The sequence below is a fragment of the Danaus plexippus genome (genome assembly GCF_018135715.1).
Source record: "Danaus plexippus chromosome 3 unlocalized genomic scaffold, MEX_DaPlex mxdp_25, whole genome shotgun sequence".
Classification (NCBI taxonomy): Eukaryota; Metazoa; Arthropoda; class Insecta; order Lepidoptera; family Nymphalidae; genus Danaus; species Danaus plexippus.
Genome location: NW_026869844.1, coordinates 1,903,124 through 1,975,212, shown reverse-complemented (window position 1 = coordinate 1,975,212; position 72,089 = coordinate 1,903,124). Strand labels below are relative to the sequence as shown.

General features: G+C 29.5%; 1 protein-coding gene across 3 annotated transcripts; it reads right to left on the bottom strand.

Annotated features, from left to right (window-relative positions):
* Positions 1-23,153: 23,153 nt before the first annotated feature.
* LOC116770007 (5-hydroxytryptamine receptor 2C) lies at positions 23,154-70,534 on the bottom strand. 3 transcript variants are annotated; one of them, XM_061526807.1, is made up of 8 exons: positions 70,323-70,534; positions 39,834-40,295; positions 36,017-36,119; positions 33,736-33,865; positions 29,106-29,304; positions 27,084-27,207; positions 25,902-26,009; positions 23,154-25,536 (listed from the first exon to the last, which is right to left on the bottom strand). In XM_061526807.1, exons 2-8 carry the CDS (start codon positions 40,159-40,161, stop codon positions 24,636-24,638), a joined length of 1,893 nt encoding a protein of 630 aa, XP_061382791.1. In that variant the 5' UTR covers positions 40,162-40,295; positions 70,323-70,534; the 3' UTR covers positions 23,154-24,635. The 3 variants fall into 3 exon arrangements, with proteins under 3 accessions (XP_061382791.1, XP_061382792.1, XP_061382794.1); XM_061526808.1 differs by having other exon boundaries at positions 70,339-70,534; XM_061526810.1 differs by lacking the exon at positions 25,902-26,009.
* Between the last annotated feature and the right edge of the window lie 1,555 nt (positions 70,535-72,089).

Sequence of the window (72,089 nt, the reverse complement as noted above, 5' to 3'; positions counted from 1 at the left end):
TTATAAGACAGGTCTTATTACTTCTACTTTGGATTTTCGCATTTGAGTAAATAAACATCGAATAAGTTGTCAATTTTAAAGGACATAGGCCATGTTATACAATACAAAAAAAATATACTTTCAAGTATTTTGAATCAAGTTTAATGCTAGTATTATTATAAGTTTTAAAGACGGTGAGACAAATTACATAATTACAACTACAACAACTACATAATTTACTCATCCAATCCATTCAAATTGAATATTACAGAATATTCCTACCTTTCGGATTTAGTCGTTTATTGGGTATACATTTATATCATCATCATCGTCAGCCTATCGGAGCCCACTGCTGAGCAAAGGCCTCTTCTCACATGGAGAAGGTTAGAGCATTAATCACCACACTTGCTCAACACGGGTTGGCGAGTTCAAACTTATAATTTGAAATTAAAAGTCTAGGTTTCCTCATGATGTCCTCACGTGTTAGAGGCGTGCCTTTAATCTCCAGGACACCACGACTATAGTCACATGATATTTCAGTCACCAATAAGAAGACAGTAAAAGGTTTTATTACGTAACATTTGACCAGAAATAATAAGCATTGAATACCAATAATTATATAAAATAATATTCTTTAAATGGAAGTCCTCCTGTTCAAATTGAGCAATCTGGTACTCATGTATTAATATCATTAACGGACCTTCTGCGACCCGCCACTTAAATCATCGCTGTCACTAATTTGTACGTGTTCCGGTATAATATCTTTCATTCCGGTGTGGTCTTATTTTATTTATGTGCGTCATACATTGGGGTGAAAACGTTCTGCTGGTATTTTTTCTTCTAATGTAATTTGTTACATTCTCATCTTAAATTGCAGTAAAAATCGATAGTCTTTTACTATTTCCCATTCGTCTTTTATACGATAAGATTACTTTATAATAAATATTTATTAAAATTTTTTTTTAACCTTAGACATTGACTTTTTTACTAGTTTTTATGTCTTACGACAGCATAGTTATCGATCGGCATAGTTTTGAATGTCGCCGTCTATAGTGTCTTGATGTCTTAAATAGAAATAGAATTAAAATTAAGCTCTCGCCTTGGACTTAATAATACAGCACTTTAGAAACTTCAACCTCGATGTTTCTTTTTATTTGAAATATTTGAGACGGCGCGGTGCGGCCCTTGGATACAGAATAATAGATGTTTGATAAAATAAAAAATTAATTATTTTAATCAATATAAAATTATCTTTACTATTGTAGCAAGTGCATAGATTAAAATTCTCAGTTGTTGAAATATTTCGGTGTAGAGATTTCCAATTTCATTTGACATTTGCCTGATTTCTATTAATTATTCCACGTTAACACATCGAATTGAAGCTTTATTTTAATTTCATAATTTTCAAAGGAATACATATATGATAAAATATTAGAAATAACAGAATTATAATAGGTATTTTTTTTAACTAAACGTTACAAGTAACTAGTATTTATCAGTTTGTATCTTGAGATATTTTGGAGCATATTTAGGTTAACTTGAACTTATGAGGTCGTTTTATATTACTGAATAGCCATGATATTAATATGTATGAGATATAATTTCGGGATTACAAATTCTTAAGTTTGCCAGAAATATCCAAAGTTTTAGGAACCATAAATATGCAAATATCTTTACATTGACAACTCTCCTCCTCCTACCTCAAATTTAGTTGATAACAGTGAGGGGTTAAATAAGACTTTCCAGATGATTTATAAAATAAATTTATTGGTATTCTACAATGTCATAGTTATACGTTTGTGCTTTTGTAGTCAGCGATTTCTCTTTCACAATAACTGAGATTTTTTTAAATGTTCTTCGTTTTATCATTATCTAATGTCACAAAAGTCATAAAAACTGTCCAATAGTTGGTATACTTCCGTCAATAGCGATTATATTATGATTTTCCTTTAAATAGTCGTTCAAATATAACATACGTAACAATTCAGAAGTTGTCTTCAATGAACTGTTCAAATTGTTTACGAATTACGATTTCACTGATTGCTCTGCATCTTTCAGTTAAATGCCTTTGTTACATTGCATAACATATTTCATACAATATTGCTGTTGTCTTGTTTTATTTTGACAGACTCACTACTTACCCGCGGGTAAACTGGAACAAAGAAAAGACATACTGTGAGGATTACGTTTGAAGCACGAATGTTCGTATTTATCTTTCAAATGGTTTCACCGTGTTAGACACGTTTTTTCTTAGACAATTAATTATAATAAATAACGGATGTTCAATTGCGATTTTAAGAATCAAATTAATTCTAAGCTTAGTACAAATGTATGAATGAATAAAGAAATAAATTTAAACAATCTATTCTTATAAATATCAACACTATGTAAACTTATGATTATACCAATGCGACACATAAAAATCATTGCAGAGGAATTAAGTGATATTCATAGACTTACACAACCCGTGAGCATGAAAACCAACCGTTTAAGATATAATTGAATAACCAGTTGGTAAACAATCGAATTGAATCAAATTGGATTAATTAATATGAATTTTGGGTGCCATTATATAATTTTCCTTCAATGATTTGTATATATATATATATATATACACTTTTGTTACTTGGGTATTTCATATTTTTTACTAAAATTTAATTATTGCTGTGTGGTGAAATTTGTATTTGTTTAATTGACTTTGACTATTTATGAAGTTTTCATGTTATTAATGCTCCGGTAACAAATAACGAAGTAAATATTTTTTCATTTGCAATGCAAACAAACGAACGTTTATAACGCATTTTGAGAATTAAAATATAGTGTTTTATTTTTATATTAAAAGTAAAATGAGATTGTTAAGACAATGGAGAAGTTATCATAAAATGAATGATATTTTCAATTTCCAATATATAATATATATATATTTATATGTTAGCTCCATAACTTTTTGTATCCATTAACGCCATTATTATATGATGAAGATTTACCTGTATACTCAAACAAATAAATTAAATAACTTGATGAGGTTGCTTTTAACACAAAAAATGTAATTAAATAAATAAGCATACCTAAATCTAAAACAAAATGAGCGTTTAAGTTAAACAGGAAAACCTTTTCAGCATTACCAGTTGTAATAACTTTAGACGCTCATGTTTTTTTATTATTTAGCTGTTATGAAATATTCCTTGACAAGAATAAAAATGAATGTACTCCTTCAACATTTATTTCTATTCTATTATTAAGGTACTCTCCCTAGCTCATGTGCTGTTCTTGCGAATTAAACACTTTTTCATTGTTTTCCTGCTAACTTCTCCAGACAGCAATCTTCCTAATTACCATTTTGCTGCCAACTTTAAGTGTTATTATCTTCCGTCTGGTTTGTTTTTCTGTTCATAACTTTGTTTATTTACCATAATTCACTTCAATAATTAATTAAATCATAATTGTGATGTCTGGTAGGCTATTTTGTTATATGATATTACTGCAGTGTCCAGTACTTATGCATTTAAATCAAAGTTAAGAATTCTGTTCCTGTGTTTTGATTTTCTTGCGTTCAACGAGGAGGTTCTTAAATATCCCAGTATTTTTAGCGACGGAGTCTGTACAGTATAGCCATCTCACGAAGCCCCTAGTAAAGACCTCAATACGTAAGTACATGTTTTGGTTATATCCTTTTTTAACATGGTTTTATGTTTCTTCGCAATGTGTTTCATATTAATTCGTTCGTTAGTTCGCGTTAGTTGCTTAAGCTAAATACCCTGATATAAGAGTACTAACATCGAATTTGGAATTATATTGAGAAAAGCTAAATGTTATCAATTTTCATTTTTTTTACTGGAATATATTCAGATATCGAATGTGAAATAAAAAAAAACTAGTATGACACTTCAACGTGCATTGGTAAAAACCGCTCAAAGCAAAAATTTTAACCTATACTCAAACTGAACATGTAAATATTTAAAATCAAATGTTGAAGCTATCTGTTTCAAAGTTGCAAAATTTGACCCGAACAAACCTAAATAAATACACCAGCAGGTGACTTATATTAGCAAGCTCCTTATAGTATTACTTTACTTCAGGTTTTATCGCTCTTCAATATAATTGTTCTTCTTTTTACTACATGATAATCTATAAGGCTCTAGTTAGTGGTTGCTTTTAATGAAAATTATGTCAATTTAATTTTAACGTCTTTTAATAATATATTTAAATTTTAATTAACGTCTTCACAAAACACTTCAGGGAAATTTTATCTGATTGAGTAAATCCATTGTGTATAAATTAGAGAATTCCTCCGAGTCTACCTAATTAAGAATATTTATACATTTTAATTCACAAGTAAAAAATATCGCCCGGTAAAATCAACTTCTTAATCATTATTTTTTTAAATAGATTACGTATATTATATTGATTAAATTCTTAAACTGTTATTCTTTATTATATAGCATAATAGCACTGTTTACTTACTTTGACGATTACTCATAGGAAAGTCTAGGTTTCTAAGTGAGCTGATATCATAAGGGCATCTAAAAGTTCTTTCAGTCATTTGACAAATTAAACATCTGGCATTATGTAAGAAACGTGTCAAACAACATTGTCTACGTATATGTATTTGTCTATGTCTATTGTATTTGAGACACTATTTGTACTCCCATCCATCCGCCATTTGCATTGTGGATGAATGTTATCGAGACGAAAAGTAGCTTATGTCCATCTTCATGAAATCACTCCATGATAAATTATCAACTAGCAATTTCAACATGAAAAGATAACAGGTAGATAAAGGAAATAAGTCACTTATTATTATTATATTCCTTATCTCTAGTTAATATTAGTGTATATGAAGTTTTTTCGTGCTTAAATATTGTTCACAAGGGAGAATCTAGAAGCAAAGTTTTAGGGAGTGCAAAAATTCAAAAAATGGCAAACGTTAATGAACCCTTACAAATGACCATAAACAGATCTCTTAATCCCAGCGGCTCTCGTAACTCGGTACGCAATTCTTTTGCCATCAGCACTGTCGTTTTATCGAAAATTTCCATCATTCTTAGTGTCTCAATGTTCCTGGTCAAGGATGCAATGTTTCCTTTATGAGAAATTGTTATTTCCTTTAATGGGTGGTTTGTTTCAATACCTCAGCAACAAACACACATAGGTTTTCTAAAATATCGAAATAAAGTGATTTAATGAGGAATGTACATGGAATAAAAACTAATTGTTTCGGATTCACTGCGTGATTTTAATTTTTTATTTACATACCCCTTACATTCCGGTTACATCGCATCGTCCGTGATCACAATCACGTCTTGTCTGCCCGTTATGCCAACGAAAACAACAATGAAAATGATAGTTTATGCTATACAAAGTGTTCATAAAAAACTGCGAGACTTACTTTCACATATATTTTAATAAAAATTACATAACTTAAACTTATAGCCTGTAACTTAAGGCTATATGATTGCCCTGATATTATTATAGCAATGCCACCATATTTCTTGTGACGTATCAGGAATCTTATAGTCACAAATCAAGATATTTGATCCGCGGAGTAAACAGCCAAGCGTTATATGATATTAATCATTACAACGGTGTTGCCACGGCGATGTTTTTTCAATTTTCAATATATGTTTCGTGTACGTTAAACGCTTGAATTATACTTTTGATTAATGATCATAGTGTCTCCAAGTAGATCAGAAGCATATGTAAACGATTTGATAAACAAAATATATAATATAGAAAAATAATTCAACAATCATTCATTTGACTTTACTCCTTTTAAAAACATTGTCTCAACTCTGTGCAAAATATATCAACTGAATTGAACATTGAACTCATTGAGAGGCTCATTAAGTCTTGATAGGGATAAAAAAATATTCTACTTCAAAGCTGATCTTAATAAATAGAGGTTGAAAAGGAAAACCAAAAATATATTTCAGGATTTTCTTCTACTTTCTATTTAAATGATAAATTAGATTTAAATGATTTTGTCGAAAATTATTTAATTTCATTTTTGTTATTTCACTTAGATATAAGTTTGCTGAAAGTTTTGTGTTTCAGAACGTTCTTTTAATGTTAACGTTCGATTATTTTTTTGGTATCATAAACTGATTGTTCGTGCAAACCGTATTGCTTTGTTTATTCGGATGATAAATATCACAGCATAATGTGTTCCACTTGTTGCGATAATTGTCTTGTATTTCAATGCGATCAGTTTATTTCATGAAGGCGCGTCATACATAACAATACAACTTTAAACTTGGTTAATTCTATCTTATTATGTAAGACATTCTTTTTTGAAAAGAACATTTAGAAATGAAAATATTGAATAACTAATATAGTCCTATGATATTATACTTCAACTTCATTGGTTTGTATATTAAATTACACCGTATTTTAGTTTTGTTAAGACAAATAATGTAATTCTTTCTATTTTTCCATACAGGTTTTCCAAATTAAACGATAATAATTAAAACGAATTATTGTAACGATGGTTATTTATATTAATGTAACAGTGATGCAAATTAAATCTTGAACCGCTCAGCACGTTTGCTTTTAGTAGTTAATCCAATTCAATCAACCGTTCCTTGTTAAGTGAGAACTATTCACATATTGATAAATGTTGAAGTAACTTGAGACGGATAAGTGGTTTATGCTCTCGACTCCGTAGCTATAGCGTGTAAAGCGTAATATGATATTTTCTATTGACTTTTAAATTATCCGTAGAGCTTAGTAACATTTAAAACAATGTTTTATTAAGTTAAAAAGCAATTTTTCTTGATTTAATGTTTGAAAAAAATAATTAAAGTGAGTAAATAATAACGAGCTAGTAAACATTAAAGTTACCTTTGATTACAAAATAAATACAAAACTTTTTGAGTATTTAGTTATGTTTCATTGAAATTATAACAAAAACTTTAAAATTCATTTTCCCAGTTATAAAAAAAAAAATGTGCTGATATAATATATCAAATAAACCTTCGGTTACTAACATCCTACACTCATGTTAAATTTAACCTCCTATTTAATCCCTCTCATAATATATCATCACCCTTGAAACTAATTTATTTGGTGTAAAGTTGTTAAAACCATTCATACATGGTTTATAAAATAAAATCAATTATTATTAAAAACGAAGAATTACAAGAGAAACGAAGACTCAGAATAAAAATAAACTTCATCGATATATTCACAGAGACACACCATTCCTCACGGAAAAGTTTTTCTCTCACTTTCTACAAGTTTTTCAGTAATGCTTTCCGAAGGAAATAAGACTTGTAATCTCTTATTTGATTTATATCTTGCTTTAAGCTTTTGGAGTTGAAACATTTAGTTTCTAAACAGTAGAATAACAAAGTTTCGTATAAATACTTAATGTCGAAAATTTTTATATATATTTTCTTATCAGTCTATACTACTAGAGATTAACTTTTCTTTTTGAAAGTTATTATGTAAAATCCTTAAAATAATCCATATATAACTTAATTTTTTTTATTATATCATAGCTTATCATGTTCTTGAATATTCCTGCACAAAAATGGGTAATTTTCTTTGCAAACGTCATGATCTAAATGATTTTTAAATAATATTTATTTAGACTTTTGTAAGTTAATATATTATTGCAACCATCGCTATTAGTTGTTTAATGTTATTCTGCCTGAATCCTGTTAAGTAAAAAATAATGAAGCTGGAGATAGAGATACCCGATATATAGATAAACTTTTTTTACAGGCCGAGTTTTTTGAGAAGGTAGTGTAGATTTATTACAGCTATTTTAACAAAAAAAAAAATATTTTGTAAACTTTGATGTAACATAAAATTATAAGTAAAACTAAACCTTAAGCTATAAAAAATCGTGATTTCAATATAAGAATACTTATTAAAACTTAATTGCTTACCAAAACTTTCATACAAATTTATACATTTTTAATCCACTCAATACCCATATTGACTTTTTTATTCATTACTTACGTTATTCATACCTCTCGAAAGACATCATTTAATTGTTTATCTACCTTATAATAAACAAACTTAAACTAACCACATTTTTTTTGGGTTACAACTTATTATATTAAAATTATCTTAAACGTTACTGTAAGTGTGCTCAAAAATCTATTCCGCAATATCAATATACATGTAGAAAGGTTTAAAGATAAAGAACAAAAAGCTTCTCATTTTTTTTTGTGTGTTTAATTCGCAGTCGAATTTTTTTTATACTTACTCTATTCTTACAATTCGATTAAATATAGAAGTAATAGTCCTCATTTGCCTTATGATTTTTCTCATATTATAATGGAAACTATATTTTAACCCAAGAAATATAGATAAATTCGGGAGATTATAAAATAGAAGAAATAAAGTTAAACATTTCACAAGTAGAGTATAATACATAATTCAATAGACGAAATTATAAAAATCTTTTTCATGTATGGCATTATATGCTATACATTTTTTCAGGCCTTACATTAATAAATTACATCAATGAATATAAATTTGCACATTTTGTCAAAAATAGATTATTAAAAACCTACAATATTTATGGTAAACCTAAGTTTTTCTATTGCTTTTTTCAAAAACAATTACAGCTTTCAGTTGTATGCAACAACATAAGTTCTACAAAGAACGCAGTGAATGAGCACAAAATTTTAACAACTGGTTGTCCAAAGAATTGTTAAAAGTAAAAAAAATAAATTTATAGTTTTTATAAAATATGTAACTTCTTATTTCTCATGTGGTTTTGGAGTTACCAAAATTGTTGTACTTCACACAAACTGAATGCAATAATAAAAAACTAAACTCTACCTTTTTAGTTATGTTACAGTTTTGGCATGTTGATAAGTTAGCTTTTTTTTATAAAGGGGAAAATCATCATATGACCCCTCTTGTCCTGGTTGGGGCAAGAGGGGGTCACTCTTACTGACCAAAAACCCCCCTTACCTTCTCCTGCTCTGAGCCAGGCCACGGTACATCATTGCGCTTTCACCCGCAACCCGGCTTGGCTACCGCTCTAGGGCCCCATCTGTTCTAGTCTGATGGCTCTTTGAGGCGCACGCAGTACGATACGCGCCGTACGATTAGGTCTGGTTCTGCTCGGGCGACAAGCTACAATTGCTCGCAGTCCGCAGACTCGCGCTTACGGTGGCTGGAGATCGTCTCGCGACGCCCAACGCCTGGCGTGAGGAGCATCGTTCCCTCACGCACTCCGCATCCTCCTTAGCTAGCATGACTGCTTCGCAAAAAGGAGTCGACGGCTTTCCAGTGCCTCTACGTCCATACCATGGCCTGTACTAAGGCCGAACGCGAGAGGTCGCCACCGCTGTTAAGTTAGCTTTTAAATATTGTGTTAAAAAAATATGTTTTAATTAAACTGATATTTAGTACTTCATAATGCAAAATTTCAATGTATAAGTACCTAATTATAAGCCTTTTAAATTTGTTTCGATAAACAAGTCCTGTTCATTGTTACGTCCTTGTACTTTGATTTACATATGAAAAAGCCTCAGTCAAAACCTAAAAGTCAATAATAATCAAATGGACGGATAAATATTTACTAAAAACATGTATAATAAATCACAAATGTCAAATTAAGTATCCAAATATTTTCTTACTAATAACAAATGAAGTTTTTTAAAAGACCTTATTATTATTTAATTTAAGGTGGAGCCAGTTTATCATAAAAATCCTTCAATACCCTATTCTTAAAAGGTTTTACAAACTGAAGCATGTTGAATAAAAGAGTATTGAGGTTTGTTGGAATTTTATTAAAATAAGTATTGGTTTATTTAGATCTAGAGATTGGAATTGAATGTCTATGAGATACGATTTGATTCCGAGAAATAGTCTGAAACGGGAGATGTTATTTCTTTTTTCTAAGAATAAAATTAGCTTCTGTGTAGAAAAATGTTTGTCTTAGAGTTAGATATCAAGACTTTATTGATCATGTGTGCGGGAAGGCAATGTCTCCAAGTACATATATTCAGATTACAGTTAACAAGGCCAATAAATGATGGGTAACTGGAGCGAATATTAGTCACGAATACTGTAGTAGAACTGTAGTCTATTAACTTTCTAGAGAACATTATGTATTCCTTGTAAATTCTTAGATGCAATTCTCACGTGTTGATATGCGAACTCTCTTTAAAATTATTTGTGGTCCTTACCGGTAAAAGAATAGTTACTTTTGGTGTATAAATTATTGTCCATGTAAAAGAGAGCAGATACAAACGTCATGAAGTGTTTTATTTATCCTTTTAATAACTTGTTAATAATAAACAACCTTAAACATGTAAAGTAAGTTAAAACATCAACATAAACACCATTTCTTGGTATTCAATGTAATTTTATTGTCAAAAGATTTAATGAATTTAGATTTTAAATAAATAGGCATACTTATCTTTAAAGTCGAAGTTTTCCAATTACTATGAAAAAGCCATTAGGAAGGTAGCGAAGTCATAAATATAAATTGATTCGGGATATATTCCTGCCACTTTTCTTAAAAATAAGAATCTATATTGGAAGAAATGTATCAGCTTTACAAATTTAAATCTTTAAAAATTTATAATTCTGAAATATCCTCAGTCAGTCCCTTAAAACGTAACATTAAGGTTGCGTTTGTCAGAGCGGGTAATTTAATTTGTACATACATATAACCCCTGGTTAGGTGTAAAGTTAATTACAGATTTTGTGAGTTTTTCAACCCTACCCTCCCAAATTGTCGAGGTTGTTTGATATATGTACTATGTAGTAACAATTTTAGCATTCGCTCATCTTTTCATTTTTATAGTAGTTATTTCTTGCATTCATCTCCATTCATACTCGAGGTGGATTTTCTCTTTAACTATTTCTTTATATATTCCTAGGGATGAATTACACAGGGTTCGCATTATTTACAAAAATTTTTTTTATAAACCATTGTAAAGACGATAACAAAAAAGTAGAGGTTATTCTATTAGACATGATTAAGTATAACTTGGAATTAAATTCCTTTTATATGTTATAAAGAGGGATTCATTACTTTGTGTATTACAAAATAATAACAAAAATTATGTTATTGAAGATTATTTTTGTTCTCTACAATACATTCAGCTTATTTACTAATACTTTTATGAGACTTTTTTCTCATAAAATATTATTACGAATCACTCAACGAAGATAATCAAATATACCAATTATATATGATATATATAAAACAAATAACCGCAACCCTTAGCTACAGCTTTCAATAAAATACTTTCTGAAGAGTAGAAGACGTAACATGGTCTTTATTTTGATGAACACTCCACCTTGACGCGTCGAGAGCTCTTTTATAAAGTTCTGTGTATATTTCGACAGCTGGAGAGTCCTTGATACAAGATAAAGTAAATTGTTTTATTTGGTATCAAATCACAATATTATCTTTATTTTATATATTTTTTTATTATACGTTAGGTATAATCAAGCTAAAAATAGTTCATAAATATTTTTTACGTTATAAAAAAAATATCCGGAGAAAAATGATATAAAGTAGTAGTGCTAAATCAATTATTTTGAACATGATATATCTTACTTATGTTAAACTAGTTCTACCAAACTTTAGTTTCCTGTTTTGGAGGATTTTCTTTATTCTCAACAGAATGCCGAAAAAAAAAGTTTCGTGTTTATTCTTCTGTACGGTTGTCATCATAGTCTTTATAAATTATGTTGATATGATTTTAATTCTATCTTTTGTTATTTTTTCTTTTTGTATACGCTTTTATGTTTTCTTAGAATATGATTATAAAAATTAGCATACCCGATTCTACCCAACTTTTTCAAGCTAATAATAAACTTTAAATCATTTTTAGCTGTAAGCATCTCTTTTATACAAGTTATGTTGAGTGTTTTATTCAAGTAGATAACGTTATCTTCTGTTATTTGTTATTCTCAGCTAAAAAATACTGTTTTGAAGGTAGTTTCTGTACGCATTCGTGTGTCTAAGCTGTTTTCTTAGACCTTGTAAGGCTCATTCAGATTAACAGATTCTCATTTTGTTTTTCCTTTGTAATGTAACTTAAGCCAAAGTTTCGAAAATGTCGAATTGCCTAAGGACTCTTGTTAAGATAACTTACACTAAAGCTTTCGAAACAGTAACATTGTAAAAACATACTTCCTCAGCTATAGAAACAACGTTATTTCTTTTAATAATAAACAAAATTATATATATTATGTAAAAAATAAAATAAATATTTCAGATTATAATTAGTACGCCTTAAAAGTTTATAAAGACTGTCCGGTTGGTAAGAACATTTAGTAATGTACTCATATATTTTAGAAACAGTAACAGTCATTTATTTAAATTGACTATTGATCTGATCTCCTTTTTAATCCCAAGAATACTTTAAAATCTGATAAAATAATTAAAATCTCAATAGGACTTATGTCGAAATATTATTATTATTCACAAGTCCGTTTCTTCAATTGCTAATATTTTCTTATATTATAAGTTTTATTTCATTAACTAACCGTCTGCCTGTCTTCACCTTGATGTCTTGTCAACATCTCGTCTGCCCGTGATCACGGTTGCTGCAAAGTAATCAAAATGTCGGGAGTATGTAGTTTTTAAAATAATAAAATACGCGTAGCGATCCGAAAAATACTAATTTCATTTGCACTCAATACTTAGTTAGTTGATAAGTCTTAAGATCAGGCAGCTTGGGCATGAATATAGGATCTTCTATTTTTGAAAAGAGGATTAGGAGCAGGTGTTAGATAAGTGTCAGCCATTTGATGTATTGTATTAATTTAGGATTATTTTAAACTTTAAAAGTTTCGCAAACTAATTCCTATATATAAATATCTAAAAAAAAGGGTATCTAAGGAATTGGCTTGCCTACTGTATCTAAACACACAGCTGAGATATGTTCTTTTACCCTTGTACCTATACTCCTATCCGTTTGTTCAATATATCACAAGCCGTAGTCAAATTAAGTTTTTCGAGACCCGCTTGTTAGGATTAGTAAAGGATTAGTACACTTATTCGGTCTCAACTGTCGAGAATTAACTCACTTTTTTATGTGGTGTATATATTTGTTTGATGAAAACCTTGAAGAATTTGCCTATTCTGTCAGTTACTCTTGTCGCATATGGTAATATGGCAGGTTGTCACTCAAATTGATGTGGCTTCGAATGGTTCTTGCGAGGCTGAGGAGGCACGGAAAGGTTGTTGATGATAAGAGTATACTTTACATGCGTAGATGTTCAGCATGTTGGGGCCTTTTGCAACCAGATTGTGACAACTATAGTTAAGTGCCTAGGGTAGTCGTGCGGTTTCCTTTTGAGTGTCAGTGTATATGGTGAGTCCTATACACAGTATCTCCGACCATGCCGAAATTACTGGTGACTACTATAACGAGAAAAAAAAATTGCTTCTAATGATTTAGTGAATTGAATTGAGGAAAAAAAAAAAACATTGCCTCTTATGATGTAGTGAATGAATTCGTAGAATTAAGGTGAATAAAAAGGGCCCATATTTAGTTTAGTTAATATTCTAGAAGTACCATCTACATAGCGTTTACATAACAACGGTTTGGCTGGCGCCAAACAAAGGGGGTTCGATGAGTCCTCGCTAAAGTAAGTTTTTCAGTTAGATGTATGTGAATCAATCTGGTGCTGAAGTAACCGAAATAATATTGTAGAATAAAAGGATGAAACTTTTATACATACGTTGATTCCTAGCATAAATGCTTGACTGGCACGTTTTTATAGTTAATAAAATTTAAAGTTGAAAAGTAAACGTTTATACAATTTTTTTACTCTGTTTGTAATTTAATATACATCGATAAAATATTATGCTCCTTAATATTCATAGACACGTTCTTATTAACATTTTGGAACAATTTTAATATCCGTGCATTAAATTTTAAACTGATCTTATCATTTTAATTTTGAAAACATAATATTCACATTTAATTTATCATTATACTAGGTCGAAGTCTATATACAATTTTAAGAAAGTAATAATGTATATATATATATATGTTTTCTTTCCAAATAACATTAATACCTTAAGTATATACATAACCTTAAGAGTTTACAGATATATGGGTAATATTTCTTAGTAAATGAAATAATTGTCTGTTAATATCACTACGATACACACTATTGGTGACTAAATTTCGCTGTCTGTATTATGAAGCGCAAAAACGTAATTATTTGTTTTGAACCTGAATTCACTCTCTTTCTATACTGCTCCATACGACCTTTTTTTATTGCGATATCATTATTTTACTAAGGAGTATTCGATCGTTTATCTTGTGGTGTTACTTCGATTGATAATAACCGAAATTTGGTTTTATTTTCATACCGATTACTTGCTATTCATTGAATTGATCGAGTTATATGAGATTACGCGTGGGTTTCTTTTGGTTAAGGTTACTTTTAGGTCGTTCTTTTTGGTATTTTGGTGTTATATATTAGTGCTGAGTTACTTAATCTATAGAAGGCGCCCACTTCAAAAGGTGATTACAAAATAAAAATTGTATATATTTAGTTAGATTTTAAATTAGATTATTGGAGAGTGAATAAAAATAGTGTTCGTTTATCTATGATATTTAGTTGATTATTGTGCAGATATTTATTGTTATATAGGTTAGGTTAGGAAATAATATTTAAGGATGAAATTATTTTTAGTTTTTTAGTTCCTATGTTTTTATGTTGTGTTTTGGAGCCGTTTTTTTTTTACTGAAAAATAATTTTATTTCTTACACTTAAGTCTAATTATAAAGTAGATACGTAGGATAGAGTAGCTGTTACAATATGAGGAGACCTTCCTTATGTGCATCTCGTATAAGAAAGATTCGAGTTCAGGAATATGAAATTGACAATAATGAGCGTCCCAACAATAATAGAGAAAGAAAAAGAAAAAAGAGATAAAGAAAGTAGAAGAAGAAGAAAGAAAAAGAATTTTTCTCAGTAAAATAAGGTATCGTTATAATCTTCATGGTACCATTTGTGAAGTCATCATGGTACTAGCTGTGAATCCAAATCGGCTAGCGTTGAAGTATCTATTTCAGACTTATATGGTTTTCTCATGGTTGCCATTCTCATAACTGGATGAATTAAAATATGACTAAACTGGAAGTACTAGCTTCCAAATGATAAAAACATTAAAATTGATTTACCCAGTTGAAAGTTATTAGATAACAAACATAATAAAGAAGCAGGCAAATTAATATCCGCCTCGTTTTGTGAAATCGGTTGAAAATCCCAAGAGGAAAGAATATTTTGCTCCAGTTTTATTAGATATGTTTTAATCAAATTGTAATCAATAAGTAATTGGTGCTTAAGAGATACCTTATTATTTACTTAGAAAAGGTAAAGTTATTTATAGACTGAGCGTTGGAGAACTTTTGACAAAAAATGAAGGGTAAACCGATGTTTACCCTTAGACCGATGTCTAGAATACAACAAAAGAGTAGAGTTCTTAACTTTAACTATTGGTTACATATAAGGTTTCCACCAAGACCTAGACATATTCTTAGAACTTAGTGGAAATACTGCAGGGGCAATAGTATCTCAATAGCGCCCCTGCGCCCCGGTCTGGGGTCGGGCTGGTAAACCGGCTCCTGTGAAAGTCCGGCGTCGTCGGGGCGGTCCTAATTGCCGGGATCGCCCCCTTTCTCCGAGGGAGTAAGTCCGGTCTTTACCACGACCGGCCAGTCGCAGGTGTGCCCTGTCGCTGACAGATCCGGGGTGCACCAACATAGCGGCCGATGGCTTTCGCAGTGGTTTTAGTGAGTAGGGACCTGCCCAGGTCGAGTCTCACATCCTCTCCGGCCCATCAGGGCCGGTGAGACGGCTCGTAAAAAGAGTTTCCCTGCGTCATCAAAAAAAAAAAAAAGGGGCCATAGTATCTAGAATGAAAGGAATCTTACTTTCATAACTAGCAGCATCCGATTTGACTACTTACATGTGGTTTTTGACTTCCGACGAAATGAGACTTGGGTAAAAACTAGTCTAGTGTAGAAGTGTGAAGATAATTTAAAGTATTTGAAAATATTTGTTGACATTAAAATCTTTACAGGTTTTCATGACCAAAATAAATACGTAATGTTACAGGTTTTTTTTTTATAAATAAACCTACGTTGATATTGTCATATATCTTGACAAAACCAACCAATAACATTATGAAAATTTTATAAAGCTTTATTTAAAAAGAATTTAAATGGCAAATGAATTGCCAGTGAAAGATTTGATTTCATTCCAGTAATATAGAGTAGCTGCGAAGTAATTTTCAGAAATATGAAAATGATTTAGAACTTAATAATGTAATGGAATGGGACATCTTCGTAATCCAGACAGCCATAAAATGTTATTCCTTAGCTGGTTATCAATTCAGCAAAGTTAAATTTCTCATTTAGATAGTAATTTTTAATACGTTCTGTATATGGTTTCTGTAAGCAAATGGATTAATCAATAAGTGATTGTGATATTTTTTGCTAAAAAAGTAATTTGAAGAGTACACCGAGAAACATTAACAGTTATTTTTAACCTCTGACATAATAAGAGAGTTTGATGTCTGTGCGTGCTTGGGAGCGTTCGTGTGTGAATTAAAGTCGATTTGTGCAAGAGTATACTTAATGCATATACAATCTTTTTCAATGAAATTATTATGTTATTTTATCTTTCATTCATTCATTCAAACATTAACAATCTCAGTCTATGAAACTTAAGAGGAAATGCGATGGAATACTTTATTCCCTTTACAGCCGTACCCTTTAATAACAAAGCTCACCCGAAGGTTCACAGGCGAATGTGGTCAAGGTGAAAAGGACACCCATTCGGAGTATTTTACCTGGGTAGATGCTCCAAACTGCAACGGTCTGAATGTGTTAGTTCCGAAAAGTGCCTTTAGCCTAACCAGTTTCTGTAAAAGAGCATTAAAGAAGACTTATCTCAATTATGGGGCGACATTCTCTGTTCAATATTCTGGCAATAAAGCTTTTTTGGCTCTGTCCTAATCGAAGAGAGAAATATCTGCAAGTTCTACTTATCTCCTCTACTTAAATCTTATAGGAAAAAGGAGTAAGCAACATCGCTCGCTTCCCTTTCCGAACAAAACTGACAAAACCTATCGCATATCATTTTGCTTACCTCACTGGGGTTCTTCTATAACAGAGGTCCACATTACTAATTAACATGTATGGAGAACATTGCTCATTTTTACGTGAACAAATGTAGTTGCCCGGGAGGTATATCAGCCTTGGCGCACTCGAGTTGTTTTGTGTTTTAACTCGGAATTTCCTGCCTCTCTTGAATGATTGATATAGTACCTAAATCTTAAAAGCTTGTCAATATGGCATCTGCAACTGAGAAAGAAAGCCGTGCAGCCCCTACTAGATAGCATCCAATTTCAATTATCTTTATAATCTGTAAGACTATAAAGGTAATTGAGGTATAAACATATTAAGTGAACTCCCCAGAGCATGTCTAGAAAACAATGTTCTTCTGAGTGACTCAAAATGCGGATTTTGCTGAAAAAGATCAACTAGGTGTCTTTAGTGTACCCTAAATATTTATGAGGGAAAACTATAGAGAAATATGGTGAAACTCTCGCAGTTCTCTACTATTATCAAAAATAGAGTCTCGCTAAATATATTTTTAATCTGTAGTCCTAGAACTATTTACAAATTTTACAAATAAAGATTGGACCTTTATTAACTATATATTAAATAGTGTATAGTGTACTTTGTTTTTTGTTTCTCTGGTTTTTTTGTGAATAATTTTAAGGATAAAAATTTAGGAAATATCTATTGGACAAAACTGGAAACGTATTTCACTCAAAGTTTTCCCATTAATAGAAATCCTGAAAGAACATTTTCATTAATGTATTTGACACAATGAGAGGCGTGCCAAAACTTAGTAAATCAGTAAAGGTGGCAGCTACACTTCAATGAAGTCCAAACGACTTAGAAAAATAGCATTTTAGATATGCATAAAAGCTATACTTATTCACCGTCAAAAAAATATATAATTATCTTATTAGTATTTTTATAAAAGGTATGATCTAATAATATAAAAATGTTAAAATATTATTTTTTTTTATTTTCTGAATTTTTTAGTTCTACTTCTATATATTAAATGTTACATATTTAGATTACCTGCAAGCATCAGCAATTTTCTTGCTTCATTTCTTCCTTAATCTATTTTTATCTTCCCACAAAGCTATAGTTTATATACATTCACATACGTGAATAGCTAATTATTATACTGTAACCGAAACATTAATTATACAAACGTTGCGGTATGCTGTGGCTTATTGTATTTAATATTATTATTTACTTAATTAGTTTTAACTGCCCTATCATAACCGCAGACATGCTTGTCTATAATATTATTTTCAGATAAGCTCACATATTAATAACATTTTTAATTATATTTACATTTTATCTGCGCATTCGTTTCGTCACTTCAGTAATACAATTCATACATATGTTGTGTAGTCTGTGAAACTCATTTAAGCTTGAGAGCAAATACACTATTCCTGGTACTGTTGTAAACAAACTTAGTTCTCACTGAAAGTTTAATGTAGAAAGTTATCAGAGTTTTAAATTGAAAAGTACTTATTTTGATACAAGTGAAATGTTTTATTAAATAGTAATCATATTAATTGACAGAAATTTATGTTGGCGTCATTTGCATGTGGAGTTTTTTTTTAAATATAATGTGATGAAATTATGTGACACCTTTTGTAGGAAACGAAGAAAGCTGGATTTTTTTAAGGAATAAAATTGAGGTATAGAATGAGACTACTTTTATGCCCACATGTATGTCTGTCTAAATAAAATATCTATGTTAACCTTTGAAATCACTGGATAGAGAAAAAATTTCAGTCATGGTTTTGTGTTGTTTTAATCTATAATCTTAAGTAACAATAACAAAACTATTGTGGTACATAACTGTTACATAAATTTTTCGTTACGAATATGAATATATATTTTTTCTAATCCATGCCTTGTAGGCCTACTAATAATAAGAATTTTAATTAATTTGCTTTGTATATTCCTTATTGGTGTCACACGTATTACTCTTTGGAGACCGCTTTAAATTGGATCAGGGCTGAGCTCTGATTGTGGGTGCACTACTTTGTAGCAGGATGTGTAATATTTACCCATATCCCCAATTTAACGATCGTGTTCACTAAAATAGTGCCCCAAAACCAATGACCGTTGTTCAACTATATTGAAAACTTTTGTTTTAATATAAAAATATTTATAAAATTAGCTGAAAGACGTTTGTTATTAACGTTATGAAATATTTACTTCACGTCTTTAGTGAGAGTTTAAATAGGAAGGACCTTTAATCATTTAACTACTTTAATACATTATTTATTTGGCTTCTTATAATGTGTATCAACTCGTGCCAGGGATTTGGGTTCGACGAAAGTCTGTAACGACGTTATAAAGTTACTTTGATAGGTTTGATACTAATTTCGGTAACACGGCCGTAGCGTTAGAAGTTTACTGCTGCAATAAAGGAGGAAACAAAATGTTTGATATTTTATCCAATAGAAAAGAATTAGGATAAATAATACTATAAAAATAATTATAAACATAATTTATAAATATTTTCTTAGGTCTTATAAAAATAAATATAATAATGTGTACTACCATTTATTAATCGTTTTACCCCTTGTTGTTACAAGTCTTTGACGATGCGTGCTGCGTACTCATTCAATTTAGATTGACATAAAACATAATTGGAAAGAAATGCAGGGGTTTTTTACCTTCAACGGAGAATGGCGCTTAAACAACTACTAGCAGGTCACGAAACGATTAATTGATGTTTTAAATTGTTTCTAACTAATCTTTTTATATTGTACGAATAGAAAATATGTGTTTAGTTATAGTATCAATCATTAAAGATATTAATACATGGCGTCAAGTAGAAGTCTTTTAAAAAAAAGAAAAAAAATTATAGTGACTAAAAACACTTATATTAGCAGTTATAGTTGTTTTATACCAAAATATACATAATAAAAAATATTTATTAAAATATCTTACGTTTTAACATGCAATTCAATAGGTAAATTTGTTTTTTTTTGTTAATTTTATGTATAAAAATGATTAGACGTAACTAACTCAATATAAGTATTGTATTAACCTTGTAACTTTTTTTTCAATGAAGACGGATTTAATTTAAAAAGCAATATCCACATAAATGTTATTGCGTGTCACACAATATTTCGACGTAAGTCACTAAAAAAATTTGTTCCTGCCAGTAGTATTTAAGCTGGTAGTGCCTAACTGTGGGCAGTTACCACAGTTCGAACATGGGCTGGCTCGACCGGGAAAGTACCACCCTCTCACAGATCGACGTGAAGTAGCCTTTAATTGCTGAATTTCGTCCGATGAGTGAGAAAGCCGGTCGCCCTTTCCATTTTCCCATCCTATCCTGCCCTTTCCCTTTTCCCATCCTTTCCTCTATTCTTTCCACAATCAAGTTAGGCAACGCATCCGCAACATTCTTTACGTTGCAGATGTCTATGGACGACGGTGACTACCTTCGATAATCGTCCCCCTTTGCCGATGCTCCACGCTCGTTTGTCACTCCTAATTAAAAAAAAATTAACGCTATTCACGTTATAAGAAAACTAGAATGGAATGGGCAAATCGCTTGGGTATAAAGTAAATGTTACATAATTTCAGCTCAATTGATTGAAGTTATTCCCTTCAAAATCGACTAGCAAGATTTTAACCAAAGAAATCACATACATACATATATATATTTCATTGGAAGGTGAATAAAAGCTTGTTAAAAGCATGATATTGTATTGTATACAATGTAACGAGAAAACAAAGTAAGAATGTCCGTAACAGTGCATACAAACTAACGATAAACAATATTAGTGTCAAGTCATCAAATGTTCTTTCATTATTCTATAGGACTGCGTGTAACTTTTACGACTATTATAAATCAACCGGCTCACCGATGAAATATCGTCCGAAGCCTTTGCTATTGACATTTTCCTTGCGTATTCTCACGAAAAGTTCGTGACTTGTGTCAGACTTGATATTTCAAAAAATGTTAGTGTAAAATGATATGATTTTTTACTTTATAGAACATTTCTAAAATTAAAACTTATAATTAGAAAATTTTATGAATATGATTTATAATGTTTAGTACAATAAAATTTTATATATATTAGTGAAACCAAAACTCGTTTGTGATGTTTGTAATTGAAATCTTCGAAGGGACATATTTGATTACATTTAGGCTTAATCTGAGCAAAAGCTTGGGATTACAAAGATGGATTTACAATTTATACATAATAAGTTAGTACTATAAAATATAATATTTTTTGTTATTCCGCATAATAAAAGATTTGTTTTTAAAGCGAAAAAGGATACAAAAATACTTTGATTTCAATAAAAGGAAATATAAATATCTCATTAATAACTTTAAATATAACAAAGACTTTAAGAAACAAACCAATTATAAAAATAGAATAAGGTTCTACAGTCAAAAATTCGTTTTCAACTTCAATTTTCAATTTATTTCCTCCCATTGTGTAAGCTTTCGTTCTAAATTGCTGTATTTTTGGGACTGGGAGTAACAGAGTGGTAACCAAAGCAAAAACAATATTGTTAAGGAAATTATAAACGCTTTTTAAATAAATCAAATATATGTGTTATTGAAAAAAATATGAAGATTTTTTTCAGAAAAACTATCAATACAATTAGATGTCTATTATATGTGAAATTCAAAAGGTTACAATACAAAACACACAGGGCAAATGCAAAACTCAACTTGGATTCTAAAGGAGAGGAATTGTCCTAAAGCAAAAAATTAGCTTGCTATTCGATAAATGCTTTCCTTTATTAATCCAGATGGGTCACCAAAATTTTTAGTTTTAGGATATATTGTTAGTTCTATTAATGAATATGGGACGTGTGCTATGTTTACGTTGACGAGTTTCTAAAAAAACAGTCTGGAATATGCAGACAGATACACAAACCTAAGAAAATAGTTATTTTATAAAAGTTTTACATAAAAATAGACAATTATTAATACAGTACAATTCAACAATAAGCAGAGAGATATAATCGGTTCTAGAGAATTTATAATTAAGTCTAAATTTTAGTACTTCATTTTAATTATTTTTTTAAATGTATATAAAATTATTTTCAAAAGAAATGAAATGTGGCAATCATGATCGAAAATTTATCATATTATGTCTTTTTTTTTCAGTGCGTAAAAAAATCGACTTCAAAAAACAACACTAAAACACAGGAATTAAAATATTAAGACATTTTTATAAATAAGTACTTACTAACTTTCCTAATAAGTATTTCCTAACTTAACTTGTCTATAAATTATAAATATCTGCATAAAAATCGACTAACCACCTTATTTAGATAAACTAACTTTATTTTTATTTACTTTCCAATAATGTTATTTAATCCCTAACTAAATATATACAATTTCTTAATATTTAATCACCTTTTGAAGTCAGAAAACAGCAATAGCTCCCTATTTATGAAGGGCTCTCAAACAAATCAGCTGATTAACGCGAACGTTCATTGTCTTCTTTGTGAAAAAGCAGAAAACACAATGATTCGTCACAATAATAAGCGTGCGTGGGATAGGAGAAGATTGAATAATGCTGAACAATTTATTCTCCAACAATTTTTTTTGGTTATCCTCAATGTTTCGAGGATTCCATTATAGAAATCTGACTTTGTGACCATAAAACCACCTGGAGGGTGTAATGTTTCAGATAAAAAAAGAATTCCTTAAATCAGTCGAGGAGTATTCGAGAAAAAAACAAGAATAATAGGAATTTAAAACGTCCTTCTTTTTTGAAGTCCGTTAAAAAGAAAATATAATTAGCATAATTGGCATTTTTTCGCGAATAAATCTACCTATGAATTTTATAAACAGTCTTATCTTCTTCAGTAACTTGAAGGAATATGAAATATATATTATTACTTCATAAATTGCAGTAATTTATGTATCAATAAAATATAGCTAGTGCAATTTTATATTTATTTGATTTTGTAACACATTTTTGCTATTTGCTATTGAACAGATTACTAAGATCATAATGTGTTCATTTAGCACTATTTATTATATAATATTTTTTTTCTTGTCATATTTAAAGTGCCTTTGTAAATTATAATCCATATTTCTTTTGGTAAAGGGAATTTATTGAAACCCATCAATGAAAGTATTATAACACGTATTAATTTTTATTTAATAACTATTTGTGAGTATCATCTATTTTTATGAAACATCTATATTATTTACAATAAAGTATTTATTTACATTTAATTTTTATTACTACAAAAATTAAAAACGATTATATGTTTTATACAACAATTACTAAAATATATTCTGTAAATAGATTACACTACGTGAGATCTATCGTGACTAGCTTCTTGTAGTATTTAAATACATTAATAGTTCGATATGTTATTTAGAATTACAATAGCAAAATAGCTTTCTATACTTTTAATACAGTAACTTATATTCGTAAGTGAAACAACAAATACATTAATGACAATAAAGTAAATGAAAACGTTATGCTAATTAACATTAAAGCGGATACTTTAAAGATTATTTAGCGCCCAGAAAGCACCTCGTCGTAATTGATGTATTTTTCGTATAATTACGTTTTTAACATTACAGCAATGCTGAGATTATATTTGAATAAAAATTCAAGTGAAAAATGTAGAGTGAAAAATCTGTATGTAATGTCTACACATTTGCAGATTGCAGAATAAGAAGCTGTGACCTCTGGAACAACGGGCTCCATTTGCTTTACCAATTAAGTGTGCTATCGTGTGCTGACGCTCGTCCCCGAATTAGTTATTTTATATATAAAGCAGATTAAAGCTGCCATTTGATAAATCCGCTTATGTTTAGGTTTTATTCCGTTGACGAATTATTCATTCTACATTTCGTATTTGAATTTTAGTTGATATATTTTTAAAGGTAACAATTATCATTTATGATAGATAAACATTTATTTCGATTAATCGTCTTATTTATTTTCTTGTGTCTAAGTGCAAATTCATTATATTTATTTAATCGTGGAGTGTTATGGTTTTAGGAGCTCATTTTTTTATAAATTCCTGTTATATTTTCATAATTTTTTTTCTATAAATTTAACTTAATAATGGTGTAAAAACGTATTGTTGTATAATATTTATATCATATGAAATAAAAGCTATTAATCAATTTTAGTTCACATAATACTAACATTTTATTCATAATTCATCGCGACTCCTCGTTTCTACTTAATATTATACGAGTGCTTATAATAATTGAATCTACTGTTACGTTATGAGTTACATATTTTGAATAGATTTAAAAAAGCTTCTCTTTAAACTAAAAGTATAACTTTTTAAATCAGAATATATTATTGGTGTTAAATAACTTATAATTGTCTTAAAGTAAAGTAAAAAACTAAAAATTTCGAACAATTTAAAATGTGTACATATCTTTATACATATTGTGTATATAGTTACAATTTAAAAAATATAAATTTTTATACTACAAAATAGATATCTTATAAATCTAAAATTCTCAACTAAAAGCGTATTGAAAATGCATCACACAAATTGCGATCGAATGTTTCTATTTACTGAGAGCGCGCCGAGGCCGGGATCCGACGTTGGACGGACGCGCTCCCAGGGTGCGGGCTACCTTCTCGACTTACAATACTGACAAGATAATACCTTTTTGAATGCTTGTCTGAATACCTTATTAAATATTGTATAGAATATTGGATTAACCATTGAACTGGCATAGCCTAGCCAAAGGACAAAATCAAATACCCAACTCGCGATTCTTCTTTCGCATTCAGGACACACTACCGGAACCATATTGAGAATGAAAAATGGAGCCCAAAGAACAACAAAAGTGAAAAATACTACCCCGAGAACCTTAGTTGCTTTTTGTTCCAATCGTAAGATTCGCCCGTGGCGAGACGAATTGCGAGATATAACACTGGAATTTCTAGAATGATGAGTTCTCGGAAGCTGACGCTGAGGACTGGGAGTAACATTAGTTTGCTGACGATTGTTAATAGACCTTTGGTTCCGAATAGTTCTAGCAGATGTAGAAAGTGTTGTTCGGGCACCACCGAAACTAGATCCTCTTCTAAATCTCCTTGCTTCTTCCCAAGTAACTATAGATGATGCACCCCGACTAGATCGTCTAAAAAATGGAGTTGAAGGTTCATCGTTTTTTAGGTTTCCATTCCTAGGATATCCATTGCAGTCAGTTATGTCTCCTCCTGGAACTATAATTACTTCCGTAGTGCGTCTTGGCGGTGTTGCATCTGACCCAAAATAAGGACAAGTGCAAGGTGGTGGTAATAAAAGGCCGTCCTCTGAACTCCTGGACTTGGTTGTCAATGTAACAGGTGCAAGCAGTCCATCATTTGTGTCATCATCAGATGCACTGCGTGGTCTATTCAAGGGCGTATTTGTATCAAACGTCGATAACCGTCGTTTTTCCTGAAGCATTGATGATGGGGAGCTAGAAGAAACACTTAGAGAACCTGGTGTAAGCATTCCTCCCCGTTCTGATATGTTGGTCCTGTAAAGATTAAGTTGTATAAGATGCACGAAAAAGTTTAAATATATAGAATAATTTAACATATATTTCGAAATTGATTTGCATCACGATGATGTTACACAAAAAACACATAAATATGCAAACATTTATATTTCAAACACAAAAAGAAAAACAATTCTTGATGAGATTTGAAGGGAAGTAGGTAATCCTTTGCACGATTAGGGTATGTGCCTTAGACGGTATAGCTGTATAAATGTTTTTTTATTTTATATTACTATTGTATTTTTGAGCTCACATATAAATATTCAATATGCGTGAAGAATTATATTTAGCTATACTATCTGTTGCTAAATTTCGAAGCGAACAAATAAATGCCAATTGTATACCCTCTGCTAGACGGTTTAGATGCTGCGGAAGCTTCCAAGCCACGAGACAGACGCAACATCTCTGCCCCGAAATGATGCAGTGCACTCATTGCTGAAGGGGCGGGTTCGCTGTGCACACACAAACGAGCGACAGTCACAAACAACACATTGTTGAGAAGCAACACTTATTACTTGGGATACTATGGTATTATGTGTGATGTAAAACAATACATTAATATAGATAATTTAGTCTAACATATCTTAAATCAAAACATCAACGTTAACACATAAAAGTAATCCTAATTCTAACTACATTACAATTATTTGTTTTTATTTTTCTGAGATACAAATTTAATTATAATTAAATTTTATTACATTATTGAAGTCTTTAAAACTAGAGTGTGCTATTAAATGTAGTCTAGACGATGCAAAGCCATCCCGACCGCTAATTAAAGTCTTAATTGTAGTGTAAGATGGAGTTTATATTGAATAAAGCAAAACTTGTTATCGAATATAGTGTAATTTATGAAGCTCAAATATCCAAATTATATATTATACTTTAGTATTTTATAGTTGGATATATTTCAGGTTCGCATTTACATAATCTTTTGTGTTACGTAAACAGGAAATATTTGAAAACAAATTTAAATTCTAATTTATGTACTTTCATAAGATAATAAATAACGAGAGTCTAGTTAATCAATCTAGTTTTTTACTACTGATAATAGAATCTACTTTTACTCAACCACACACTGGCACCAGCGGAATTTGAATGAAAATGAAAGCTTTAGATCAAAAACAAAAGCACAAGAAAAAGCATTGAAGCTATTTGCATTTAAATTACACGAGCATTAATCTTATTTCACGTGCCTTCACATGCATGAAGGAGAGACAGCACCGAAAACGGAGAATAAATTCTGATGACATTTCTGTGGTTTATAACGTAATTGTTTCTTTCCATTAATTATCATAACTTCAGAATAAATGACGTCTTTTTAAGTCTTCCAAAGATCATTTAAGATAGTAAAATATACATATACATACATATATATATATAATACCATCAGTTTAATTTCACACTCTAAGTGTATCGTTTATCGTGATTGATTTTTGGTAGTCGTAAGATGAATTATACACGTAACTACACGCGTTTTGTATAAGGTAATACAATTCTTGTTCTTTTTGTAATTGTATACAACTTACCTAGAATCTTGAAGCCATAAATCTCTTGTATCTATGGGAGGCAATTCAGTTTCGGTAGATGCTGCCGAATGTTGAGGGGTTCCGCCCCTTGGACTAAGAAATCTGCGCCAGGTGCATCGTCGTTCTATATATTAAAAGGCACACTTAAATATATAAATCAATTATTTTTCATTTAACTCAATTGTCAATAATTTTTCAAAGAAATTTGTCTTGGATATTTATATCAGATATTTGTAACCAAAAGATTTAATTAACGCCAAGTTGGAGGACTGGAATCTAATGTTGTTAAATAAATTTTCTACCTTAGTTCAAACACAAAAATAAACTCCCAGAGTATACAGAACCTTCTAGTGGATATAAGTTCAACATGAAAGCTTTCACTGGATTAGTTGTGATGGAAAATTATTTGCTTTGTAGGTAATATATATTATACCTCTTTGGTGACAATAAAGCGTTAAGGCCAGCGTTCTATCAATAAAAGATTCTTACTATAAAAATACCAATGCGACATAAAAAGAGTTAAATTAATCTTTTAAATAGTCTTGGAGAATAGATCCGCTTACACCAAAAACTATATGTGACATATACTTGGAGCAAAGTGTAATAGGTAACAATTCCTCGTGTATCAGAAATTGTTTCAACACATGGGTAATAACGTATTCTTGCTTATAACATGAAATGATTGCGCTCATGAAAAAAGATTATTTTTCATAGTTTTATAAAATGTCACTTCAATTGGTTCGCAGGTAGCGAGTTAGAAAAATTATTGTCTCAAGTGTAAATTTAAATCCAACATAAAATTGTTTTAAGTCCTAAGATTGTAAAGGTCCTTATAGAAAAAGTTCACGAATGTACATTGTATAATTATCTTTTAAATATTAGACTTGAAGGTTAATAACCGATCAAACGCGGTCACCAAATACATTACCGACATGAACGTTCTTCTAAAATATTTCTTCGTAAGCCGCTTGAGCCTCCTCGATTATAATCCACGGGGCTTATATTAACGCAAAGCTAAGCCAAGATGGAAAAATGAAATTGGGGAAACGAACGTTTGAATAATATTATGCCGCATGTATTTAAATAATCTTCTACATTAATCAAAAGAAAAAGACGTTCATAATAAAGCTTATAGTAAATTCACTTCAATTATACATCTTCTTGTTTATTTTATGGAACTTTGTCTACGTAATATTTTTAGATCCGCTAGATTTTCAAAGTAAAAAATTATTGTAAGTATTTAGACGTGGATATAAAAATGACAAGAGATTTTATATTTTTGAAGTATTCAAATAAAATATCAAACCTAAGTAATCTGTACATAAATTTAATACAATAAATAAAATTAGAATACCTGTTTGTAATATTGAAATAACCGTATCTTACTACGGATGAAAATATGTATATACGATAAATTCGCCAACATATTTTTTTTTACAATTTTTGTCTATCCGTCTGTTTGTTCTAATCTCTGAAATGGCTGGATCCATTTTGACGGGACCTTTATTGGCAGGGGCTGATGTTATAAGAAGTAACTTAGGCTACTCTATGTACCTCTTCCGAATCCTGATCCCGAAATTAGGCGTGATCACGCGCGAGTGAGGGGCGGGGTAATAAAATTGTTAAAAAATTCCCTCAGTATCATTTAATTAACACTATAAACAGATCCAACAGGCAAAATGAGTGTGGTACAATAATGGTTACACAAAAACATTCGTGATTAATATGAATGAAAATAATTATTCCTGCTAAAATTTAAATATATTTTTTTAATATTAATATTTGAACCATTCAATTCATCGTCAGAAAAACTTTATGTATTTCATTTTCAATGTGCGGCGTTTTTATCTGATAAATAATATTTTCAATTATGAAAGTAGCAAAAGTTTTTCAAATAAATATGTATCTGACTTATGAGTTAAAATATCACGAATGAGAAATTTTATTTGACATATATGTACATATAATTAAAACGAGAATTAAATTATTTATTTTATTCTAAGACAATCAAGCCATAATCACCGATCGGAATCGCACCGAGCCACCCAGCGGCCCATCCTTGGCCTAGACCCTTCCTCTGTCTTGCTAGCAGTTGGACTGTAAGCGCGTAGGTGAGTAACATCACGCCCAGAGGAATGTAGAAAGATATCACGGAGCCGATAGCTTTATATAAAGGATCTGGTATCTGACAGGAACCACCGATGAGGACTGATTCTTCATTCTGGGTAGAAATAAATAGTATAAATATATTTTCCTTACACCTAGTTTTTAAGAGAAACAATATTTTATCTACACTTACATTTTGAAAGATTCTGTCACAATAATTGATGCTTTTAAGCTATAGCAAACAAGAATCAAGAAATTATGTAACGAAAATTAACCTAACATCTGACGTCGAACGTCGTTTAAATTCGGCACGGTGTTTGTCTGCTTGCAACTAGAAGTAGGCTTGTAAACTAGCAGCTACCTGCTCATAATTGATTCTATCTCTTATACACACAATGCCAGAGGAGGTGATTAAGGTGTGTGTATATGGTGGGAAAATTTTAACTTGCTAAAAAAGACTGCATAAATGAAATAAATATGCAATTATAATTGCATGAGTTGATAAAAAAATGCTATGCAACAGCTTTACCTCGGCAATCGCCGAGTGCCATACCATTTTTTTTAGTTTTATTCTGAATTTTATAACATTTTTATTGTTGTAGATTTAATTGGGCACAATTTAAAACTATTGTCTGAGTTTTAAAACAAAATTATTCTTTTATTGATCAATGTTGTTCGCAAATTGTTTGTGTTATAGACGTTTCCTTTTGACGTCATTGCACTTACTTATTTAAAAGCAGGTACTTACCGTTTTACTGAGACATACAACATAACGGTAAGGTGTAATATGAAGTCATTATTATTTCAACTTAAACAAAAATCAATAAACCTTAAAAAGGGCTCTTGACCTATAATAAAAGTATAGTTCATATATGTACTTATGTTGAAAAAATCTTATAAAAAAAGCCTTTCTAATTCTTTGTTAGCCACGCTATCTCTCTTTTGATGCCTCTCTCTTAACATTTCCATAAAACTGTATCTGTATTTTTGAATGTAAGTAATATTGTGAAATCAAATATATTTCTCTTACCAATACTAATGCGCAATAGATATGTTGTAAATGGATAAATTATCTATATAAAACGAAGTATTCAGTTATAAAGTATTGTTTTTTTTTTAATTCCTCATAATTAGAAAAAGTTTTATTATACAACTTTTTTTTTTATTTTTCTCGTATGAAACAAATAATTTTTACTTAGTAATCAGGTTATTGTAATTATTTAAAATAAAAAAATAGGACTGTAGAGATTATTGAGTAGGTTCTTATAAAACCACCATTGATAGACAGTTTAAACGCGAAACGACATAAAATATACAAACATCATTAGGCCCAAGGAATGCTCCGACGAAACCTCTATGAATTCAAACATGATTTGAATTCATCCTTCAATTACGCGGACACAAATCAGATTATGTATTATAATCCATTTATCACGAATTGATATCGTGTATATCCGGGAGTCACGTACACATACATATATCACTGAAACTTAATTCAATCCGTTATCCTTAAACTTTACGGTTTTATAAATGATTTATATGTTGATAATTTAAAAATATTTTTTACTATTTGCATACAAATTGATGAGAAAATATATAAAAAAAAAATCATTATTTAATAAGAAACAGTTGTTTGAAACCTTTTCGTTGTATTAGGCTAAAACTATTCAAATGTGTTATGTTATGATATGATTATTCAAAAGTGTCTGAATGATAAAATAATAGAAAAGTATGTACATATCTATTGTGGTAAAAGTTAGAGAAAAGTAAAAAATAAAGAACCCACCTTTAACGTCAACTAAAATTAAAGTATCAAGATTATTTATGCAGCCATTAAATCTTAAAATCGATAGTGTATAGCTGTTTTAGCAAGGCTTTGTTCTCCCGTGTATCGATCAGACTTGGCTTGTTGAGAACAATTTATAATTTAGGACAATGGGATCTCTTCTATATGCTGTTATTTGCTATGTAGCGGGCTTGCATCTTTGCTATCAACTATATATTAAAATCTGAACATATATTATATTTTATTTACACACAGTATACCATTTATCTTAAAATATCCGGTATGATTTTTGAATCAAAAATCTTAATTAGAAAAGAAGTTCGATACTTTAAATCATCTCTTATAAATGCCATTAACTATACGTTGATCATATCTTATAGACAATAGTCTTTTAAGGTTTATAAAAAGTATTTTTGTGATTATGTAAGATTTAGAGATTTAAAATTTTAATATAATTTTATCTACTTCTTATCAATGCCTATTTCGCCCGGTATTGAACATTGTGTATTTACGTACAGAATAAGAGATAATGTTGGGAAAGCGTGGCCGCAAATCAAAATGTTAGATGCCAGTATTGATATTATACATTTCGGAATGGATATGGGCTATTTATTATAAATTTGTGGGCTTAATGTGATTGTAGTTTAGCTACCTTAATATATGACGGATTTATATAAAAAAGTCAATTATAATTAGAAATCAAACACTAGTATTATCTGTTATGTCCATAAGATATAAAAAAATAAAAATAGATTTTTTGAATAAAAAATGAAAATGGAGAAGGTATAACGACAAATTTCATGACACCTCCAGGGATCGAACTTGAAACCACCGGAATATTTAATTGCAGTTGATTTGCCAACAAAGCTATCGTGCCTTGACTTTAATAATTGATATATTTACTTTATAAATGCTTGTTATTTTCTCTTACTTTTCCAGATTAGTAGACACATTGCAAGCAATTCCAGTGAGGAATACAAAAAGAAAGGTGGTAGAGCCTAGATGTGGTTAGTTACTACAGCCGGTAACACATTCCCTGTTCACGCCCTTTTCTGCCATTTCCTTATTGCCTTCCCTCCCTGTTCCTCAATAACCAAGGTGGGCAACGCATCCGTAACATAAGACATGTTGCGAAAGTCTTTGGGTGACGGTGACTTCTGCTCATCAGGTAGACCACCTGCTTTTTTTCAACCATTCTCATAAAAAAGAGGTAAGAAATAAAATTGAATTATCTAAAGCAACTTACTATCGAACCAAAACGAACTTCGTTAGACTTTGCTGCTAACATAACTAATATAATCTAACAATCGATATCGCAAATCTAAGGTAGCTTATGTATACCTAACAGAGTCATTAAATTGGGCCCGCAGCTTTCATTCAAAGAGAATTAATATTGGTGTAAGTATATTATTTACTTGTTTTCTCTTTGTCAGGTTTCGTCTTTGAAGGAATTAATTACCATTATAATTCACGTCGTATATAATTTCATTGTTTAAACAAATGTTATTGATATTTCAATAGATTTTAATTGCTTTACATTAATAAAGCGTTTTATGCGGCTTCATTGAATAATTTTCTTCGCTTTTTGTGTATTTGATATTAATTTAGATATTAAAAAAAATTAAAAGTTCAGCCTCCATTTATATTTGACAGATTTTTCTTGTTTTCTATATTCGATTTCAAAAACGAGCAAATATCAGTCTTTAAATTCGCAAAAGCAAGTTAAACTTTTACAGAAAAAAAAAACTTTCATACCATACTCGCGTTATACTAAAAATGTGAAATTAAGACTTTTAGACTATAAATGTTACTATTTTTTTTTAAAGACAAAATACACAAAGAGAATCCAATTCATACACGTCGAAATTATAAAACATCTTATGAGGTATAAAAAGTTATTTATATCTGATTCGATAGTAATATTAAGCGAATTCAAATCAGACCCTAGTACATTAAAGTTAGTTCTGCTACAGATTGGATTGGGCGGAAGTTGGCTTCGTTAACGTTATTGGATTACCTGATGATACTGAATACAAACGTGGAGGTATAAGATTCATTTATGTTAACGGCACGTAAATTATAGGGTTCTTTAAAGAAATTCTTTTGCTCATCTTAATTATAACATATTTGTTGTAATATTACTATTTAATAATTACAAAGGATCGTTCTATATGTTAACAGAAACGTTTCTTATGTATATATTTTTGCTTTTGAAAATTATACGTTGAACTACCGCAATAAACAAATGAACTAGTAAATAAATATAAAATTTATTTAATATAATAATTACTAAATCAAGATAATTAATATTTACTATTCATACATAACATATCTATTTATATAAATACGAATGAAAATTGTTAAATTAACAAAATTGTCTTGTGCTACCATGGAATCATTACAGTAAATGAACTGAATTAACTATTATATTCAAAATACTGAGGTTGATTATACAAAATAATATAAACTGAAACATTACCTCCATTGAATGACACACAAATGATTTGACGAATTTGTGTTATTATGGTAATTTATTGATTTATTCAAATCAATTATTTAAGTTCGCGTGATTTTATTTATCCACGTAAATTTGCACAAAAATATTCTATCTCCAAATATACTTCATAAAATCAATGTTTTATTTTTTTTGTACGCAGCCCCTTTTTTGGGTCATTACTTTTAAAAAAGAGAGGAAAAGATTTTGTCAATTCTATGACTTTTTAATGTACTTTAATAGAATGAAATTATGTCGTTGTTTACCTTAGAATACATTAAACTTAAAGGCAGACTCATGGCCGTTGAGAGTATCCAAACGAATACGATCTTAACCGTCACTCTCTTCCTCGTCTTATTCCTTCCGAACCTCATCGGGTACCGGAGCGATAAATATCTGAAAACGAAATAGCGTTATAAAAGGGTTATGCAAAAATCTTAAGTCCACAATTCAAGTGAATTAATTACATCTAAATCTATTGCCACGTCTATATTCTCTTTGAAAAAAAAAGTTTTAGTAAAGTAAGTTTTCCAACTTTGTAACATGTTATTTTGAGAATCCAAGTTCATCGAACAGTAATAGATTGTTTCAAAATAATCATCCCCTTATTCAGGTCGAGTTGAACGAATAAATTTGCTTAATAGGTCGTGTAATTTTAAGAAGTCAATTATATTCGGTGTCACTACGTTGTTTCCCGAAAAATTCGGTTATAAGAAATCTCACGAGCGTTTTATATTTTTTTTTCAGTTTAGATTAAATTAAAATTAAAATATTTCAATTTCTCTATACACAAGAAATAGTGTTTGTTAACCACTTTATAATTTCATGCTAAAACGAGCTAAGGTCCTGTGGGAAATCGAATGCCGTCTTGAGCACTAGAGCTAATTGAATAAGCCTACATGAAGCGAAATGCTTTGACTAAATGAAGTTCTAACAAAATAATATAACATAGCTAAGGGAATGTAAATATAACGCCTTAATATTCATATCATAGTTTTGATAGTTCCATAGTCATTTAAAGTATATTTATTTTAGCTTCAGTTTAACATATTTATAATTAAATTCTCATTGTTTATACTGATAATATTGGTTACTTTGCTGTCTACAATTAAAGGTGCTAAAATCTCTGCAGATTTGTTAGGTTTTTATTGAAGTAGAAAGGAACCTTATCTTAACACATTTTCATGTTTTTGTAGATTAAATATAGGAGAAGAGAATAAATTAGAAATTCACAAGGAGTTTTTTGGCTAGCCCTAGTTTTGGATACGAAAAACAAAAACTTTTAATTACAATAACTGCTTAGGATAATTTTCGTTTAAATCACGTAAATTTAAATAACATGTGCCAACAAAGGAATGGTATACATGTAATAAACGTTTTATAATTTTGAAACTGAAAAATCAAGAAATGACTGAACCATTTTCAATACGACTCATTTAACCTGCTGTAATTTAAAAGTTAATTTAATTGATGTATACCTAAGAATAAAGTCACAATTAAAATTGAAAAAGGATAAAAATAAAATGAGCTTAACATAGCTTAAATTAAAAGAATAAGTGAGCTTACATTCCAAGTCTGCAGGACTAACTTCAAAAGTATGAAATTCATTTCGCTTTTAAATGTACTGCAGTGTTTTAAAAAAATATAATTTATAAACTGAAAACTACCAAGCCATGTTCTCAAGAGTTCTCGTGTTCCTCGCAATTTTATTTGTATAAATTAAAAACTACTTATAATAATTCCTATTTTTTTATTTTTTTACATTAATCTTTCATAATAAACCTACAATCATATTGAAAAAATAAAGAGAAAAATTCTTTAAACCTATATTAGATAACAAACTCTAAAAAAATATTTTCAGTGACAGCGCAGTGATAGCTCAGAACAATTTTATGAACGAGTTCGCCGAAACCTATCGACTATTTAAAATTGTACCGATATTTATGTAAGCTTTTCCTTTCATAACAACTAACACAAGTGGCTTTCTGTTTTATAGCGTCTGATATCATATTATATTTTAACAAAACGTATTTTCAATAATAAAGTTAAATGAAGAATATCGAGATTTTATCAGATAACACAGTCATATATTTTACCGATCCCATATTTATAGATACGTATAAATAATTTTTACATATTAAATACAATAACATAAATTTAATAATAAAATATCTAAATAACAATAGGAATGTAATAATTCAAACACTTAATAACACTTTGGGTTAATCAAATTAATGGATCTCTTGTATAGATAAGAAATGTCTGAAAATGATAGTCTTATTATAACTCGTTATCTTTAATCACAAAATCTGTTTTAGGATAGGCGAGACCTTTGCTTTTGTTATCACTTCTGTTTTTGATCTGTTTATATACTTTTGCATTCATATTTTTTTTTCTATTTGTATAAATATTTTGTATTAAACTAAACACACAATATACCAGTTAACGTTTACATAAGAAGTAACCAAGAAAAAAATAAGTCTTGGAGATGATTATTATTTAAGAAATATTGAAAAGGAGACTAATTAAACAGAGAATTTAGCTTACCTATCAACGCTGATGGTGCATAGATGCATGATGGATGCCGTGCAAAGGAGCACGTCCAGGCAGATCCACGTTAGGCAGTAAACAGCTGGCAGTGGAAAGTAACCTATGAAATGCAATCAATATAATCCTTTTGAAAGAAGAACAGTATCTCAAGGAAGTCAAATTTTTCAGTAGAAAACTATTTATCAATAACAATATTATAGCTGATATTTTTTTAATAACGTTAAGTGTTAAAGGTAATTCAAAACTCTCAAGGAGAATTCGGTGTTTTTATAAGATTCTGTTTAATAGTTTTGCCATTTATTTGTCTTATTATTTTTCAAACAATTTAAATTTGATTGTGAATTTAAGAGATGAAAGTAAATTCAAAATCAATTTAATCTACTTATCAAAAATTTTCATGACATTGGATAATATCCATCAAGAATTTAAAAATAATAAAAAAATATATGCTTAAACTACAAAGATTAATAAGTACAGAACCATAAAAACTGCTATTGGACTCAGACGTCCTTGACCGAGAACTCTTAACAAACGAATCATAAAGACATTTTCTATTAATATATTTGATACGTTGTATATATTTTTGTATTTCATAGCAAAATTCATAATTAATTTATCAAAAATAACCTTTAGTTTTCCACTGCATTGATAAACTAAAACTTGCCTCATTACTTCTGGGTTACAAAACATCAATCATCAAATCAAGTCAGACAAAGAAGACTATAGCCAGCTGTTAAAGCTTTTAAGTGAAATGTGAGTTAAAATATGTGCTATATAATTACAAGACCAAGACTAAGTACACAAAGTAATAGCAATATCTGTGTATAACGGCTGAGTTGGATTTGAAAATATTGTAAAATAAAAATTAAATCTTGGAAGCCTCAATAGTTTTAAAATATATTTCGTGTTTTAAAAATCACATAATATTAAATATTAAATAACAGTAACGGAATATTATTTGACATCAAAAATATATTTTATAAAAGCGACGCTAAAACCATGGTCATTAGTATTAGATATCAACTTTGCCATTACTAAAACACACCATCGGCAATTTCTGGGAATCTGTTACCCGTTATTTATTTTATTACCCTTTACTAGAAACTGTCGTGTGATAAATTACCAAGTAAATTAGCAAGTGATACTAATTGTTATGGGGCTATAGAATTGAGTGAGTGGGCCAGAGGTAATACATTCTGAAATAAAGTGTTCCATATATAGTATCCATAACAATCTTTTAGCTTCAAGAACGCAGCTGTTGTTGTAAGCAACTAAGTAGCTAATACGCTGCCGAGTTAAATACCTACATAAGAAATTAGCAAAGTTATTTGTTTAATTAGTTGGGATACTTTAGAATTCCAAAGTTGAATAAAACAATTATATCAAACAATGTTAAGTAATTTGTTAATTAAAAATAAAGTATGACCTGGTTAGATTTTAATCCGTTTGGTTTTATTGGTACTAATAAATTGATCGAATTGATTTTAAAGCATAAATATAATTAAATTATTGAGTTATTTTTAAGGAGTGCTAGGCATAAACATATTGGTACAGCATTTCTAACGAAGATTTCAAATCAACATCCAACAAAAAAATCATAGAATTTGAAAGTAAATACAGACTTGGATTATTTATTTAAAGGGAATATATATTTTTTCGGATTACTTGTTAAGATTTCAATGAAGTATTTTGAAGTCTTTAATCATCGCTTTATAGATCTTTTGTTAATTAAACGACTGAGTCACTATTTACTATCAAGATTGGTAATCTGGGGTTTATGTATCTTTGAACATCCTCCCGGTCCAAAATAAAGTAGTTGTATTTTTAAGAACTCAGATCGTTTTAATAATATACGAAAGTTTTCTATACGTCGAAGAGTTCGCTGCTGAGTCTCGAAGAATTGATTTGCTTTTATCGTACTGTCCCCACTGCCACAACGGGAAGAGCGATGACACGTTTTTTATTATGAAGCCACAAGCTGGCGATTAGTGCACGTGGTTCTATGAATCAAGTTGTTTATGAACCAACCGACTAGTATTTTGTGCACGTGTTTCTCTGCGACGATATGCAGTCGATATACTTTATAAAAAATACATATATATTAAATGAATAATCAACTTAATTTTTTCAAAATCTTGCCTAAATGTTTCTCATATTTTTTTTATAAACACGAAAATCAATAAAAAATATCAATTTGCTGTCTTTGATCGTCCGCTACTTTCAATTTTGACTGACGTTAGTTCATCTGTCATCTCAAACGACAGCGATTAATTGCGTCGAAAAAATATTAAATTGCATTATGTTTTTGCTTTTCTTCGAAACTTCATATAGAAAATAAAAAAAATCATGATTTATGTGTAGCATACATAAAATTGTGTGGTATTAAAGTGTGGTGTATTGCAAAATTTATTTTTCTGTGAAATTGTTTTTTTTTATTTTGTGATCCTCGTTTAAGTATTATTCAGCAGAAACGTTAAATATTAACATGGCACAAAACACATTACATAGTAACATAATTTCAGACTACCGTTGCAGTGAATTGTAACATCCAAAATGTTATTCGTGACAAATTGAAAACACGTTCAAACAACTGTGTTTTGTCGAAATATTTATTGTATTTTAACAATTTACGGTTATCGAAAATTTTATTTTCTATGAAACATTTTTATTGTCTTTGTTTTAGCAGTCTGTTGAAATAAGCAACCTATTTTTTAATTTATGTTAAAGAATTGCGGGGACGAAAATGAAGAGCTTCAATAAAATGTGATTTTATGCTCATATAAGTTTATTTATTCTTGGGATATTTGCCATAATATTAGGTGAGGAAATTTTATTGTAACAAGCAACTCTTTCTTCAAGATACCTGACGAATTATAATATTATCGATTATATGAAAATTATTCATTTCGAATTTTACAACGTGTCTTAAAAACCACTACAAAGCAACCTTTAAATACTTCAATATGTTACAATTTTCAGGACTTTGATTATGAAATTTAAGATTTACTCGATTATATTTAGAATTAGTTATATATTTTTACATGGATATTTATATATTAAAATATTTAAATACAACAATGTTCCTTTTACGTAAAGTTAGTCGAAGTCTAATTAAATTCAATGTCAAGTTTACAATTACAGTGAGCTTGATGAATGATCTTTGCATCAGTGACGCTATTCCGCACAAATGCAGCTATTGCGTGATTTATATTAAATTATTTCTGGTGACGTTTTTAAACTAGAAATAAAATACTCTGCTTAATGCTCCCTCAGTGATTGCTGGTTTAAAAACGTCATGTTATTTAAATATATATTGAAAAAGCTATTCAGTAGTATTATGACATAAAGTATGAGATGCGTTATGACATATTCAAATAAAAAGGTTACAGTTGGAGCTAAATTAAGGCTTCAAAACACATAAATATAAATTAAAAATTGTAAATGAATTCTAATTTTTAAAAGTGGCATTTTCGTTGCAATTTTCGATTTTATTTATTTCAGACCATTAGAGTAGACTAGTAGAGTTGTATTCGTTCGACCGTCGCCTGTATATTGTTGTTTGGTACTGAATAGGTGTTTACAAAGAGTTCTTTTATAAAAATGAAATAATGCACAACCTCTATCCATTTGCATTCTGAATTCCTTATACAAATATTAAAAAAATGTTTGTTCTAAAGATATTTTTAAGGTAATATTTTTTGTATTTCTTCAGAAAATCAGAATTTATACAACCAATAGTAAACTAAAAGTGGGTATAAAATTTCGAGCATGTAAACAAGATAAAAGACTTTAATAATCTCTTTTTGATACCGACCTCTTACAAGCGTCAATATTCCCAAAGGCATCACCAGTATGGCAACTAGCAGATCAGTTATTGCCAACGACATTAGAAAATAGTTCGTCACATTTTGCAGTCTCCGTTCTAAGTAAATCGCAAGACACACCAGCACATTTCCAGCGGCAGTACATACGACCAACACCAGAGCCACTAATCCCCACCAATTATTCACCTCTCTAACATTTTCGTCAATGTCAGTTATATTTACTACTTCAACCAAATCTGTAACGGTGTAAGTTTCGTTCCATTTATTTTCATCTGCAATTTCAGTACGTAAATAACCTTGTAATTCTTGTTCATTCATTGTTAGTCGTTTTGCATCTCTCTGTTTTCATTTTCGTCTGGCATTTCATCTTATTTCGTAAATGTGGTAAATTTTGTTCGGAGGGTCCATTTTGTTGCTCATCTTTACTTTTTCATTCCAATTTTAGATAGCATCTGCAATAAGATAAAGCAATTAAAGACGCCTACTTTGTAATAAATCTTTCTGATATAAATTAACTATCAAGATATTTTAAGGAAAGGCAAAAATAAAATATACATTTCAGGTTTAATTCAAATGGACTTTAATATTTGAAAAGAAGTTTATACACAATACAAATTATTTATACATGAAGTATTCTCAAAGTACTCTTGGACTCTTAATGATTGGAAAGTTGATTATTGTTAGTTAACCAATTTATTGTTCAATCAATATTCAATATTGCTTGATTATTTAATGAAAAATAATATTTAAATAATATCATTTATTTAAAAAAGAGAAAATTTTATTTTTTGAAAACTATGATAAATATTTAATAGAGCAGAAAGTGGAACGATAAACAAAATAAGTGTAATAATATAAAGCAGTTCCAAATTTAAAAAAGGAAGTAAAAGAGTCTGGAGCTGCGGTATCAATTATAAAAGAATCTTTACTTTAAAAACGAATGTCTTAATTAAAAGGAGAAATAACTACTTGCAGTAAACACTTAACTATAAAATTTTTAAAGGAAAATAACAGATATAAGAAAAATATATTTTTACTATCTTTATTCGACGTTTTTATTCTCGTAATACAATGCAATGAAAGAAAAGCCAGTAGATTTTGTTTATTGTTCTATTTATATATTATATATATTTTTTGAAAGCGACATCCAAGTCATTTGGTCAGTGGCCAAAACGGCTCTATATGTAATAATAATAAACACAGTTCCTGTAGATCCAGATGGGGGATCAGAGAGTAAAGTGTATGAATGGAGAAACCTGTATCCCCTCAGTTCAATTCTTAGGCACTACAGTGTAACACTAGTGCATAGGACACAACGGTAGACTGCTAGCAGTGAAACAAATATGGAGAATGGCAATCACTAGTTATAACTCAACAGATATAGGCTTCAAAGCTTTCTTGAGGAACCAAGTCGTCGCTATATTACAAGTGGGAAGGAGCCTGCAAAACCTTCTCAGAAACTGTAGGTACAAAATACTTATGGATTTTAGAAAGCACACGATGAGGATTATTTCATAGAAATCATCGAGAACCTACAACCCCTGCCCTAATCCAAATGCCTTACTGCCTTACATAATTACATGAACTCATTTCTCTCGGAAAGACAGATATCAATGAACTTGAGAGATAAGTGAGAACTACATCGTAGTGTACGTCACAATTTAAATGAGCATTATCTCGAATTTCGTGAATACCTGTAAAAGACTACAAAATTAAAGATATCTGTTCTGATATTGAATAGACGCTTGGAAGATATTTAAGAAAGATACTCTAATGAAACAACCAACAACAGAATCACAAACAAGGGAGCAAATCAGTGGCAAAAGATAGGTTGACTAATAGACCGAGCTCTTCACGTAGGCTGTACGTATCTTTCATGTATAGGATAACCAGGAATAGAGATACTTGAACATGAACTTAAAGAGCTGGAGTGTAGTAAGAATCCAGCTGGAGACCCATAATTGTTGAAATTTTATGACTAAATTGCTTAAACAGTGATTTCTGTGGTGGCTGCGTCATGTTCATCACATAGAAATTGAGTTAGATCGTGTGTATGCTATAGCGGATTCAAAACAAAAGGTGGGGCAACTATTGCTTCACTTTAAAAAAGGCTAAACCAAGCTTGATTTAGCCTCATAAAAAGATTGTCAGGTCATCAAAACGGCTTGCCAACAGGAACTGTCACTCTAATGAAACTATTGCCATATACTCTAGATATTAATGGTTTTGCTTCATCAGGAATGACTTATAAAGTTAGAATTTCCATGAAGTCTGTCTTTTTGAGTTTGAGGAGTCTTATCAAACCAATTAGTTTTCAGGTTTAATGTTGCACATTTATGACATCAATTGTATAAAATATGAATAGAATTATACAATTTGCAGTGTAAAATTAACAACTTTGACATCAGAAACCTTCAAATAACGGAGTAAGTTAACAACTGAATAAAGTTTTTATAAATATATATCGTCTTTAACAAAGAGCCCTAATAAGAATGAAACTAAACCTGTCCTGACAATTTGATTGATTTGTTATTTGAATTAACCCAATTCTTATAATAATGACCTTTTTGGATACTACATTAAAAATAAACGCCTTAGGTAAGTTTATTTCCATGATTACAAAAGAAATAACATTGAGATAAAAAATATCTCTGTAATGTGTGTCTATTTTTGTACTTTATATTGTAAAGATAAAAGAACCTTTTGAACAACCCCTGGCTTAAAAAGAGTGTTGGCCTTTAAGTTTGCCGTTTTAGTTAAAATCACATGTACCCGTCACTTTACTAAGGGTCCCAGGGGATTCATGGAATATAAAAAGCCGAAATTTTATTAAATTACAGTTACATACAGTTCAACAAAATTTCATACACATTTGTTTGGTAGGTTTTACGTCATTGATTTACAAACATACTCTAACAGGCTTTCTATTTGAATCTTTTTTAAATTTAGATTTGTGACATGCACAATATAATTAAGTTAAAATATTGTTCTCAATGTAGCAATGTAGCAATGTAGCTGTAGAACCGACAACAACCAACTAAATATCACCACTCTATAAACCTAAAATTAAAACCTGACAAAAAGACGCTTACGCAATATATATGAGCTTCAATATTGTAATCCAGGACCCCGTACTAATATCACGTTTCTAGGTGAGTTTGCAGCTAAATTCACTTTCAAAGTTATCTTAAGCAGAGTTGGGTGTCAGTAAATGGGTTAAAATAGTCCTTCTAAATATGGCATGCCTGTAGAATATTTTTTGCCTTCCGTGCACCTAAGTAAGGCATAATAAATTGTTAACTCATATTTTTCATACGAAAGAACTCGTAAAGAAAATAATTATAATTTCATACGAGTTAATTAGGAACAACCTTATTCAAATCCTGAGTCGTTTGGGAATTAGCCAATCGTGTTTTGACGACGGTCCCTGATACCTAATTCGTGCTCAGATTACGAAACGAATATTATAAGGAAAAATATATTTTGTCATATATATATTGTACATTGATTAACATATCTATTTTAGTATCGGATTGCTTTCTATTATATTAAGTGTATTTAATATTAAATACAGGTTAGTCGTAAAATAAAAAAAAAGCATTTTTGCTTATTGCCACGATTTTTTTCATTTTATATACGATATCAGTTTGGTAATATTGATTTTATTTTTTGAGCATTTACAGCAAATTGTTAGTAGTCATGACACTTGAATTTTCAATTTCGTTCCTATTTGAGTTCGATTTCAAAGGACGTAATATAAAAAAAATCTGTATCATTACCGACTAACGTATAAAAAAATTGCTTCGAAATTGGTGTTTAATTTAGCAGGCGTGTAGCCTATTATTAAGGCGGAGTACACTTGGTACCAATATAACCATTACCAGGAAGTAGGTAGACTCTTAGAAAAGGCTTTTATAAATTTAACAACCGTTTTACTATATTTTTAAGCTCTATTTTAGTGTTTCTTTTTTGAACCTAATCTATTAGAAGGATTTTCAAGCACGCAATTCATTTGACGTGACAATCACGCGATGTCATAATTTTTATCAACATCCATGACAGTGCATTTGAATAATATCATGGACATCTCTGTAGGTCAGAAAGGTTTCCAATGATTATCATATCTCAATCAAACCTTTAAAATTTAAGCATCTGTTTGTATTTTAAATCTCGATAAATATACATATTTTGTAGCGTAACAACAAATATTTTGTGTTGTAGGTTCATCAATTTCTAGATTAAAATAAGCTTTGATACCGATGTATTTTTATAATTACTTTTAAATGTTCCGAGTATGTCTTCAACTCTAAACTTAAGGGTAACAATTTTAGTAGAAGTTGTAGCATGCGGACCCTTCTGAAGTTTACTTCGGCTCATGGTTCGTGACCCATTTTACTAAATAGTATAAATTATTGATGACATATTTTGGCCCAACTCTCGTAAGGCTCGAGGCAAATTCACAAACTAATGAATGGCTGAAGTTTACTTGAATATATTCAAATTCTTAAAATAAATATATGTTAAAACTAAATAGTTATAAATAAAAATACAATAGAAACAGATGAAAATAGAATCTTTTAAACAATTATAGTCATCACTCGGTTAATTAAAGCAATCGAACAATGAGAAATTTTTTCTACCTACACACAATCCAAATTGATATCCGCTTTTCCAAACCAAAGCAAAATGAAAAGCAAAACCTTCTGAAAGTGGGAAATCATTATTATTTATGAAATTCATTATGATTAATGCTTTTTATATTTTTTTTATTTTGTGGTAAAAATTGGTATTATAGTTATTGTATCCAAGTGCTCATCCGCCCACAGAAGAAAAACAATTTTATAGTAATCAAAAATCAAATATATTTTAAAAAGTTTGGCGATCCTCGATTTTCTCGAATAAAGATATCTCATAATAAAATATGAAATGAATATCATTAAATAGAAAACTTATCTTTACTTGGACCGGGAAAGTTTTTTATGAGCTTTTATTTCACATGCAACTTATGTTTGCTTGAGTAAACTATTGCAACTCAATTTTGGAAAATATACCTCCAGCTAATTGAGTTGTATACAACTTAAATTTTGATGGTAATGCATCGTTAACTAAGTGACGTCACTCTTAATCCAACATGGCGACACACCCAAGTGACACGCGCACACACACATATATATATTATTCTCTATAAATCCCTTGTTTTTTTAAAAAGATTTTTCAATTAGTATTTCTCATGGATATTAAAAAGTCGTAAACTTATACTCTCTAATAAGGGACTTATAATAGCAATAACAATACTTAATGCCTAATACTTCTACACAGTTATACTCGTTAATAAATAAATCATAACCATTCGAGTAATTAATCTGATTATTCATTCGTGATGGTGATTGAAAATATTTTATATTTAATTTTATGTACAAATATATTATAGAATTTTTATCTCATTTCAGTGTTGAACTTACAAGTCAATCTTGGAATAAGTATTTTAAATCTTAGGATCGCCGAGTTATGAAAACAAAAGAAAAACTTCAAATGAAACAAACCAACATTGTTCCGTAACTTCATAAACCGACTTCCGCTCGATTTTAATCTAGTCATTGTAAAGCAAGTTTAGAAAGGTCGTTTACATAAGTTATTTGAAGATTATACAAAAATATTTAAAGTAAAAAAAAAATAATAAACAAAAAATTTTTCACTATACCGAGATATAAGGACGCCTAATTGGGTAGTCCGAAATTTTAATAGTTAAAATGAGTCACATAATGTTATTTACTGAACTTGTTTTTCTTTACGTGTAAATTTTGCAAAAAGTTTGTTGTAATATAAATTAATTATTTATATGTTGAGATATAAGTTTCAGGCTAAAAATCAATGTTTTCGTTTTAACATATTCCACTAAAAGCTTGTCTTTTGAATAGGTTTTTTATATATAAAATATTTTTGACTGTTTATTTTGGGCTGGACAAAATATTTTGAATGAAATAATATATATATAATTTATTAATTCATGTATTCATTTAAAATGCAATCTTTGGATAGAACCACAATAAATATCGAACCCATCGTGTGTTGTTGGAATGGTTTTGTAGAACTAGTACTATTATGGAGATCTACTTTCAGCACGAAATGTTCAGAATCATATTCAAGATGTCGTTAGTTACAGTAAAAAAGTGATGTCTCGTCTACCAATAAATTTGTGAATAAATACCAAAGTGCCGCAAAAATTTATCTCTAATATGTCTCTATTATTTATTATACATAAGTTGTATACGGCAGTTTGAGCGAAGTTATACCTACAGGTCCGATGAATCCTTTTAAATTTGAAGTTTACAGAAATCGTGAATTCTAAGCTATGTTTGAAAATGATGGTAATCTAACTTTAAATTTACTTTTTACTATTCATTTATTCTCAGGTTACTATGTGCGCCATCCGGTCAAGTAACTGAAGATACACCGTCCAAGGTGTTCTGAGACTACCAACAAGAAACAGCATCAAAGTGCTGTAAAAATATTCAATTAAACATTGTAATACACAAAAAAGCCGTTATAGTAATATATTAGAAAACAAATTCCGAAACCCATACTGTCGCTGTAACCAAGTGTCGAAATTTTTTTGAAGTTAACGGATTTGATGTGGCAGGCTAGAATAGTAGAAATCTTGAAATTCAGAAGAAATGACGATTTTCGCTATAGATGAATAAATGATCTCTCTGGCCTTATGTACGATACAAAAATACTTTCAAAATTGACAGAATGAAGAAGCAAAAAACATGATTTTGTGGATTGTTGTTAAGTGTCAGAAGAAAGTCCAGACTTGTGCTGCAAAGCTAAAAAAATTCCTGTTACCACAATTTCAAACACTACCAGAACTCATTTATAATTTGATTATGAATCATTATTATATATAATTACATTAAATAAATCAAAACAGTGAATAAAAACGTCATTCGGGACTAAAAAGGTTGTAGTTAGTTGATTGTTGGCCACGTTTCAGTTATAAGGGCATCGTATATTATTTCATTAGACACCTTCTCCTTTACACTCAGGCCACGAAAATTTATTTTGTAGCAGATTACGAAGGAGAACTGCGTCTAAAGTGCAACAGTTTTTCGGAAGACATTAGCGTTGAGTAGTAGCAGAACGATGCTGCTTAGGTAGGTCAAATATTTATGTTGCCATTATCTTTTATATGAGCGCCAAGGTATGTGCATGATAAATTACAAAACGCTATGGACATAGATTGGTTCATCATTATGGTCGTTCTGACCAATTTATTACTTTCACTTGCAATCCTGGGTAGATATTTTATAATGTTTGTTATCTATAATAAATATCTATTATAATAAAAATTTGACGTTTTTTCCGGTTATATAAAAAGCAGTTTCATAACATTAAGTATTATAATTCGGTAAACTGTTTATAAATATATCAGGTGCATCAGGGTCCCTATCAGGACACATTTGGATTAGAAGAGGAAAAAGATGAAGTGATCATTTAATATAGTTTGAGACATATAAGAGCAAAATGAAAGTGTAATTTCCTATTAAAACTCTTCATGGGCACTGAAGTAACGTTTTCAAATTATTTGATGTGACATATTAAGAATAACGGAAATGTAATAGGTTTTGTGGCTGTATTTTTAGTGGGAGATTTTTGCCAGACTTTTCAAATACAGATAGACAAATCAGAAATGGGTAATGTAGTGAAAGTAAGAAGAAAAGTCGAGCTATGTTGGCTTTTGTCCAAGAAATTTTTAATAAAATATACCCTGATATATGAAGCACACAAGAAAAAGATCAGGAATGGTTTTATGGCTACTTGGACTTCTAATAACAATCAAGCTGAGGTAATCAATGCAATAATACTGAAATCGAAAATAAAGTATTCAACTTGGCAGAAGCGGTTGTAACTTTTATATTATTATACATTTTTAAGCCTCCAAAGTTCTGTAACGGCACCGATATACAGGTTTGGCATGTACGCCAAAACTAAATAGAGGCTATTTTTATAAGTCTTAGCGCTAAGGAAGTCATGCACATTGACGATGTCATGAGTAAAAGCGAGTTTCGGGCAGCGAGAAGTCTAAATTCTAAGTTTCAGTTCAACTAAAATTTGATAATTAAGAAATAGTAATATACAATAGTTACACACAGCCATTAATACTTAATAGTATATTGTTGTATAATTTATTAACAACCATATAAAAAGTAAATGTTGTAATTAATGATACCGATATATATATTTTTTTGTATTTTAGAGCGTGAGAAACAAGATTCTCCTACTTTATGCTTAAGGCTATTTTGAAAAAATTTTTAAATAGAGAATAAAACCTTAAAATAATATTTTCCATTGATAACAATTGCTGAAATCTGTTTGTAGTTGTAAACAATATTAAGCTAAAGGCAATAAATAATGACAGAAAACATCTGTTCTCTTTCTAAGTGTAGATTAATACTGACAACATATTCGATAACCCTAACAAAGCTTTTAAGTTGTCATTTAATGGAAGGGATGGAAGGGAAGAAATGCAATTAATAGACTAATGAATTGGAATCTATATCATGATAATTTGAGGTTTCTAGAACAAGAGATTTTTATTGTAAGAGAACTGTAGGTTAATTTATCCACACAATTACTTTTTAAATATTATTTTTTGAAAGAAATCCATTCTTGATAGAAGTAAAAAGTTTTACTTAAAATTTTATTGTGGTTCCATTATTTCTAATACACAATTAAATATATAATGTGCTCAAATAGCAATTTTCTTATTTACTGGGATTCACATTTTATATTAAATTATTCCGTATATCGTTCGAGGAGGCGCTAAAATCTGAAATTGCTTTATACGTATTCAATAAAGTCATGTAGCGTAGTGTTCTGTCATCAATCTTCTTATCAAAAAGAGTACAACGTTAGATATGGTTGTTTTATCCTAATATAAAAAAGTAGTAATAATACCTCTTCAAGACGTGATAATTAAAATTTAAATCCATCTATTTTTTTATCACCCTACTAAAGCCAAAGAGAGATAAATGGTTAAATAAATATATACGAATCTGTTGTTTCAGTAAATAATACGAATTTTACTATATGTATGGAAAAGTCTAAAGTAAAGTAATCATTTTTAGGCCAGAGTTTTATTTTATAGCTAATACATTAATAATTTTACCAAAAACATTGTTCCACTCATGTTTATCTGTCCGGTTGGCTGTCGTGGTTATATTATTATATATTTTTGGTATACCGATGACATATAATTATAAAATATATATATTTTTTAATGATATATACATTGTAAAACTTTTTGTTTTTCTGATTAATATTCATATTTGTAGCATTTAGTCTAACCACTTCATTGTTTTTTTATTTGCTTTACGATTTACGTGAATATTATTCTCATAGTCAATAGTATTCCTGGATAAAATAGAAATAATCACAAATTTAAGTATATTTAACTTATAATCAATGAAAACAAAACTTTATATTTGAAATTACTTTCAATGAATAATTGAAAAATTTATTCAAGATTAAGTTTATATTCACAGGTTAAACTATCTAACAAAATGATTCCAAGTGAAAAGCTTATTGTAATCCTCATCTCAGCGCTTTTATGCCTCATTGTTTCTTAAGGCTAAAATTTAAGTCCTATTTTTGCTGCATCTTTGTGCAATCAAGCTCTGATTAAATGCCTTGAAGCATTTTACAACAGCGTTTTAGAAACTGTTTATATCAGAGACGTTTCCTGAAGTTAAATTTAATAAAGTTCTCGAAATTCTTGACGTCAGTAGGACATGTTCTTTACAATACATATATGGAATATGCAATACATATTCCTTACAATGCATTGTTTAATATACATTTACAATATGCTATTTACAATACATTTATTACAATAGCCACAACGGTATTTAGAAAATATGCACAAATAAAATCGTTTTAAAATAATTATGTTTCAAATACTGAAGAGTACTTATTGTTAGTGATTATTTCTTTGCATTCGAAAAGAACCCAATAAAATGGTCTCTAAATGCTTTTTAAAGACTTCAACATAAACATTTTCCTTCATATTCATAATATTTATTTAGTTGTTAACGCAAAATATTTCTTAAATATGCAATGTTTATCATATACAAGTAGTAGTATCTAATATCAAATACTAAGGTAAGCTATATTTAATTAAAATTAGAACACTTTCAAATATTTTACTACAAGAAATAACAATATGTTTAAAAAGTGAAGGAAAAAAAACCTATTACAACGAATTCTACGATAGGTCGTCACATTGCATCAATGTCCTATTAAAAAAAAAAAACTTGAGCATATAACATATTGGTATTATGCTGAACGTGCTGAACAATGTACATTATCCTATTGCGTCCTGAGTAATCCTTTTATCCTTCTAATCCTTTAAATTTTAGAATATTTTTTTTTTCCAAAAATAGTTCTTCCTTTGATCTACTGGAGACCTGTAGAAGGTAAACTAAATATACGTATAAGACACAAGATAACACTTTTGTTATGAACCCACAACATTAGCTGACAAGTACTTGCATTATGGTCGAAGATACCATAATGAGTATTGGACAGAACAGCTTAACCGAATATAATTCACCAGCATTTTCGTTATGTAGAGTACTAGTCATAAAGAATAGAGGTATTTGGAGATGAGTTGTTCGCTGCGATCTGTATAAGGTCCATTTAATGGGCTACCATCCCACAAAAAGTTGTCCATCTGAGCGCTTATAATGTCAGGGTTGCCCCGTTGTGCTGGTTTTTAGTCGGGTGATATGACTGGATGATGATCTCTAGGTAGGTCTAGTCGTTTGCGAAATCCAGATCAAGGCGATCTGACATGACAATTGTGGTTGTGTTATATTATATTTTACACAACATTAATTTAAAGCAAATTTAATCTCTATCAATTTACCTTCAAATTCACCTTATCAAAGGTCTGCAGCCTAGTCTATTGTAGATCTTTGACAACTCAAAATTTATATCCACCCCCATGTGAAATGAATGTGGCTCTGCAAATCAAAAGATAAGTATGGGATGTCAATTTTGTCTTCGTCTTGTTCTTGGTTGTAGTAGATCTATAGACTGTGCGAACGCGGAACCTTCAATTTGTTTGCTATAGTTTTTTGGTTCTTAATCAAAGGAGTCCACACAAAGTTCTCTCAGTCTTCTCTATATTTTATAGTTAAAGATCGATTGATATTATTGGATCTAGATTGACATTGTTAAATTTAAAGTGAGTTTTCATTTGAAAACTAGTGGAACTTTTTATAAAATCCATATCGTTTTATACTGAATACTTTCTCCATGTACCTTGCTTTTATAACAATAGTTCTTTGTACAAGATATGACTGTGTATGCAAAATTTTATAGTCTCTGTAAATTTTGCCATTATTTTCATTTAAATAATATAAAAGACAAAATGGTTACTGTTGCTTCTGAAGTGAAGAAAAGTATTTCATTCATTACTAAACATTAAAAGTAACTACAGAAAAGGATAGTATTACAAGTATTGCAATTGAATACTTTAAAAAAATATTCCACCGTAGACAGAAAAGCACTGTTGAATTGAGAAAACATTGAAGTTTTCTTTCTTTTGCACTTTCATTTTCCATCTTTTATTTAAGTTTGATAAATATTTTCTCGCCCACAGTGAAATGGATTACTTACAATGAAATTTGAGTTCAAATAATAATTTACGGAATATTTTAAGGCTCCGTCAGTAAAAATGGTAATAAAATACTTATTACAATTTAAAAGGAATTGAGGACTCTGAAATTATTAATGTAAATCACTTTTTTGGCAGTAGCAATTATTGTGGTAAAAAAGTTAGTACTTTTTCTCATACATAATATTTTTATAAAAATTTCTTATAAACATATCAAATATAAAACGAACTTAAATGCGATTGTAACTAGATTCTTTTATCTTAACAATTTCCTTTTATCTTAACAATAGGTATATACCTACGACTTAATTAGCCATGTCCGCTTTATTTGCACGCCCCTTAAAGTCTCAATAAAGGGTGAGACAAGTAATAAGGCGATAGATAAAGTGATAGAGAGTCTTAGAACAATAAATCAAAGAATTTACTTAAATAAGATTAAAGGTACTAATAAACACATTTGTTCTATGTTTTCATAGTATCTGCATTTCATTAAATTAAAATGTACACAATTTTCAACACCGAAAATAGTTTTGTTTATTCAATGTTTAGGTGCAGTTTTTGACATTATTTGGTATTTGGTATCCAAGTATCTGTCGAGACAAAGAGAAACAAATGCCCAAAGCTGGTCTCATTATGTCTGATGAATGCCTAATTATTTGTCTTTGAAACCTACTTTGGTGAATGTCGTGAAAAGCTGACTGTTGGGTGCCTTTTAATATTAAGGTTCTGTAATTATGACGTTCTTTTTTAAAAATTGGACGTTTATTTTACCCAAGATTAATTTTCTTTAGAAATTACTGTAATTTATCTGAGTTTATAAGCGTTCTTTCTAAAAAACCTCGAAGAATAATATCTTTATCTTTTATTAAAATGAAAATATTTATGCAAATATTTTTTTAACCGATTCAATCAATCAAAAAGTTTCCGTCATTTTGGTTATATATGTTCATGAGATAAATATTGATATTCTTTAAAATACGTCGTTCTTTTTAATTTCTTTTCGTTCAAGCGTTTATCAAAAATGACCAATAAAAACAAAGGTAAAATATTTCATCACATTTTCTTACATCGTAGACATAAATCTAGGAACATTACTCCATCATGTCGACCTTTAGACCATTACGAGCCTCGAATGCTCCATTACCACACCTATATGTGGAATGAATTGCGTTAGGTTCTACGTGTGAAAATGCTTACAGATATGGCCAAGTCAATTGGGCTGTACAAGTGGGAACTTATAATTTTTGAAAGCCTAAATTTTATAAAATAAATATATTTGTACAAATATCGGCTAATGTGATACAAATACCTTATAATATAAACTATGTATTACTATTTTTAAATGAATAATTATAAGAAAACATAAAATGTTCTTTTAGTTTTACTAAGAGCTTGAAAATGAATACTTCAAAAATTGTTGTTGCAATGACTCAAGCTATTGTCTCGGAACAGTTAAAATAGTCCATTAAACTTTAAAACGATGGCTTTAAAGATAAGTTCTCACAGAATGTGCTCCAAAGTGCAACTAAGCTTTTGAATCAAGTCTGGACCGTAATTACAAGTTGCACTCTATGATAGGCCATATAGTAGCGGTATTGTTTTAAATTCATAAATAAGAATGTTAAGATTAGAATTGATTTTATATATTTTTTTTACTTCGTTATTCGTTTTCTATATGAGTATAAAAACCATCTATAAACAAAAAAATTAATTAACATTACAATAACCGTGTTTATAAATTACTATTTGATTTCAAAGATACGAGTCTTTTTTAGTGATAAAATTAACGTTGTGGTGCAAAAGAAAAATATCCCATGAATTAAAAAAAATATACTATATATTTACCAGAATCATAATATTACAATATCGCACATGAGAAATATGGCATATTTTAATTCAAATTTGTCTAAGCCAACTCTGTAAATCTAAAGGTGAAAAAAGGCAAATATGCATTGTTAGTGTATAAAAAATATACGATCATGTTACTGAGATACATATGTCTTAATATCTTCTAATTAATTTAAATTAAACTAATATCTCCTGATTAACTCCGCGTTTTTTTTAAATTTTAAACTACATACTCCCGATGTTTTGGTTACTTACAGCTACCGTGATTATTGGCAGACGAGATGAAAATGAAGAATTGATGAACACGTTTTATGGAAGTATCTCGTTTTAAATAATGAAAACCGTGTAGTAAATCCAAAAATATTAGTTTTATTTAAATGAAAGCTCGCGAAAGTCTTAGATCTCATTATCTTTCAATTCACTACAGTTCCATTATGAAGCTTCAGAGAGGAACTGAACAGGATTTTGAACAATTTAAGTGGAAATCATGGCATTGGTCTGCTTAGTATTTTTAACAAATTTATCCTTTAAAATAGTAATCTAAGATTTACAAGATATTTTACAAAACTAACTTCAATTCCATAAGCAGTTTATGATAGGAGCACAAAGTAACAGAGTACGGTTAGGATCAAGTAAGAAGGCTCAAGATAAGATATATTGAAGTCTTATTCGGCAAGAGGAGAATGATAAATACAAGATCCATGCAATGAATTTAGAGATGCAGAACGAGTGATTAGATATAGAAGATTATTGCATCCCATTAGCACTTAAATCGCGCACCTTAATTCACTATTGGTCGCCAGCATTGCTAAAATTTTATCTCAATGCGTTCCAAATGACTCTACCAGATTAGAATAATTAAGTAGGATGAAGTAAAGGTACCGAAAAAACTTGCTTTATCTCTAGGAAGCCAGTTGGAACTGCTAAGCATTTGCTGGTGGGATCAAGGTCAATAAATATTACGAGCTCACTCGAAATTCGTTCGTCGTGGATTTGTCAGTGGTAGAAGTGGGAGTGAGAGCTCTAACGGCAAAATCTTTCTACAACCTACTAAAAGACTTGGGCCTGTCCAGATCCGATATCAACTCTTTTTTGGAACGTACTACGAAGGCAGCTCTAGTAGGTTCTTTTCAAATTTGGTTAGGTAGAAATAGGAGCTTGGACGGTGGAGGTTAACCTTTTATGCGCCTTAGATGAGGTTTCGTCTCATTTATATAACATAATTAAGACATATTTTTTGGTTGTTTCTATTGTTCAATAAATCTCACTTATTTAATGTGGTTTTAACAGGACTGCGTAAATACATTAATAGTTTTAAAGTAAGCACTACATCAATCTTGTTTCTGAAATTTAAAAACTAAAGCCAAACAGGACTTAATTTTTTTAATATATTTTTTAAGATTTGCTTTTAAAACAAACCGAAAGTAAAGTACAATCAAATATTTGAATGAGGGCAGACTGTTTGAATACAACGAAAAAAATGGAAAAAGGATAAAAATTTATAAGTTTTAACAGCATTGGAACCAGCAACCTGTCAAAGAAACACAAGTGTAGCAACGATGATAGATACATCACAGTATTCTATGCATTGCAGCTTTTATAAAAATAATAAAATTGTTTTTACTGTTCGGTTTTAGCTTATTATATTTTTTAATTATTATAAAACATAAAAATGAATATATTGTTATAAAAGAGAATTTATTTTGCTTTTTGTATCTACCGGATCGTTGTGTGCTGATCATAAATGTAAAGAAACTCAGTCACATGAACATAACTTTCATTTTCACTTATCTAGACTTGAAATAACCTACATAAAAAGCAGTCATCGCCCTGACGTTTGGCGATCGATCTAAAGTCGCATCGATTAGGCAAGGCTCAGGACATCAAGGTCTCACGACTGAAGATCGTTAATATTAATGTAGGTGACTTTATTTCCCTTATTAATTTATTTATTTTCGTTTTAGTGACAGAAGAAGACATTGTAAATTTATACATGTTACCAAAAAAAAACTATAAAAATTTCGCTACCACCCGCTGTTGTTCCCATGAGGAATAAAGATTTCTATTAATAACAAAGTATAATAAAAATTTTGACTTTTTATCGACGTTAAAAGGTGACAACTTGCGTTTAAGCTGTTACTCGTTAAAAATCCATTTTCGATTTGTTTTCAGAATTCTCAGGGTACAAAAGTAAAATATTGCTTTATGGTTTGTCATACATACATGTATTTTATCTCAATGGCTATATAGATAATACTAAAGGACGTAAAAGCCTTCATTGAAGTAGAGACAAAGCGTAGAGAATATTTTTATATATATTCTAAATAGTGTCGTATTTAAAACTATAGAAGATTTCGTCTAGTTTTTCAAGGAAAGTTTACAATGTCGCATTGCCTGCAGCTACAACGACAGATGACGATAACAAGAATAAGAAATGTTCAGTGTCCAGCAGCTTTTCTTTTGTCAAGCTATCATTTTTAAAGTTTTTAAAATTATAAATCCTAACCTTCAGTTTTTTTATTTAATCTTAATGTTAAACTTCACTAGATCAAGATGATAATATATATATCGGAGCAATTCGTATTATTTGAATAACAAATAATTGAGGGTAGTTGAAATTATCAGGTGTCACCCACATAACCACCTACGTAGCCACCTGTGCAAGTGTAGTTACAATAAGGTTGGTATAAATAGAGGCGAAAGTACAGATAAGAGATAGTCTCGCTCAAGCCGTTTCAGGGTACGGACATTTTCGAAGTAAGGGATTCGTCAAACCGTCTATGGGGTTACTTTAAAAACCTCAGAGCCTGATGACAGTCAAGAATAAAGTCTTTGGTGTCGTCAGTTATGATGACGTCACTCTTTCAAAAAAACGACAAGTGCTTACTACTCCGACATATATATATATATATATATAAAGCTTTGATCAACAAAAAAATTATCTATGTAAAAGTTTTTTACTTTTTTTAAATGTGTAATCATAAAATGTAGATTTTTCAATTTATTTATACAAATAAAACAAGAAAATAACCTAACCTAACCTAACCTAACAAATATCAAAATACAAATAATAATATTCTTTTGATTGTTATTATTTTTATCGTGTAAAAGTTTATTTGACGAAAATAAATAACTCTAAAACTATGCATCCACTTTGCTCTCAGTTCCATGTATCATTTTTGTTTGCATTTGTAATAATACGTTTCCAGTGCAAATCGTGGTTATACAGTATATTATCAAAGAGCGGAACGTATGAAAACATGATATGCAGTGTTTCACGTTTATTCAACTATGACATATTTAATAATTTGAGTGTTTGATCAAATGATAAGTTACAGAATACATTTTTATTTTTAAATAACTCATATTTGTATGAAGTCTGAAAATTGTAATCATAAATCTAAAAAAGTTCTTTGTTATATTGCTTAAGCAAAATTAATGTGCATGTATTATTCAACATTTTGGGTGTTCACCTATTTCCTCGCGTTCGCTGTTCGTTCGTCGTTCGCGTAACGTAGTAACGTAAGTTCGCGTTTCCTGGTAAAACCGTCTTTTATCTTGTTTCTTGCTATGTTTTCCTTCTTATAAAAACAAAAATAAAAACTTTGAAATTTCAACCTTCTGTTTAAAGTCTGTAGCTCCTTCGCTGAAACAGATGCTTTAGCGAAACGAGTGAGAGTTCGTGTATAAAATTTGATAAATTTGACGTCTTTTTTTTCTCAATATTTGATTAATTTTAAAACAAGAAAGGTAAATAGAAGCGTGGCAATTATGGTTATTTTTAAATAATCACAGCTATAAAACTTGGTCCTACAATAGACTCTAATCTTTTATTGTGCAACGGATGTTAGTAAAGTGAGCAAAATCTCTGCATCACACCCTTCATCCTCCATGATGTTTGAGAAATGACCTTTCTTTAAAAACTAAATTACTTCTTCTACAACTCAAATTACCGCTCCTTGCTTCCTTGTGGTGCCCATTAGTTCCATACTTATTGTAGATTGCGAAGTCGGTTTTTCCACTCTACTAATAGTTTAGCAAAAAATCGACGATACGTAGGATTTTAAATGTTTAACTAATGTTCTTGAAAATTCTTACTTTACAAAATATGTGTAATTGCTACAATGTATGTGCTGGCTAACCGTTATAAAAACTAAATTCAAATCAATATCCATGAATACGCTTTTCATCAGTAATCGACCATCTTTACGTGGTGAGATTCAACACTCAATTGTATTTAAAATCAGTCACAATAAAATCTGAGTAAAATTAAATTTTACTCCTGCCTCGTAATACAGTAAAATAAACTTCGTTACTGTACTACGAGCTTATTTTTCGCATAATTTTAATTAGTTTCCAATATCTTTAAATAGAACAAATGGCTTCTAAAACACTTAGTTGTTATATTTACTAACATATATATTTATAAATACACTCACACTTCATTTACTCAGCACAAAAAATACAGAAAAACATATATTTTTTTTAAAAGATAACGAGGGCCAGGACTTACTTTAAAATTATTGTAAATTTATAATTAAGACACAATGAGCGAGTTAAGATCTTTACAAATTACCGTTGATAAGATTCCGTTGTAGATTCCATAGAGAAATTAATTCTATAATGACAATTCCAAAAACCCTTACCGAACAACTCGTTTTTTATACCGAACCCTTTTATCGTACGAAACGTATACGTATTTGATTTGCGAAACTCGTTCATTCTATTAAAACTCGGTGACAGTGATTCAGCTAAATTTAATTTTTGCAGAATAATGACACTTTCCCAAATTGTATACTGGATGGATGAATGTTTCATTATAAGTTCTGGCTACAAATTTAATTTTCACCATATTTTATCCTACGTCTCCACGGACGCGTTAAGTCTCCACTTTTGGATGTCACTAAAACTTGACGATGATGTGTAGCTTTTATGTTAAATTTATTGGTGAAACTAAAACTTGTTTTAATTTAAAACAACAACTTAACCATCTATTTTTATTTACCACAATAATATTATTATATTTAATTTAAAATAATTGATAGTCAAAATTTAGTAGTTAAATGCTTTATTCTAGTTAGAAAAAGCTGAAAACCACATTTAACTTGATTATTGTTTTTATTGTACATTGCAGTTTATATTTCTAGAAGAAAATTAGAAAGCAGTCGAGCTTGAACATCATTGCCCCGATATAAAAGCTAGTGTTGTTTGTTTCCTGATATACAAATAAAAACTGGAATAGCTTGGAAAACTTTATATCAAGAACGTAAAATAAAAACTTAATTAAAGGTATTTTCACATCCAAAAAAAAACCTGAGCTTCTTTACGGAAAAGCGGTAAATACCACAAATTATTAAAAGCAAGTTATTATGAGGAGAGGCCATCAGTTTTAATACAGGTTTAAAATAATGTCTAAATTAGAAGTACTATTTTTGGAAACTAATAACGAGCATGTGACGGTCCAAAAAGCTTTTGTTTTACAACCAGATCTTGATATGAATATTCAACCAATCACTATGCACTGACATACGATACGTGTAAAAGTAGTAACAATTTTTCCGGTACCAATTTTCAAGTTCATCGGTCGTGAGGGAATTTATAGAAAATTTGTTACGTTTGTGAAAAATGTTATGGAAAATTTTAAATTTTCGATTTATATTTATAACTTTGACATTAAATATATTCTGAACTCGGTCCATTTGTAGCACATGTATATCAGTTTTGAAATAAAACTTATTTATATCTATTTTAAAAATTCTTTAATTATTGGGGTTTATTTTGGGGTCTATTGGGGTTGATTTTGAAGTTTTTTAATAAAAAATTGTTATCCATATGGCACTTTCTCTAAATTAAATGAAACTATAGAACAAACTTTTCTAAACGCATTCCAAATTAAACTATAATGGTCAATGGTAGATGGAGAACACAATTGTTTATACTTAAATGTAAGAAAAGGCCAAAGTTCACGTTAAAACGTTGCCTAAAATATTCATATCGTAAATCGTACATACTCGTACAACTCAGCAAGATAGTAATATCCTTTTTGAAATACAAACATCGTTTACAATCTCAAAAGAATAACAAATGACACTGACGCGACATTGCAACTTTTAATGTGTCGATAGAATACATTCAAGGCTTCAGAAAATCAATAACATTGTTCTATTACTTATATTACCCTAATGGTTATTTAAAAATGGAATATTATAAAAACAGTAATAAGATTGACAACGACATAATACAAAAAAATAAATAAATTCTATAAAAAATTATAAATTATCAAATAATAGCTTTAATCTTGTAGGTTATTGCTAAATTCTTGTATTATCTTAGTCAACTGGTAGGCTATTAATATAAACAATCTTACTATTTTATCAAATTATACCATTGATAAAACGCTAGATTATTTAGCATATAATGTGTTTATACAATTTGATATATATTTCTAAATATGTATCAGTATTTACGTACTAACATAACAATAATTGAAACTTTTCCCAACACAAATTAAAACATTACTCAACAATAAATCGGGAAGTAAAAAAATGAATGGGAAAGCATTTTCATATCAGTGTTTATAGAACAAAGATAAATAAGGCTAAACAAAGGTAATTACGCAACGAATACCTTGGCTTTCTGTAATTTTGATAATTTAAATACTGCTATTACCTAACTGTCTTCTAGTAAGTAACATAGATAACTTAATTTTATTTCAAATATATTATATAATATACCACGTTGTGTAAGAGTGTCTATTACAACTTCTAGAACGGAATTAAATTTCTGTTTGTCTTCATTATTGTTAAGAGTATAATTCTCATACATATTTCATATCACCAAGTTCCCCAGAAACACATTGTTTTTAATAACCTATCTGTGTACCGTTAGTCCTTTGTACATTAAATATTACATTTTTATGTATATAATTCGTACTCCTATTACAAAGCATACCAACGATCTGAAGACACGTGTATGATACCAATGTTATATCAATGTTACAGTATATTTAAATGAGTTGCTCATGTGAGTTCACGAAAACTTCTTACTTATAATGTACTTTAATGTTTAAGACAACTCCACAAGCAGCTTATGCTGCTATCGGAACATTAATATTCAATCTTAATTAAAAATGCACTCATAAAAGAAAATTAAATTAAGAGAAACATTATAATGAAAATATTGGAAATGTATCATAAGGAAAATAAACACATGTCGTGAATACACATAATAGAGTTGAATTAAAACAGCTAACCGTCAATTAGCTAAGTAAAACATAATGTAAAAGACCGTCATAGGAAGGATTATCATACGATTCAATTTATCACGCTCTGACAGCTTTGTGTTTTGAAACAAAAGGTTATGGGTAATGAACTTTATACACATTTTGTATCTGTATGTTTTTGCTAAAAGTCTTTGCTGATATTTTTTGTAGGTGAAATGACTTACTAAAATTTATTTAACTTAACATCTTCGAACGTACCATAGTTTTATGTTATATCTGCAATAGTCGCCGTTTGTTCCAAGTAGTTTGTTTTTTTCCTTGTTCATTTATAATTATAAAAAACGTCATTTTATAAGTTTATTTGGAATATAGAATGGATAACTTGAGCAATAAAAAGTAGTGTGGTAATTCTCACTAATTCCATTTATTACCTAAACGTTTTACAAATTGTTATTGCTATAAACTGTATGTTGTTCTGTATGAAGAGATGTTTGGGTTACAATGTTAATCAATTTACCTAATAAAGCATCCTAAATTGAGACCAAACCTTCCTTACCCACGTCGTTTATCTCAATTGCTACGTTAACAAGAACTAACATAACGAAAATACTGAATAAATTATTAATATATGAGTAAATATTTTATTGAAAAACATTTCGGACAGTTGAAAACTATATTAACACAATAACATTTTACAATAATATTTACAATTAGCATTATAGTATTTGTGTTATTAGTTAACATATTGTCTTTTTATTCGCCTCCTTATTCTAGTTTATATAACAGGCCACTTCTCGGGAATATACGTCAGACGCTTAATAAGTACAGTCACAAAGAAAAATAGGTACATAATAAATAAACACAAGAAGAAATTTTCTGCTTTGGATATCAATAAAAATACAATAATAGGCCACTTCATCCTTGCCACTATTTCATCTTAATTTTAAAAATGATATTAGAAATATTGTCATACTATACTGAAGGCGTTTATTACAAAAATGTATGCGCTTATACCAAAAAAATGCCTATGATATCAAATCCTTATATTAATTCCTCTTAATATTCATTTCTTGGTCCGTCATCTGACTTAGGAATGAAATTGCATCGATTTTAAATTAGGACGATATCATCCAGCATAGTCTTATAATGGGTTACTTATAATGGGTTGAACGTAACGAAACTAACACATCTTATTTTATTTGAGAACTGAAGACTTCATAAATCATAATCAAGAAGATATATGAAATAAAACAGATTTTATCAAATAAAAGTATTCTTTCCTTGCATGGGCACCTCACGCGTATATTATTACTTATTTGTATCTGAAACTGCTAAGAAAATGCGAAAAACTTTAAATGTGAAGTTATGTTGTGACTGTACTCCTTAATACCGGCCTACACATCCGTAGAAGTTAATTACTCTGTTTCCGCCATCAATATATTGGATCCAATGTTGCGTGGATTGAAATATTATTTTTATAGAAAACTTAAAGGTACTTATATTGAACATATTTAATTCAGTTTTTCTAAGCAACATAAATTCGAAATAAAATACAATAATTATCATTTTTTTAAAACTTATCACATAACTTCTTAAAAAGAGTACCCACATGTTAAATGTCCGACGAAATTTTTTCTCACTTGATACGATGCAGTTTTTAAGGGTGTACGAAACTCACCACAGCGTTTTAATCAGATATGCCATTCAAATTTTAATTGGGCGAATTATCGCTCTCATCCTATCAGAGGTTATTATTTCTCTGTCCGTTTGATCATGATCCATTCATTTGATTTCAATTATTTTTGATGAATGTCATTTTCACTTCTATAAGAATTATTTTTTATAGAATTATCTAAAGTATACCTCATTATTTCTTTTTTTTTTTTCATATGTGGGTCCTATTTAAATACATTCAATCTAAATAAAGCGGTTTCATCCGCTATCATTCCGTCCTTAGGGATAAAAGGCCTCAGACAGTAATCCAGGTTGTATGTGTAATTGCGTTTAGAAAGACTTGGAAATGCTATATATTATGAATAAAATCTTTTTAAATTAAAATTATTAACTTATTCAAATAACAGTTTATTATAAAAAAATTATTAAATTTAATGTTACATAGATGTTACTTGAATTATTATGGGGGTTTAAAAATATGTATAGAGTTACGTTTTATAAAATACCAACACATTTGAAACCATTCCGTATATGAAAAACTGTTGAGGTAGCAGCTGGGGTTTGTAACGATGAATATTATACGAATGTCAAAAATAATATGAACCATATGTTAACCACAAAACAATATGAATTACAGGCCTTCATATAACTTTTATGTATGTATTTTTCTTGGATTACTAAGACTTATTTTTGTATAAAGATAAATAATACAAATAACTTGATGTGATTCTCTTTAACTATCAAAATTTTCCACTTATTCTCATGTTTTATTTATATTACTTAAGTACTTAAACTAAATAAGTACTGAAGTCTTACAGCGAGTTTTTGTAATGTATAAATTATTTAATAAATAAATAGCAAAAGTTTTAAAGTATAAAAACTATTCCTTTTCGCGTAACCACTTTAAGATAAAAAAAATTCTCTACAAGGTTGTTTAACAATTTTTTATTTGCCATAAAATTATCTAATAAAAAAACTGAATTAATTTTAAAACGCCTACAGTACTAATATTTGATAATGTTTATTTTTATCATACATGTCAGGGAATTCCAGTAAAAGTAAAACTTCAAGAAAATCTTGATTAGGTTTAAGATGTCCAAAATACGACAGCGCATTGTTGCTACTATGATAAAAATTTTCATTATACGCCTAAACTAAAAAATAAATCTTAAAATCGTATCCACATCCATAATAATTTAAAGATTTATACAAAAAAATATAGAGCTGACAGTAAATAACAGATTGTGTGAAAATTCATCACGAGGTGAACAGTGTAATCAGCGGGGATTCTGTGATATAACCTGCAATTAATACACCGTGAGAGCCTTTTAAGTAACCTTGTCAAAAGAGGGTACCACGAATCCAGGTTTTAAATAACTCTTATATTAGATTAAAAAATAGTTACAATAAATATTCTTGTTCCTAGAACCTAAATAAGAATTTAAGTATTCATAAATGTAAACTACAACAACAACATTGTTAACTGAAATAGGTTACGTTAACATTGGTTAGTGAAAATTATTACTTTAAAAAACATTCCTGCTGTTTATGAAACACATTTGAATTATTTTTTCAAAAACAATGAGTTTTTACATCATGATGATATATTGTCATACTAATGTTATAAATTCTACTTACATTTAATACTGTTAAAATGTGGAAAATAGTAAGTATGTATCTGTTTCTTTTTCAGGTAAAACCTATTAACAGGATTTCAATATAATCTGTCAAGTTGGTAGTATAAAAAGTGCATTGTAACAAAGGCTATAATTTATTTCGACATTCAGCTTAATTCCCAAGGGTAAATGGCATTATACTGGCGACGTGTTGTCATCTAAAAGAGACGCTAGATAGGACATCCGGCTAGTTGCCAAATATTTTGAGCACATTTTATTTATTTCTCTATGAACCCAATTTTGAACCATAGACAGACAAGGATAAAAGTGACTTTGAAAAATATTAATTCATAAATTTATTGATACTTAGTTAAAATATGTCGTCTAATTCTATCAAAAAATAAGAAATGTTTATGTTTATCATATATTCTGATAAAACAAGAATTGACAAATACTTAGTTAGGATAATATGCATTTTCTATTTCCTTTCATTAACTGACAAGTACGACAGCTGCCACAAAACGCAGCAGTGGTATTATGTCATATGTCGTTATCGATTGATATTGTGACAATTATATTATGGCCTCCATAGTTATAGCTTTGTAGATAAAGATATATTTCAGATATTTCTTTTTCATAGCTTTTTTTTAACCCAATCTTTCCGTATTTTTGTAATCAGTGTTCGTGGAAAGACAAAAATTGTCTTAATTAGATTTAAAATAATAAAACATCTTAATTTATATTAAAAAATATATTATGTATACTCTACTAGTTAATTCTTATAAAAATGTATGAAATAATTCATAACATCAATGAATGATTATCCAGTTTAATTACTCTAAATAACTTTTACAATAGAACACAGCAAGTTGATTAATAATTTAAACAATACTATGAATCATGATGAATATCGTTATTAAAGTCATGGTTAATAAAAATATATGACTCATATGTTTTTACATTTTTTTTTAAATTATATTAGAAAGAAGAACCCAACGTGAAAAACACTTCTTGTAATTTTTTCCTATCATAAGAGAAAATCTTTTTCATTCATCTACATTATCTTTAATGTGTGAAACTGTAGTATATTTCAGTATTTTAATATCCCACCTACCATTTTCAATAAACAGCTTAATAACGACCATAAACACGTGTCAGAAAGACGCCCACAACACCTACAGATATGAATATAACATTTTTTGACAGATACGTGACTGAAATTGGTACAGAACCGAATTATAGCGAGATATTAAATTACGTACACCTCAAAACTCTCAAATAATGAGTTTAGAGCCAAAACGAAAATTTAAATTTACTCGAAATGATAACACCTAAAATTAATAACCTCACCAGGACGACAAATTTCATTACATAAATCAAACTCAAATATTATTACTGTTTACATTACCTATCTCTTTCGAGAGATGACAATTTTGTGTTATACAAAATAAAATAATAATAATTGTAAATATGTAATAGGTATTTGTTGAATATTTACCTTAGTAACACATTCAAAACGGTTTAGATTACAAATTAAAATAATTCAATATCGTCCTCGTGTATTAAATTTTATTTTATAATATATTGGTCACATTGTTATATAAATATCGATATGTTTAATTGCCCATTCTAAAAATTAATGTTTATTAATACTTGTTCGTGGTGGTCTGGAGGTTAAAGGCCCGCCTCTCATATGTGAGAACGCGGGTTCGAAACCTGGTAAGTACCAATGTGATCTTTTCCGAGTCATATCTACTTTCTAAGAGCATTTAGACACCACTGACAGACGGTGAAGGAAAACGTCGTGAGGAAATCTGGTCTTATAATTTCAAATTATAAGATTGAAATCACCAACCCGTCCATTATAATTGAAGCGTAAAAGGAGAGGCATACAAAACCGCGGTTCGCCGCGCTCTTATTCACGGTGCTGAATGCTGACCTATGAAGAAAACTCATAACATAAAAATGCACACGACGGAAATGAGAATGGTGAGATGGGCAGGAAGAGTCACCCTTGCAGACAAAGTGAAAAACAAATATATCCGTGGGAGTTTTAAGATCCGCCCAGTCGAAGAAAAGCTCTCCGAAGCGCGTTTGAGGTGGTACGGACATGTAAAGAGAAGACCTGAAAACAACATGACTAGACAAGTCCTGAGCTTAGATACCGGACCTAAGAAGCGAGGGAGAACCTTTTTAACCTGGATGTCTGTTAGAAACAAGGATCTAAGGGAAGCCTAACTTGATGCTTCGACCATCCAAGATAGACCAACCTGGCGAAGAATGACGAGGAGAGCCGACCTCAAATGAAATGAAATAAGGCTAGGCAGAGTGAGAGAGAGAGAGAGAAGATTGAAATCGCCAACCCGTCTTGAGCAAGCGTGGTCATTAATGCTCTAACCTTCTCCATGTGAGAAGAGGCCTTTGCTCAGCAGTGGGCTGATGATGATGATGATGATGATGATGATGATATACTTCTTAAGAGGTTTTTTGTATATATAATAATAAGACATAGTAGGTATACAAAATGTCTCGTATATATGTGTTTTAAAAAAGACTAACAAAAGTAATGATATTATGACATATCCAAAATGTAATCAGTACGGTGATTAGAAGTTTCATCTATTAAATTTTAAGTAAACAAAAGAAGCCATCAGTTTCATCAGCACAACACAACTAGAACACTAAATAATTCTCAAACATCTTTACAACAGTAACGTTTTAGTTTGGTGAGCTTTGATATTTAATGCGATAAAATATTTTCGTTCCATTAAGCAGCGTAACTTGCTGTCAAACTTTCAAGACGCATTCTTAATGTAACAATTCCTGCTGCGATACCTATCCATAGATAACTTAGTCTTTAACATTTCACCAAAGAAGAATTGTATATGAACAAATGTGAAGGCGAAACCTCCTAGATAGTTGTTAATTGTTTACCATATATAATTGATTGGCATTTTGAAAATATATGTAATATATTTGTGATACTAATGAGGGTTATATTGGGATGAATGTTAACAGATGTTAATAATAATGAGAAATTATTCTACAATATTGTGCCTCAGAACGTAACTTACTCCAGTTTAATAAATTCTACTCAATATGAAACTACTGCCGTAAAGCATTATTAGGCATAATATGAGAGATGTATATCTTCGCATTTAGAATGGCTACAACAATCATTATTTATGAAACTTTGGATAGTAGATAAAAATAGTATGTTACAAAAAAGTAAGTAAAGATTTTAAACTTTGGGTAATGTTAGAATAATTCCTTACCTTATAAATCAGGAAAGGATTTAGATATTGAGGAAGAATTTATTCTGTGTCAGATATCTTAAAGGCGCTGGTCTACGTTTGGTTAACATTGTGAATTGGAGTTAAAAATACTTTTTCACTTTCTTCTTCCCTTGAAAAAAATACTAAATTGTAATAAAAATGTCTAGTTTTTATAAGACCTATTAAATTTATTCTATACGTGAAAATCTTAGAAATTTCTACATTTTGTCCAGTTTAAAGCAAGATTCGATTTCTATAGAGCCTCACTTTGTCGACATCTGTTTACACAGCACCTCAATTAATCGCCTATAGTGAGTCGTACTATGTCGTATATAGTATATATCATTTACCAACTTTTTTGTCATATACAAACGATTAATTGGATTTTGTTTTGGTAGTTTCATCCCATAGACACTTCAACTAAAATGAGGACAGATTTAACGCTCAATCCCTTAAAATGTGTTGCTCCTAAACTACTTTTCGTGACGGAAACTCTAATATGAGTTTTTTAAACATTCCGTTGTGTATGAATTGAGGTATATCACAAAGTCAAAAAGAAGATCCAAGATAGGATTTTTGGTAGTCCATATCCAACGCCTTTGTAATCTAATTTAATAAATGGGAGCGGTTTAGTGAAAAGACGAAATTGAGGGCTTCCCTACCAGCGTGGAAAACCAGATTATATAGCAACAGCCATTCTGGTTTTTGGAAGCTTAATTCTCCTAACAAAAACAGCTATGCTGTAAAAGAATGAAATTGGGCCAATAGCCTCATTGAGATATTAAAATAACCTAGTCGTCTTCTGGTCACCACGTTCTTTTGGTAGAAACAGGCAAAAGTTATCTTCTGTTTACCAATGTCCATTAACATTGGGTCTTCAAAGTTACAAAAATGCTTAGAGTAGTTTTCAATGTAATATACGATATACTCGCTTACGCTCGATTTTTGCTAAAAATGAGAGTCAAAGTGTTTAGAATTAACATTGAATCTGCATCGCAGTCACCAGAAGCGAATACAGCTTATTAGTTATTAATTTTCTCCTATTAGAATGCGGACCTCCAGTATAAGTAAGGTAAGTTGAGTGATAGAACGCCCAAACAGCCCAAAAAATGTTATAAGAAAACTGGTTGACGGCATGAGTTTATTTAATGAGTGGTGGCCATGTCAGTGGCAAAACTTTGTAGCCTCCCACCTCGATACATTTATTTTATCATAATGTTGGACATAATGTTCTTTAATAAATTTAATATGTTTAATTTATGTCAAACCATCTTTGTTATCAATAAACAGCTGCAAATTTTCTATTTTCAATTAAATGCTTAGAAGACATATTCATAAAGTTCATTTGTCTTTTATCTTAGGAAACATGTATTATTCTGTAGTCATTTGTTATCAGACAAATTGTTTTGCTGCTCTTCTTAATAACGAAATAAGCATAGGGTTAATCGTAATTATAGGAATAACCTAAATAAAATGGCGGAGAAAGAATAACATATTCAGAAATAAATATAGAAGCAATTGCAAATTAATTTTAAAATAATTTGCAATTATTTTCCGATACACCGAACACATATAAAATGCCTCTATTGTGAAAGCAATTTTGTTTATATTTATTAAAAAAAACTTATATTCTAAGCATTGAAAAGCATATAAAAAGATATTCTCATCTTTTCTTTACTTAAATTATGAAAAATATAACAATAATAAATCAATAGAAAGAAACGAGCGTATTTGGTTACGTAAATAATAAAATGGTTTAAAAATAAAAAAGGAACATAAATTTTTACAGAAGGAAATTATAAAAAATTAATATACTAATCGGTAACATCGCATGTATTTCTGAATTACATATTATTCTATTATTATAAACATGATATTTATATTTTCAATGAAACGAATTGTAATTAAGCATCGCTAAAATAGCAACGATAATTAAATTTTCAAATGTATTTTGCAATCTATTAATAGTTCGTTTAAAATGGAACTTATTTTCAATTTATGTATATATAAATAAACATGTTTTAATGTACAGATAGATGCCAACGATGCAAATAAATATTCCTTCAAATTTATTATAGTAAGCAAAAGTTATGTATCATAAAATGTCAAAAAAATTAACAGTGAAACAGTCAAATGATAATAGATCTTTGAATATCAGAAAAATTTAAATGAGGCACTGTGTACTACAACAAGCTTTGATTTATATTTTGAATGTACGAAATTTATTTGTTACATATTGTCCACTAATTTTATATAAACCAATCAATATAAAATAAATAATAATATATATAAATCAATCCCTAAAATATATAACGAATAGAATAGAGTAATGCAAAAATAACTAAATCCTTATTTTCAAATTATCATTTGCTTTTTATATTACCCTTTTTTAAAACGATTTCCTCATTTCTATTATATTTAATTCACTTGAGTTAACGATATGTTATGAATATATCATGATAGGAAATTAGATTTTTCATTGGGGGAATACTATCAGATATTGAAGATTATAATTAATTGTAATCTTTTCACTTACAAGAATGTTTATATACGGAAAAGCCAAAAAAATGTAACGTAAATTTCGTTTACACTAAATTTATAACCACTTTAAGACTTCGTTAAAATTATTATTGAGACACAATTTTCAGCGTCAAAAACACCTCAGTGAAATTAATCGAAACCTTCAAAGTTGTCTAATAATAATTTCGAGAAATACCAATTTTACTTAGAAATCTGAGATCAAAGTGAGTATTTAACTTTTTATACCCAAATTTTAATCTAATTAAGATAGTACCTGCAAGACAGTTTTGACTTGTTCAACACCCAATTGTGTATCATTTTTCACTTACATCTTAATTATTTATAATAGGAGTTCTTTAGAGTAAAGTATACCTAATATTATACATAAAACAATAACGACCTATTATTTAAGCAAGGGGATACAAATTATACGTTTTAATAAACGGGATCCGTATCAAACCATAAACAAAATTTGAAAATGTGAAGAAAATTTTCATTTATTATTAATTGCAATTCCGAATAAGTCGGTATATTTATATTAGCAAAATTCGTTCGATACTTTTATTTTTAAATTTAAAAAAAACTCTTTTGAAATTAAAATAACTTTAATTTTAATATAATAATAACGAGATTTATTTCCTTACCTACAATTCCTCATACCTTTCAAAGTTGTCGCTGTTCGGTCCTAAGAAATGATAATCCACCCACTATTAAACAGTAACTGTTTTATACACTGAGATAGTTTTCTTATGAAATTTTATTTACTTTTTAATCACGTGGATTTTGAGAGCGAATACCGTGACTTGAATTCTGAACCAGGGTTCATTTCGCGTGGAACGAAAGCGTGCGCTCTGTCCGACAGTCGACGTTGAATGGAAGCAGCGCACCTGTTGTGCTTGAAGCTTCGCTGAGGGATGATAGAAATATCGGAATTGCTTTTAGTGGGTGTTATTACGTAAAATGTTCAGCTTAAACTAAACTATGATGACTGAAATAGGATTCCGATCAAGTTCAAGAGGCAATGTTATTTCGGGTATGAATATTTTATTAGAATTTTCAATTATTGATGATTATTTTGATTTGAAGGTTGTCAGATAACATTAAAGCAAATGTTAATTTGCTATGTTACGGAAATCTTTATAATTGTTTGTAATTGCAATAAAAGAAATATTATTAGTTCCTTGTAAAAGGGGTTCCATCTGAGAATTATTAATTTTTATTTTAGACTAAAAATCATTTTTCTATATATTTTTTTTATTTTCTGCGCGTTTAAAAAAATATTGGTATGCATTTTAAAAACAGCTTGCCAAAAAAAAATTACAATCTAGTCATCATGGGGATAAATACTGCGGTCTTTATCCCAATAGAGAAGGATTGCGATCCTCCAATAATACAGAAAACCATCATGACCAAAAAGAAAAGTGTACGCAGCACTAAACTTACTTAGACTGAAAAAAATGAAAAAAATGAACAGGGTTGGAAAAGCCCTTTGCGGACTAGGAAACAGAAAATAATTAAGTATTGGAACATATAAACATTAGTTAATTACAATACTAGTTGCATTTGTATAAATAAAATTAAAATCCTTAATCCCACGGTTTGTGATTAAGGATTTTATTTACATTGATACATAAAAAAACACTCTTTTATAAAAGGAACTTGAAACTCATAATTTAAAAATATTCTACAGAATATAAAGAATTTATTCTAAATTAAACTATTTTTATAGGTTTTATCATTCTTTATTTTAGGTTAGTTTAGCGTTTTTCACTCAAAATTTTTGTTCCTATTTTCCCCTTAAATGCGGAAACAAATTATCAAAATGAAAAAAGAAATAAGTCAATAATTTTATGACCAAAAATTTTGGCAAACTTCCGAACATTTAGCATATTTTTTAAAAACACGATATATTTCTGCATGCAATCTAACGATTCTACTACACTTTACCTTAATTTATCTTATAATACCTCAAGCCCATGTTTTCATTCTCTAATGCCATGACGGTTATTTAAATTGAAAATGTATTTATTTTCAACGAGGTTGCGAAGCTAGAGTCAACAGTGTCACTATAATCCCTGCGAGGATTAGGGTGTGATGAGGGTGTCATTTTTACAGATTTTTATTCAAAATTGTCTATTTTGTGTAAACGGAAAGTGACATTGCAAGTTGAAGAGATTTTTTTGAATAAAAAAATTTTTGGTTTTATGTTTTAAAAACGTTACTTGTTTTTGAAAAAAAAAATTAATGTAAAACAAATTGAAATACATAGCCTTAATTAAATGTTAAAGTATGCACTAAGTTTTGTATAAAAGGCGGAGATTCATAATTTGGTAATTCATACAGAAGCGCAGACGTTAGACAAGATTGTTTTGAGTACGTAGGTAACGAAATACTTCTAGGTTATGAACAAT

Excerpts from the sequence above, each read along its gene's own strand:
- LOC116770007 (XM_061526807.1), bottom strand. The coding sequence starts at position 40,161 with ATGAATGAACAAGAATTACAAGGTTATTTACGTACTGAAATTGCAGAT. Across the intron at positions 29,305-33,735 it reads TAAGTTTAATGTATTCTAAG|AATGAAGAATCAGTCCTCAT; the intron begins GTAAACAACGAC and ends ATTTCTACCCAG. Across the intron at positions 27,208-29,105 it reads GCTCGGTGCGATTCCGATCG|AACGACGATGCACCTGGCGC; the intron begins GTGATTATGGCT and ends TTTAATATATAG.